We start from the raw sequence: 60948 nt of genomic DNA, 5'->3' as shown, positions 1-60948 counted from the left end.
TGTGGAGAGAGAGACGTGAGCCGGAACCGGGGCTACCGCACGCTGCTTGCCTGCCGGCTGGAGTTCCGGGTGGGCGTGGGTTTGGCAGCCCCGCACTAGGAGCTGCCGGGCGACCTTGCCGGCCCGGGCAGTGAGGGGCTTAGCACCTGGGCCAGCAGCTGCTGTGCTCGACTTCTCGCCGGGCCTTAGCTGCCTCCCCGCGGGGCAGGGCTTGGGACCTGCAGCCCGCCATTCCTTAGCCTCCCCCTTCCGTGGGCTCCTGTGCGGCCCGAGCCTCCCTGACGAACACCGCCCCCTGCTCCACGGCACCCAGTCCCATCGACCACCCAAGGGATGAAGAGTGTGGGCGCACGGAGAGGGACTGGCAGGCAGCTCCACCTGCAGCTCCTGTGCGGGATCCACTGGGTGAAGCCAGCTGGGCTCCTGAGTCTGATGGGGACTTGTAGAACCTTTATGTCTAGCTAAGGGATTGTAAATACACCACTGGACACTCTGTATCTAGATCAAGGTTTGTAAACGCACCAGTCAGCACCCTGTGTCTAGCTCAGGGTTTGTGAATGCAACAATCGACACTCTGTATCTAGCCATTATGGTGGGGACTTGGAGAACCTTTGTGTGGACACTCTGTACCTAGCTAAGCTAATCTAGTGGGGACGTGGGGAGACTTTGTGTCTAGCTCAGGGATTGTAAACGCACCAATCAGCGCCCTGTCAAAACACACCATTCAGGCTCTCTGTAAAATGGACCAATCAGCAGGATGTGGGTGGGGCCAGGTAAGAGAATAAAAGCAGGCTGCCCAAGCCAGCAGTGGCAACCCGCTGGAGTCCCCTTCCACACTGTGGAAGTTTGTTCTTTCGCTCTTTGCAATAAATCTTGTTGCTGCTCACTGTTTGGGTCCACACTGCCTTTATGAGCTGTAACACTCACCGTGAAGGTCTGCAGCTTCACTCCTGAGCCAGCGAGACCACGAACCCCACCAGAAGGAAGAAGCTTTGAACACATCCGAACATCAGAAGGAAAAAACTCCAGACACGCCACCTTTAAGAAGTGTAACACTCACCAGGAGGGTCCGCAGCTTCATTCTTGAAGTCAGTGAGACCCACCAATTCCGGACACACTTATACACTTGGCACTGGGAGGTCTGTATGGAGCAAGTGAAGAAATCAGCAGAGTGAAGACAGAGGGAGAACAACATGATGGGGGAAAGGCAAAGTTACTGCCGTGTTGGTTTCAATTCTGCCACTCATGAGTGAGACCCATGACCTCCTCTCTCTAGGACTCTGTTGTTCTTATCTGTAGAGTGGAGGAATAGAAGGGCCTTTTAAAGTATTAACATTTCCTGACCTATCTGTAAAACAGTTTCATTCAAACTGATTGGAATCTTGACTACTTTGCCAAGAGGACATAATAATCATCAAGCTGAATGCACCAAACAACATTGCCTGAAACTATCTAAGCAAAAACTGAGAAAGTTACACAGGACAGACAAACCTCCTATAAGAGTAAGAACTCTTTAGCACATGCTTAGTGTGTCAAAGACAATGCTGTGTTCACACCATTCCTCTTCCTGGACATGCAGAAAGACTACATTTCCCAGCCTTACTTGCAGTTAGTATGGAACCATGTGACTGCATTTCCACCAATAGGAATGTAAGAAATCCCTTCAGGCCAAGGTTATCAAAGGCAAGTGTGAGCTATGTTCCCTCTCTTCCTATCCGTATGGCTACAAGTGAAAAACCCTGAGATGGCAGAATTAAAAGATGGAAACCTCCAGAATCTCTGAATCACTGTTGGACAAGGGCCCCCAAGGAGAACCCCTGCCCTGCACCAGACTATGCTATGGGTGCCAACCCACTGAGAGTTCAGGGTTTATTCGTCTCAGCAGCAGTCTATTGTTACACTGACTAACATCCTAAGGTTTGAGCAATCTAGCATATTGTTAATTGAAGCTAGATTTCAATTACACTGAGAAACTTATCTATTTAAAAATAAAAACTCTCCTAAAAAAAACAAATAATCCACATTCCTTTTAACAACATGTGGCGAATTTGCAAAAAAAAAAAAAAAAAAAAACAAGTGGCCACATATTAGGCCATAAAGAAGTCTCAACAAAATCCACTATACGATTGACAGTGTCCAGACCACATTTTCCTGACCATAATGCAACAAAATTAGAAGTCCACAGCAAGAAGATAGCTAAACACAAGCATACATTAGGAAAATTAAAAATATCCTTTCATGAGTTAAATGAAAAATCACAATAGAAATTACTAAACATTTACAACTGAATGAAAACACAACTTTATATACATATGTATGCATTTTTTTGTGTGTGAGTCTTCCAACTTTGTTCTTCTTTTACAAGGTTATTTGGGAAATTCTGGGTCTCCTGCAATTCCTCATACAGTTTTATGCTGTTTGTCAATTTCTGTGGCTGGGATGAACTTATCGTAGTTCTCATAGACCAGGGTTTGCATGTCGCTGTCTAGAGCCCGGATCTGCTGCACCATGTCCGTCTCACTGTCCATCAGCTGGGCCAGAGAGCACTCTCTAGGCAGCTTGTCTAGGTAAACTTCCGGGTCGAAGTGCGCCCCGTTCAGATCAGTGGGGTCCAGGGGGAGTCCCACCGCCTCCCCTTCCGAGAGGCCGTTGTAAAGCTTTAGCATCCTGCGCGCCTTCCGCCAACGTTCCGTAAGCCTCCACATCGGGCCCTTCTGGGGAGTCCCCAGGTCCACACCCCGGGCTAGGCCCAGTGACAGCTGCCGCCACCATAGCTCCAACTGCAGCCCACGGGCGTAACTTTTTATATTTTTAAGTTGGATATATGGAGCTACTTGGCTTTTGCTTTCATCACATCGTTGAGGAAAGAGGTGGTTGCTTATGGTACCCCTGTTTTTACTGCAACCTGTAATGGATGAGAACCTCCCTGTTGCAGAGAGCAAAACACTGAACTAAATTGTGCTGTAACACAGCCCTGTGTTGGGGGATTGGGAGTGATCATGCAAACGCTTGCAAATTTGCACAGTGACAGAGACAATCGTTTGGGCAGCTGTTCACTATATGAAAAGGCAATTGACCAAAAGTCAGTTACTGAGCTATCTCAATACTTTCATTTTATTTTAACTTTTGGCAACCGGGTGCAAATAAAGGAGAGAAAGAAAACAAAGTGATAAGTGTAAGATAATGTACACACACGTGTAAAAGAAAATGACAAGACAGGATGACTATTTGTCTCTTGGTTAGCTCCTTGGGCTCTATGTCTCCTTCCTCAGAGAACCTCGTTTTCCTTTGTCCAGATTTGTTAGGTTGGATAATCCAGGCGCCTGCTCTCCCATGATGGAAGCCAAAGATGTCCCTGGAGCTGCCTCCCGCTGCCCCCTTTCCTGCACTGCCCACATGGACACAACTCAGCCGATTAGACTTCCTCTCAGAACTTTAGTCTTGAGCAAAGGGATTAAAGGTGAAGTGACTGAAGGTATGCCCTTCCAAAGTGGTACGTGAGCTAATGGCTAAAGTTTGCCAAGCCCATCCAAGCACATTTTTTCGTAATTTTTATTTATTTATTTTTTTAAGACAGAGTCTTGCTCTGTTGCCCAGGCTGGAGTGCAGTGGCGTGATCTTGGTTCACTGCAACCTCTGTCTCCCGGCTTCAAAGGAGTCTCCTGCCTCAGCCTCCCCAGTAGCTGGGATTACAGGCATACGCCACCATGCCTGGCTAATTTTTTTTTTTTTTTTTTTTTTTTGTATTTTTAGTAGAGACAGGGTTTCACCATGTTGGCCAGGCTGGTCTCGAACTCCTGACCTTGTGATTTGCCTGCCTCAGCCTCCCAAAGGACTGGGATTACACGCGTGAGCCACCGCGCCCAGCTTCCAAAAGTTTTAAGCAGAGCTCAGAGGACTTAACCACAGGCACATCGGAGGAGCATTTTTGAAACGCTTTCCAGCTTCCTCAATAGGAATGGAAGCCAAACTCTGAATTGATGACTCCTTTGAGGAAGTCGAGAGCTGTAAGGAAAGCCAGGAACAGGGGCAAGGGAGGGATGAGTCCCGAATGATCCTGTGCCAATTCTTTCTGGAATCCTTGATGTGATCTCAGCTGCCCTTTCTATACATGACACAGTGATTGTGGCACCCACTGGTCTAGATGTGGTCTACAAGGAACCCCGAAAGGGAAGGGCACAGTGAGCAGGGCCATCGGCCTGAGTGACGAGGATTTGAGAGGGCAGGTTGGATGCAGGGAGAGGACTGGCCAAATGCCATGTGTCTGGACTTAGACTGCCTGGTTCAAATTGGACTTCACCCTTTTTGACTTCATGATCTGGTACAAGCTACATGAAAATCCGTTGCGCCTTTTCTAGTCTGTAAAATCATCATGAAATGTGCACTAATAACGTGGAGACTATGCAGATGAAATGAAACCAGCTGCATAGAGCACGGAGCTCAGAGCCTGGCCTTTAGGAAGCCCTCAGTAAGGGTTCATGATGCCATGGTGTCTGTCGTCATCCTCTTTATCCTCATCATCACCTTCATAATCTCTTTGTTGTTCTTAGGGAATAGTTTAGAGGGACTGATTCCCTGCTATCATGGGTGAGATGTTTATGAAAAGGACAACCAGTGGGGAAGGAAAGAAAAATTTTGAATAAGATTTCTGAGACACCCAGCACTACCAAGAACAGAAACTGCACAGTCTGCTGAGGACAGAGTTTGCATATTGGTCTCCTCACATCTGCCCAGCGCATTCTCCTGTTTGTCCTGAGGAGGAGGAAACAAACAAGGCTCCCGACCGTCCCTCAGCACTCACTTGAATGGGTGGCCTCCCCTCCACACCTGTGGGTATTTCTAGTCGGGTGGGACAAGAGACTGAGAAAAGAAATAAGACACAGAGACAAAGTATGGAGAAACAATAGTGGGACTAGGGGACCGGCGCTCAGCATACCAAGGATCTGAACCGGCACAGGCCTCTGAGTTCCCTCAGTTTTTATCGATTATTATTTTTATTATTTTAGCAAAAAGGAATGTAGTAGGAGGGCAGGGTGATAATAAGGAGAAGGTCAGCAATGAACATGTGAGCAATACAATCTAAGTCATAAGGAAGTTCAAGGGAAGGTACTATGACTGGACATGTCTCTAAGCAAGATTTATTTTTCTCTCCAGCCAAACATCTCAGAGGAGTAAAGAATAACAAGGCAGCATTGCTGCAAACATGTCTCACCTCCCACCATAGGGCGGTTTTTCTCCCATCTCAGAATTGAACAAATGTACGATCGGGTTTTATACCGAGACATTCAGTTCCCAGGGGCAGGCAGGAGACAGCGGCCTTCCTCTCTCTCAACTGCAAGAGAATTTCCTCTTTGACTAATCCACCTCAGCACAGACCCTTTACTGGTGTCGGGCTCGGGGACGGTCAGGTCTTTCTCCTCCCATGAGGCCACTTTTCAGACTATCACATGGGGAGAAACCTTGGACAATATGATGCTTTCAAGGGCAGAGCTCCCTGAGGCTTTCCACAGTGTATTGTGCCCCTGGTTTATTGAGAATAGAGAATGGCGATGACTTTTACCAAGTATACTGCTTGGAAACAACTTGTTAACAAGGCACGTCCTGCACAGCCCTAGATCCCTTAAACCTTGATTTCATACAGCACATGCTTTTGTGAGCTTCAGGTTGGGTCAAAGTGGTTTGTTCAAAGTGACTGGGGCAAAGCTACAGATTAACAACATCTCAGCAAAGAAATTGTTGAAAGTACAGGCTTTTTCAAAATGGAGTCTCTTATGTCTTTCCTTTCTACATAGACACAGTAAGAGTCTGATCGCTCTTTCTTTTGCCTACACTCACTGAACTGCCCTTCCCCTCTGCTGGGCCATGACCATGGAGAACAGGTCCACTGTCCTCCCTGCGTGGTGCACCATGGAGGCTCAGACTCCGTCCTCGAGGCTGGCAAGAAGACAGGGTAAGACATGAGCCTCCTGATACAGGTGATGTCTGTGGAGCCCAGGACTGCAACCTCACACTGCAGGGCTGGAGGCACAGACTATTTACTATTCTGTGGCCTGGGGGCTCAAGGCACAGAGCTCCTCATTAGCCAAAGTCGCCCAAGTTCCCCAACCACTAAGGATTTCCTCATAATAATGCAAGAAGAAGAAGACAAAAGTGAGTGTCCATAGAAGCTTTGGGGCTCTTCCTCTAATCAGGAGAAAGCTGGTGTGTATTCTTCACTTCTTTCTTTTCTTTTTAAACATCCAACTGCTTTAATTTTCATCTTTATTATGGGAAAATATACCACGTATAAATATTAAAAATTATAAATATATATTAGTTCATATAGAATGGCCAGTATAAACATTTACAATTTCCACTCTTTTTCAGTTTACAGTTTCATGACATTAAGTACATTCACATTGTTTAGCAACCATCACCATCATCGTCTCCGGAACAGTTTTATCTTTCAAAATGGAAATTGCACCCATTCACCAAGCTCTCCACTCCTCTCTCTTGCCCACCCCTGGGGGCCACCTTTCTAGTTTGCAACTCTATGAGTTTAACTACTCTAGACACTTGATAGATAAGTGGAATCATACCGTGTTTAATTTTCTTGTTTTGGAGACAGAGTCTTTCTCTGTCACCCGGGCTGGAGTGCAGTGGTGTGATCTCGGCCCACTGCAACCTCCACATCATGGGTTCAAGCGATTCTTCTGTCTCAGTCTCCGGAGTAGCTGGGATTACAGGCGTGTGCCACCATGCCCAGCTAATTTTTGTATTTTTAATAGAGACCATATTAGCCAGGCTGGTCTCGAACTCCTGACCTGAAGTGATCCGCCTGGCTCAGCCTCCCAAAGTGCTGGGGTTACAGGTGCGAGCCACTGAGCCTGGGCGTGTTTATCCTTTTGGGATTCATTTATTTCACTGACGATAATGTTTGCAAGGTTCATCCATGTTGCAGCCTGCGTCAGAAGTGCCTCTCTGTTTTTTTGTTTGTTTGTTTGTCTTTTGTTTGTTCGTTTGACTTTGTTTTGTTTTGTGTTTCCATGGAGTCTCACTCTGTCGCACAGGCTGGAGTGCAGTGGCACAATCTGGGCTCACTGCAACCTCCGCCTCCCGGGTTCCAGCCATTCTTGTGCCTCAGCCTCCCGAGTAGTTGGGACTATAGGCACACGCCACCACGCTCATCTCATTTTTTGCATTTTCAGTAGAGACAGAGTTTCACCAAGATGGCTAGGCTGGTCTTGAATTCCTGACCTCAGGTGATCCGCCCACCTCGGTCTTCCAAGACACTGCGATTACAGGCGTGAGCCACCGCACCGGCCAGAAGTGCCTGCCTTTTTAAGGCTGAATAGTCTTCCATTGTATGAAGGAACTGCAGTGTGCTTTTTCATTCATCTGTCCACGAACCCTTGGGTTGCTTCCACATTTTGGCTGTTGTGAATAATGCTGCTATGAATATGGGTGTACACAAATCTGTCTTCCACTCCTGGCTTCTAATTCTTTTTGGTAGGTACCCACAAATGAAACTGCGGGAACATCTGATCATTCTGTTTCTAAATTTTCCAGTAGACGCCACACTATTTTCCCCATTCCTTCATGGTTTTACATTCCCTCCGATCATATTTGAGCATTCCTACTTCCCTCTAGTCTCATCAATGCTTGTTTGTTTATCATATCCATCCTAATGTGTGGTATGACATTCTTGGTTTGATTTGTGCTTCCCTATGATGAGTGACTTTGAACATCATTTTAGATGCTTATTGGCCATTGCTATATCTTCTTTAGGAACATGTCTACTTGAGTCTTCTGACCATTGTTGATGGGATGCTTTGAGTTTCTTGTTGTTTAGTTCTAGCTGTTCTTTATATATGATGGATATCAGCCTCTTTTCAGATATATGCTTTGCAAATATTTTTCCTAATCCATGAGTTATCTTTTCACTCAGTTCACAGTGTTTTTTGCTGCACAAAAGTGTCTGTCATTTAGATGTAATCCAAGGAATCTAATTTTCTTTTGTTGCCTATGCTTTTGGTGTCATATCCCAGAGAACATTGCCCAATCTGATGTCATGAAAGCGTGGCCAATGTTTTCTTTTAGGCGTATGATACTTTTAGCCCTTGGGGTGAGGTCTTTGATCCAGTTTGTGTTAATTTTTGCACCTGGTGTGACATAGGGTCCACCTTCATTCTTCTGCATGTGGAAATCAAGTTTCTCCAACACCATTTCTTGAAAAGGCTGCTTTTCCACCAATGAGCTTTCTTAGCACTCATGTGAAAAATCATTTGAACATATAGGTGAGAAGTTATTTCTGGGCTCCAAAACAAACAAACAACAACAGACAACAGATAAGGATACAGCATGGTCCGGGCGCAGTCGCTAACGCCTGTAATCCCAGCACTTTGGGAGGCCGAGGCGGGTGGATCACCTGAGGTCAGGAGTTGAAGAACAGCCTGACTGACAGGGAGAAACCCCCGTCTCTACTAGAAATACAACATTAGCTGGGCGTGCTGGCGCATGCCTGTAATCCCAGCTACTCGGGAGGTGGAGGCAGGAGAATCGCTTGAACCCAGGAGGCAGAGGTTACGGTGAGCCAAGATTGCACCATGACACTCCAGCCTGGGCAACAAGAGCGAAACTCCATCTCAAAACAAAAAACAAAAAACAAGCATGATTTCAAGAGCAGAAAGAGAAGAGCTTAAAAACCAGCATAATGAGAAAGTTAGGAAGCTTCTTACCAAAGCATCTGGAAATATGCAAGCAATTCTTGTGAACTAAAATTTTCATACTGTACTATCAAACACTAGAACTCACTTATTCCATCTTTCTGTATTTTGGGACACAATTATCCACTTGTCTTCATTCCCTATCCCACCCCTTTTCTTCCTAGCGTCTGCTGATCACCTTTATACTTTCCACCTTCCTGAGATTCCTATTGTGTGTAGGTGGGTGATGGAGTCTCTTTCTGTTGCCCAGGTTGGAGTACACAGGCAAAATCCGGGCTCACTGCAAGCTCTGCCTCCCGAGTTCAAGTGCTTCTTGGGCCTCAGCCCTCTGAGTAGCTGAGACTACAGGCACGCGTCACCATGCCCGGCTCATTGTTTGTGTTTTCTGTAGAGACGGGGTTTCACCATGTTGGCCAGGCGGGTCTCGAACTCCTGGACTCAAGTGATCCGTGCGACTCGGCCTCCAAGAGTGCTGGGATTACAGGCCTGAGCCACCACACCTGGTCAAGGTGTCCTTTTTTCTTCCTACATAGAAGTGAGGACATGAAATATTTGTCATTCTGTGCCTGGCTTCTTTCATTTAATATATAGACTTGCAATCTCATCCATTTTGTCTGCAGAGGAGAGGAGTTTCTTCCTTTTTAGGCTGAATAATACTTCATTGGGTGTGTATACCACAGTTTCTTCATTGAAACAAATTTCTGAAGAGCAAATATTTTTAAAATGTCTCAGAATGTGAAACCTCAGGGATACTGTGTCCATTTTATTCTTTTCTATTTCCCATCTTAAGTATATGCTAGTGTATAACAAAGCAGCAATCAATGTGTGTATAAATCTACAACTTCAACAAATGTAAAATATAAATGCTGAGTGGTGGCTGGGCGCGGTTGCTCATGCCTGTAATCCCAGCACTTTGGGAGGCGGAAGCAGGCGGATCACCTGAGGTCAGGAGTTCAAGACCAGCCTGACCAAAATGGAGAAACACTGTCCCTATTAACAATACAAAAAAAAAAAAAAAAATTAGCCAGGCATGTTAGCGCATGCCTGTAATCCCAGCTACTTGGAAGGCTGAGACACGAGAATTGCTTGAATATGGGAGGCAGAGGTTGCAGTGAGCCGAGACCATGCCATTGAACTCCAGCCTGGGCAACAAGAGTGAAACTCTGACTCAAAAAATAAGGAAAAGAAAGAAATAGAAAATGCGAAATGGTAAGAAAAAACAGCATAATAAACATTTGTATGGTGTTGATGGACAATGCATTTGAAGATAATATTTGAAGAAATCATATTACAATTAATTTCTGTTCTTACACATTGGAGCTTGATGCCTCTAAAAACTTCATCATTGGAACCACCTCTGGTGCTTTAAAAGAAAAAAAAAAAATCCACATACTCACACAGGTGCAAGGAAATCAGAATCTCAGGTATTGAGACCCAGGGCCTCATCATTTGTAAGCTCACCAGGTGAGTTGACTCAAAACCAAGATTGAGGAACGGCGACATGGATCTCTACACATAACCTGCCTAAATAGATTCTCTAGAAGCAGTTTATAAAGAAATTCCACATGAACTGTGGAAGAGGATATGAATTTGATGTACAGTATGTCCTCACTTAACATCTTTGAAAGTCTCTTGGAAACTTCACCTCGAAGCAAAATGATGTGTAGTGAAACCACTTATTTTTCATCAACAGTATAACTACATAACTTTGAACAACCAATGGTGTTGGAGGACCTCCTGTACATTGTTTCCATAAAGTCAGTTTTCAGGGAATTCCAAAACGAAGTGAGGACTTCGTGTATATAAAAAGATGGTTGTGATTCCACCTGGATGACAGGGTTATTGCTCAGAAACTAAAAGAGGCCGCCTAGGTATAGAGGATTCAGTCATGAGGTTTCTGCTAAACAAAGGATCCCAGAATCCTCACCCATTCCAGTTAAAGGCATAATGAAGAAAGCAATATTCACAAAGGAAATGCGGAAAGGAATAAAAGCCATCAAGCCACAAAAATAATGTGACTAATGGGCAGGATTTGTAGATGTAGAGATTTAATGTGGTTGCACTTTCTCACCCACACAAGAAAAAGGATGGAACAGATCATGAAATTCGACTGTTCTGCTGAGCACCCTCCGCAGGGCACTTTGTATGTCCCTGTTTCTCAGGCTGTAGATGAAAGGGTTCAGCATGGGAGTGACCACAGCGTACATCACTGATGCCACCACACCATTGCTGGGGGGTGGTGACACAGCTGAAGTCAGGTACATGCCAATGCCTGTTCCATAAAATCAGCAAACAACTGCTAGGTGAGAGGCACAGGTGGAGAAGGCTTTATACTTCCCATATGACAATGAAATCCTTAGAATGGAGGGGACGATTTTATAGTAAGACCATAGGATCCCTGAAATGGGAAGAAAACCAAACATAGTACTATCGAAATAGATGAATATGCTATTGATGACGCTGTCAGAACAGGCAAGTTTGAGAAGTTGAGAGGGGTCACAGACAAAATGAGAGATTTCCACGTTCTTGATGATGGTGAATTGTAACACAATTCAACTGTGCAGCTGGGAATCCAACAGGCTAAGGAAAAAGGACACCAAAACGAAGAAGACACAGAGGTGAGGATTCACAATGACTGGGTAGTGCAGAGGGTGACAGATAGCTACAAAGCAGTCATAGGCCATCACAGTCAGGAGCATGCCTTCTATACATGCAAAAAGGACGAAGAAAGACATCTGCGTCAGACAGCCCGCATGAGAGATGACTCTGCTATGCGATTGCATGTCCACAATCATCTTGGGAACCGTGGCCGAGGTGAAACCGATGTCAGCCCAGCACAGGTTGGAGAGGAAGAAGTAAAAGGGGGTGTGGAGGGGAGAGACAGAGCTGACAGCCAGGATGCTGAGCAGGTTCCTCAGCACTGTGACCAGATACATGGACAGGGACAGGGAGAGCAAAGCAAGGACCAGCTGCAGTTCTGGATCCTCTGAGAGTCCCAGGAGGAGGAATTCTCAGACATCTGTGAGATTCCGTGGCTCTGTGTGTCTTGGACACCTTGAGAAGGAAAGAGGGTTGGAAAAATAAAAGATAAAAACCAGCCCTTAATGCTGGATGCAAGCAATTCACAAGGAACATTTTCACACTTGCGGACCATACACCGCCAGCAATGTTTCTCAGTTATGACAATTCCAAAAAATCTCAGAATTATTACATGATTTACTTTTTTGCTATACAAGGCTTTCTGTACATACTACTTTAGAGAAAATCCACTGAAGAATATTAGAAGACCAAAACGTCATATATAACAAATCCATGATCTCAGTAAAATACGGCCTACTCTTTTCAGAAAAAATACAATGCAATGACAATGTCCTTCTCTCTTTAAGAAAAAGATCTCAGTGTAATTGAAAGAAATTAAGAAGCCGTGAAATACACTCTACTTTATTCTGACACCGTGCTACAACTTCCATTGATGTAGAATATGTAAAAGGACGACACAAGAGCTAGGACCCCATTATCTGAAAACGAAATCAAACCTTATAGTTCTCAATTGGAAGACCTTTTCACATGCCTGTTACTTTTCGTATTTATTATCATCCTTCGGTTTTCTGACATCATTTCTTCATAAAAGTACATGCACACTCAAAGATGGGAGCTGTGTTTCCAAATGAATTGAATATATAACTCTTGGCCCAGCACCATGGCTCACACCTGTAATCCCAGAACTTTGGGCGGCCGAGGCTGATGGATCACCTGAGGTTAGGAGTTCCAGACCAGCCTGGCCAACGTGGTGAAACCCTGTCTCCAGTGAAAATAAAAAAAATTAGCCGGGCATGGTGGCGGGTAACCCTAGCTACTCGGGAGGCTGAAGCAGGAGAATCCCTTAGAACCTGGAAGGCAGAGATTGGACACCCTGTGATAGGATTTTTGATATCCTAGGGAGATATTGCTCCTGACAGCAGAGTGGGCGTACACCCTGTGATATTATTTGTAATATCCTAGAAAGATATTGCTCCTAATATCACGGTGGCTCTACACCCTGTGATCTTAATTGTAATATCCTACAGAGATATTACTCCTAATAATACAGTGGGTGTACACCCTGTGATATTATTCATAATATATTACAGAGATACGACTCCTGATATCACAGTGAGTGTACACCATGTTTGTACACTCTGTGATCTTATTTGTAACAACTTAGAAAAATATTACAGCTAATATCAAAGTGGGTGTACACACTGCGATGTTATTTGTTATCTACTAGGTAGATATTACTCCTAATATGACAGTGAGTGTACACCATGTGTGTACAGACAGTGAAATTATTCGTAATACCCTAGGAAGATATTACTCCTCATATCACAGTGGGTGTACACCGTGAGTGATTTTTTTTCTAACATCCAGCGAGGGAGAGGATGATATTGCTTCCAATATCACAGACGGTGTACACCCCCCCGTGATATGTTCCTAATATCCAGGGAAGGAGAGGATGACATTATTCGCAATATCACTGGGGGTGTACCACCTCCCACCGGGATATTGTTCTTAATATCCGGAGGTGGAGAGAATGATGTTACTCCCAATATCACAGGGGGTGTACACCACCCGTTTGTAAACACCCCCTGTGATATTGTTCCAAATGGCCTGTGAAAGAGTAAACATGACTCCCATCATCGCGGGGGGTGTTCAGCCCTCATGATATTGTTTTCTAACATCCAGGGAAGGAGAGTATGCTATTACTCCCAATATCGCAGGGGTTGTACACCCTTTTGTGTTTTTGTGCCCAATATCCAGGAAAATAGAGGATGATGTTTCTTCCAATGTTGAAGTAATTGTACAGCACCCCTGTGATATTCTCCCTAATATCCAGAAAGGAAGAGAATGATATTACTTCCAACAGCGTAGGAAACGTATACCCACGCTGTGGTATCTTTCCCAGTATCCAGTTGGGGAGAGGATCATATTACTTCCAATGTCGCAGGGTGTGTACACCCCCTCTGTGATCTCGTTGCTAACATCCAGGTTTGGGGAGGATGACATTACTCCCAATATCGCAGGGGGAGTACACCCCCCCTGACCTTGTTAGTCATTTACTGGGTGGAGAGGATGATCTTACTCCCAATATCGCAGGGGCTGTTCACACCCCTGTGAAAATTTTCCTCATATCCAGAGGGCGAGAGGATGATATTACTACCAGTACCGCAGGGGGGTTTACGCAGCCCTGTGATACTCTTCCTAATATCCACAGGGAGAGAGGATGATATGACTCCCAATATCGCAGGGGGGGTACACAACCCTGTGATATAGTTCCTAATATCCAGAGCGAAAGAGGATGATATGACTCCCAATTTCGCAGAGGGTGTACACCCCTCCTGTCCTATTGTTCTGAATACCCTGGGAGGGAGAGGATAAGGTGACATTGAATATCGCAGGGGATGTACACCCTCCCCCTCTGATACCCTTCCTAGTATCCAGGGGAAGAGAGGATAATTGTACTCCCAATATCGCAGAGGCAGTACACCCCACCTGTGATATTGTTCCCAATATGCAAAGGGGGAGAGGATGATACTACTCTCAATATCGCAGAGGTGTTCACATCCCCAGTGACATTTTTCCTAATATCTAGGGGAGAGACAATTACATGACAGCAAATGTCGCAGGGTCTGTACATCCCTTCCTGATATTGTTCCTAATATCCAGGGGGGAAGAGGATGATATCGAATATGAAAGGGGGTGTACAACCCCCACCCCTAAGATATTGTTCTTAATATTCTTGAGGGGAGGTGATGATATGACTCCAAATATCGCAAGGGTTGTTCACACCCCCCTGTGATATTCTTTCTAATATCCAGGGGGGGAGAAAGTAACATGACTTCCAATATTGTGGGTGGTGGATACCCCACCTGAAATATGGCACCGAATATCCAAAGAGGGAGAGGATGGCATTCATACCAATATTGAAGTGTGTGTACACGTCCCTTGTGACATGGTTCTTAATATCCAGGAGGCGGGAGGATGATATTAGTCCCAACGTCACAGAAGGTGTACACTACCCCTGTGATATTGTCCCTAACTTCCAGAGGGGAGAGGATGAGATCACTCCCAATATCTCAGAAGTTGTACATCCCCCGTGATATTGTTCGTCATATCCAGGGAGGCACAGTATGACATTCCATTGAATTTCGCGACAGGCATACACGCACACTGTGATATTGTTCCTAATATCCAAGAAGGCAGAGGATGACATTACTCCCAATAAAGCAGTGGGTGTATATTACCCCTGTGTTACTGCCTCTAATATCCGGGACCGGGGGAAGGGGGGAGAGGATAAGATTCCCTCCAATGTAGCAGGTGGTTTGACGCCCCTCGTGGTGTTGTTTTACATATCCAGCGGGGAAGACAATAATATTATTTTTGATAGTCCGATTCATCCGCTCCACCTTTCCGGAACTCTGAGGCCGGGAGGCGGCATGCAGTTTCCGTGTGATCCCCAATACTTTTGCCGTCTTCTGTAGCAAGTCAGCCACAAATGCAGGCCCATTATCTGAGCCGATCCAGAAGAGCAGTCCCAATCTACGAATCAGATCTTGAAGAAGCACACAGGTTACTTCACGAGCTTTCTCAGCTCGTGTTGGATAGGTCTCCACCCACCCAGAGTAGGTACGCCCAAGAACTAGTAAACACTTGTTACCTCCACACTTTGGCATCTCTGTGAAGTCTACCTGGAGATCTTCAAAGGGCGCTGCTCCATAAGCTTGTATGCCGGGTGGAATGGCTGGACCTTGCCTCGCATCATGCTGTTGGCAGCTGGCACATCACTGCCTCACTGTTTTGGCAAGGGCTGAGAAAGGCGAGATGTAGAAATACCAGCCTAACAACTTTTTGCAGTGACTCCTGACCTCGATGGGTGGTTTCTTGCACAGCCAGTACAACTGCAGCTCCTCGCAGCTGTGGCACAGCTACTCTCCCATCTGGTAACTGAATCCATCCTTCCTCCATCACTAGTCCCTCTACCTGGAGAAAGTCCTTTACTTCTTTAGAATAAGCAGGTCCAAGATCAGGTGCTTGAGGGAGCAGAGGAGCTGTGACTGATGCCTGGAAAGGGGCAGATGCTGCTTTTCGAGCCTCTGAGTCAGCTCGGGAATTCCCCAAGCCCACCAAGGTGGAAGCTCGCTGGTGTCCCCTGCAATGCATAACTGCCACCTTGTGGGGTTTCCATACTGCTTCTAATAAATGGAAGATTTCTGGTTGATATTTTCTGCCTTTTCCCCCAGAGTTCAATAGGCCCTTTTCTTTCCAGCATGCTCCATGCACTTGAAGGGTTAAAAAGGCATACCAAGAATCAGTGTAAGTGTTGACAGTCTCACCCTCACTGAGTTCTAAGGCCCGAATGAAAGCAATGAGTTCAGCTTTCTGGGCTGAAGTGGCCTGGGGCAACGATCTGGCTTCAACAACAGTGTCCAGGGTTATCACTGCATACCCTGCACCTCTCTCTCCTTGGGGGTTGAAGAAGCTGCTCCCATGCACGTATAGTTCCTAGTCTACTGATGCCCAAGGCTGGTCCCGGATGTCAGGTCTGCTAGAGTCAACTGAGTCCAACACTTTTACACAATCATGCTCGACAGGGCTCTCTGATAGCAGGAGCAAGGTGGCAGGGTGTAGGGTGTTACAAACTTCAATGGTTATACGGGGATTTTCACAGAGCAAACTTTGGTACTTGGTGAGTCTGGCATTCATTAGCCAATGATGTCCTTTAGTATTCATTAAAGTCACCACAGCATGGGGGGCCTTTATGTTCAGGTTCTGCCCAAGAGTCAGCTTCTTTGCTTCTTGTACTAGCAGGGCAGTTGCTGCCAAGGCCCTCAAACACAGGGGCCATCCTTTACAGACCCCGTCTAGTTGTTTGGAGAGGTATGCCACCGGCCTCAGCCAGGGCCACACAGTTTGGGTTCAAAGTCCGGCTGCCATCTTTTCTCTCTCTCTGACACATAGGATGTAAAAGGCTTTGTCAGATCAGGTAGCCCCAGGTCTGGGGCTGACATAAGTTTCTCCTTTAACTCATGAAAGACTTGCTGTTGTTGGGATCCCCATTCAAAAAGTTCCCGGTCCCCGCCCCATTGGTGACCTCATACAAAGGCTTGGCTAATACTGCAAAGTTTGGGATCCGCAGTCTACAAAACCCCACAGCTCCTAAGAATTCTCTCACCTGCCTTCTGCTCTTAGGCTCTGCTAGATTACAAATGACCTGCTTTCTTTCTGATCCTGGGCTGCGTTGCCCCTGTCGGATAGTAAATCCCAAGGAACGTACCTGCTGTCAGCAGATCTGAGCTTTCTTCTTGGACACCTTACACCCACAGTCCTCCAGGTGTCGGCGTAGGGCAATCCATTCCCTTGGCGCACCAGACTGCCGTGGGGTGTCCCAGCAAAAGCTCATCAACCTAGTGGAGCAACGCGCAGCCTAGGTCTCTGGTGGGAAACTTCTGGAGGTCTCGAGCCCACGCCTCCCTGAAGATGGTGGGGGAGTTCTTGAACTCTTGGGGAAGCTCGGTCCAAGTGTACTGAGTAGTGACACCTGACTCTGGATCTTCCCACTGAAAGGCAAACAGCTTCTGGCTCTCCGGGGCTAATCTGATAGGAAAGAAAGCGTCTCTCAGGTCCAAGCAGGTGAACCAGCTGTCCTCGGCTGGCAGCAACCCCAACAATGTGGACAGGCTAGGTACTGTTGGATGGAAAGTCAGGGTAGCTTGACTAAGCAAGCGCAAATCCTGTCCCAGCCTGTAGTCCTTGGTCCATGGCTTGGGAACAGGCAGGAGGGGAGTGTTCCGTGGAGACTGACAAGCAACTATCATACCCAAAGTTCTTAGGTGCTTAAGAAGGACCTGGATACCTTGAAGAGCTTCTCTGGGGACCGGGTCCTGTTTTTGCCTAAGCGGCTGGGCCCCAGTCTTAACTGGCCAACCCTGGAGGGTTGTCTTCTGCCTGTACTCTTGGCCACCGCTTAGCCAGAGCTGGTCTTCTCTCTTGGCCTGGCTCAGTTCACAAAAGTCTCCATTCCTCCTCTTGGGGGACCGTAAGGGTCATAATGACTCCCGTGGCGGGTAACTTTAGCAGCAAAGAGCTGTGTTCTGTCAAAGAGAGATCAGCTCTCAGCTTGCTAAGCAAGTCCCTTCCCAACAAGGGCAAGGGACAGTCAGGCATGCACAAAAACTGATGACTCACTTGATGTCCTCCTACAGTGCAAGTCCCAGGCAAGCAGAAAGCTTGCTTTGCTGAAACCCCTGTGGCTCTGGTGACATCAATAGTCTTTATGGATAAGGGGGCGACCGGGGCGGTTACTAGCGAATGTTCAGTACCGCTATCTACAAGAAAATCAATGTCTCTACCCTCGACTGTCATTCTGACCAGAGGCTCTTTGGGGACACTTGAGCCCGGTCTCCCTCAGTCCAATAACCCTTCTGCCAGGTTGAGCCGGGCCCCTTCCTCCTTGTCCGGGGCCTCCTGCTCTGAGTCACCTTGTTTTCTTTTGAGCTCAGGGCATTTGTTCTTCCATTATCCTATTTCTTTACAATAAGCATACTAGTTACGCTGCAAACTCTGACAGCCAAGCTGAGTTTCTTTCCCAGGGCCCCCCTTCCCTTGCTTCTTTGGGGGGACAGCTCTGATTGCTGCAGCTAACAAACAGGTTGGCATTTCACCGGGCCTGACCTTCATTCTCTTTGAGCTTTCCCTCGCGGCTTACTGCATCCCTGTTTACAAACACCTGCTTAGCTATTTCTCATCAATGTGATGTATTCATCCCTGCAAGCCCAGCCTGCTTCTGCAGTTTTCTTCTAACGTCTTCCGCGCTTTGACGGACTAAAGCCATGTGAATCATGCGCTGATTTTCAGGGTTATCGGGATCAAGGGGAGTATACATACCATAGGCCTCACACAGTCTCTGGTAGAATTGTGCTGGACTTTCTTCTTTTCCCTGAATGACCTCAGAGACCTTGTTAACGTTTGTGGCCTTCTGAGCTCCCCTCTTGAATCCTTCCAAGAGAGCTTCCCTGTCTCAGTTTAGCCTTTGCATATCCTCTCTTTCATGTGGGTCCAACTGGGGGTGGGTTCCTGGTAACTGGGTCCTTCCATACTCTTGGGGGTTTTGATAATCAGCTGGTGCATGTTCCTCTAGCCACTTAGTTGCTAAGTGGAGCCCTCTCCGCCTTTCGCCTTTCATCTCTCTTAAAGAGTAACATGAGCAACTGGTGGCGATCAGCCCAGGTGGGGTTGTGGGTCTGGATAACAGTTTGGAGCAAATCAATTAGGGCTTGCGGCTTTTCGCTCTAGGACGGGGTATTGTTTTCCCAGTTGAGAAGGTCGGCAGAGGTGAAGGGCTGGTACACAAAAACATGCCTCTCCACCACGTGACCATCCTCCTCTCTCCCAGTATACCGCTGCTCTCTCAGGGGCATTCGGATCCCCGTTTTGGGTCGTAAACAAGCTGCCGAGGGAGGGGTGGAATGGCGCAATGTTACTTACTGCAATTAATAATCTCAATTATTAATTGATACTGATAATTATCAATATTAATAACTGATCATATAATTCTTAAAATCAATACCGATAATAATGATAATTCGTATTAAAGAGTTATACTCACGATAACAATAAATGATGAATATTAATGATTAATGACGCCTGGTCTTAAAGAGTGATATTGACTTTATTCATTAGAAAACTGTCATATTAGCTCCTAATAATTAACAGTAATATTAATAATCTGAACACTATTTTTAGCAATGATTTCTTAATATTAATATTAATATTGGTAATACATATTCATGTTAATAAATGAGGAAGAATTAATATGAATATTATCCCTAATACCTCAGTGGGTGTACACCCACCTGTGATATTGTTCCTAATGTCCAGGGAGGGAGAGAGCATGATATGACGTTCAATATCGCAGTAGGTGTACACCCACCCGGTGATATTGATCCAAATATCATCTCCAGGGGGTGGCGTATGACGTTACTCCCAAGACAGCAGTGGGCGTGCATCCACCCGGTGATATTCCTCCTAATATTCCCGGAAGAAGAGAATGCTATTACTCCCAGTATCTCAGGAAGTGTACACCTCTTCTGTGACATTGTTCCTAATATCCGGAGTGGGAGAGGGTGATATTACTCGCAATATCACAGGCTGTGTACACCCACCGTCTGATATTGTTCCTAGCAGCCAGGAAGTGAGAGGACGATATGACTCCCCATACAGCAGGAGGTGTACACCCATCCTGGGATATTATTCCTAATATCCACGGAGAGGAGAGGCTGATATGACTCCCAATATCGCAGGGGGTGTACATCCAGTCTGTGATATTGTTCTTAATATTCAAAGGTGGAGAGGTTGATATTACTCCCAATATCACAGAAAGTGTACAAACCCGTGTACTATTGTTGCTATTATCTAGAAGAAGAGAAGATGATATCACACCCCCATCGCAGGAGGTGTACACCCACTCTGTGATATTTTTTCCAATGTGCAGGGCAGGGGAGGATAATACTCTTCTTCATAGCACAGGGTGTGTACAGCCCCACTGTGATATGTTCCTTAATATTCCAAGGCGGAGAGGATGATCTTACTCCCAATACCGCAGAAAGTGTAGACAACCCCAGTGATATGGTTCCCATGATCCAGGAGAGAAGAGGATGATGTTACTTTCAATATCGCATGGGGTGGACACGCCCCCAGTGATATTGTTCCTAATTTCAACGTGGGAGAGGATGATACTACACGGAATGCCCCTGGGGTAAAAACACTCCTGTGATATTGTTCTTAATATCAAGGGGAAAGAGGATGCTATTACTCCAAACAGCGCAGAGGATGTGCACCCGTCTGTGACATAGTTGGTAATTTCCAGAGGCGGAGAAGATATTACTGACAATAACATGAGCACGCTGTGTGACCACCATGGATCGTCATATCCGGGGGGGAGAGGGGGGCGATGTGACACCCTGCATCGCAGGGGGCGCCCACCCCCCTGTGACGTGAATCGTCATATCCAGAGGGGGGTGATATGACTCCCCGCATCGTGGGGGCCTCACCCCCTTGCGATGGGGGTCCTAAGAGCCAGGGGGTGATAGGGGTTGGCTCTTACTCCCCGTACCCCAGGGTGGGGCCTCAACCCCTGCGATGGGGCTCCTAAGAGCCAGTGGGGGAGAGGGGCTGGCTCTTACTCCCCGTATCACAGGAGGTGTGTACAACCCCTGCGATATTGGGAGTAATATCATCCTCTCCCCCTGAATATAAGAAACAATATCACAAGAGGATGTACACCCCCTGCGATATTGGAAGTAACATCATTTTCTCCCCCTCCGGATATTCGGAACAATATCACAGTGAGTGTGTACAGCCCCTGCGACATTGCCGCTAGTATGTTCCTCTCCCTCCCAGGATAGAAGGAAGAATGTCACAAGGGGGTGTACATCCCCTGCGATATTGGCTGTAATATCTTCCTCTCCCCCGCTGCCCTTTAGGAGCAATGTCACACAAGGCGTGTACACCCCCGGCTATATTAGAAGTGATATCATCCTCTCCGTCCCTGGATATTAGGAACAATATCCCTAGGGAGTGTACACATCCTGCAATATTCAGACTAATATCATCCTCTCGCCGCCTGGATATTAGGATCAATATCACAAGGGTGGTGTGCACCCCCGGCGAAATTGGAAGAAATATCATCCTCTCCACCTTTGGATGTTAGGGACAGTATCACGGGGGAGGTCTCTGCCCCCCGCGATATTGGGAGTCATATCATCCGCTCCCACCCAGAATATTAGGAACAAGATGACCGAAGGGATGTACACCCACTGCGCTATTTTCAATAATGTCATCCTCTACCCCCCGGCTATTAGGAGTAACATCATAGAGGGGTGTGCACTTTCTGCGATATTGGGAGTAATGTCCTCTCTCCCACGGATATCGGGAACAGTTCTATTAATTATTAATATTAATAAATATAATAACAATTAATAGTAATCATCAATATTAATAATTACAGTAGAGACAGTAAAACTTAGTACGGATGAAAAACATTAACGGTTACTATAAATAATAGCAATATCACTATTAATAATAAAATAATGATATCACTAATTAATGTCACTTCAATCAATCATAAGTGATGTTGGTAATAAAACAATAATTAATATTAAGATTAATAACTAATATTAAAAGTGACATTAATATTAATAATTAATTTTAATCATGCATAATCATATCTTGAAAATAATCTTTAATGATTAATAATGTTATACTGTTAATTAATATTACCATTGATAATTATTAAGACTGATGTTTAATAATTCAGAATATTATTACTGTTAACACCGCAGAGGGTGTACACCTACCTGTGATATTGTTCCTAATATCCAGGGATGGAGAGCATGATATTAATTTTCATATCACAGTAGGTGTACACTCACCCTGTGACACCGATCCTAATACCCAGCGGGTAGAGTATGACATGACTGCCAACATAGCAATCAATGTACAGCCACCCGGTGATATCGCTCCTAATATTCACGGAAGAAGCGTATGATATTACTCCCAATATCGCAGGAAGTGTACAACTCTTCTGTGATATTCTTCCTAGTATCCCGAGGGGGAGAGGGTGATAATAATTCCAGCATCGCAGGCTGTGTTCACCCAGCCTGTGAAATTGTTATTAATATCCTGAAAGGGAGAGGATGATATTACTCCCCATAATAGATAGATATGACTCCCCATAATAGAGCAGGAGGTGCACACCCACCCTGTGATATTCTTCCTAATATTCAGAGGCCGAGAGGTTGATATTACTCCCAATATTGCAGGAAGTATACACCCCCGCGTGAGATGGTCCTTCATAATATTCCAAGGCGGAGGGGGTGATACGACTACGTATATGGCAGAAAATGGACACCCCCCAGGGATATTGTTCCCATGATCCTGGAGGGAAGAGGATGATATTACTTTCAATATCACAGAAGGTGGACACGCCCCCACTGATATTGTTTCTAATTGCAACGTGGGAGAGGAGGATATGACACGCGATATCCGAGGGAGTGGAAACACCCCTGTGATACTCTTCTTAATATTCAGGGAGGAAGAGGATATTACTCCCAACACAGACGGGTGTACACCCTCTGTACACCGAGGGTATACACCCGTCTGTGAAACAGATCATAATCTCCAGAGGGGGAGATGATATTGCTCACAATATGGTAAACAGGCTGTGAGTCCACCGCGGATCCTAAAAACCAGGGGGGGAAGAGGGGCTGGCTCTTACTCCCCGCATCGCGGGGGTTGCCTCGCCCCCCCGCGATGGGGGTCCTAAGAGCCAGGGGGGCAAAAGGGGCTGGCTCTTACTCCCTGCATCGCGGGGGGCGCCTCGCCCCCCTGCCATGTGAATCGTCATATCCAGGGTGCGAGAGGGGGTTGATATGACTCCCCGCGTCGCGGGGGCTCCTGTCCCCCTGAGAAGTGGATCATCTTGTCCAGGGTGGGAGAGGGGGGTGATATTACTCCCCGCGTCGTGGTGGGCGCCCTCCCCCCTGCGATATGTATCGTCTTGTCCAGTGTGGGAGATGGGGGTGATATTACTCCCCGCATGGGGGGATCGCCCGCCACCCTGCGTTGTGGATCCTCGTATCCATTTGGGGAATGGGGGGTGATATTACTCCCCGAGTCGCGGGGACGCCTGCCCCCATGCGATATGGATCGTCATATCCAGGGGAGAGAGGGGGGTGAGATTATTCCCCGCATTGAGGGGGGCCTCCGCCCCCCTGCGATGTGGATCCTAATATCCAGGGTGGGAGAGGGGGGCGATATTACTGCCCGCATCGTGGGGGGGTTATTAATACGTTACTCCTGGGAGATTTTCTCTACTGCCACACTTGGTTGACACCCTGTGACATTATTTTCCGTATTTTGGGAAGATGCCACTGTTAAAATCACAGGAGGGATACACCCTGCGATGTTCGTAATATTTTAGGGGAATGTTAATCCTGATTTCACAAGACTCTGTACCCTGTTGTATTATTCATAATATCCTAGCGGGACAATAATAAGAATGTCACAATGTGTGTACACCTTGGAGTGTTATTCTTAGTCTCCTAAGGGGAAGTTAGTTTATTGTCACACGGTGTATTTTCCCTTTGATATTATTGGTAATATACTTGGGGGATGTCACTCCTTATGTCACAGGTTTTCTACACCCTGTCAAATTCCTTGTATTGTTTTTAGAAGATGTCACTCCTCATATCACAGAGGGTGTACACTCTGTGATAATATCGTCATATTCTAGGGAAATGTTACTTTTAATGTCACAGAGGATGTACACCTTGTCAAATTTTTCGTTATAGTTTTGTGGGATGTTACTGCTAATGTCACACGGGGTGTACACACGGTGATATTACGTGTCATATTCTCTAGAAATATTACTCGTATGTCACAGGTCCTATACACCCTTTAATATTCTTCGTAATATTGTAGGAATAGGTGACTACTAATGTCACAGGGCGAGTCGGACCTGTCATAAAATTCGTAATATCCTTGCGGGAGTTCACTACTAATTTCACAATGTGTGTACACCCTTTGATATTCTTCGTATTATCCTAAGGAGATGTTACTACTCATGTCCCAATGCAGGTACATTCTCTGATATTCTTCATTATATCCTAGGGGGATGTTACTTCTAATGTCACACGGGGTGTACTCCCTGTGTTCTATTTTGTAATGTCCTAGGGCAGTTTTATTTTTAATGACTCAGGGGGTGTACACATTGTGATATGATTTGTGGTATTCTAGAAGGATGTTACTCCTAATGTCACAGGGGTGTAAACCCTGTGAGAGTATTCATAATTTTCCAGGGGTCTATACTCCTAATGTCACAGAAGATAACACCCAGTGACTTTATTCGTAATATTCTAGCGAGATGATACTCCTAATATCACAGGGGGTGTACACCCTGTGGTATTATTCTTACTATTCTCGGGGGATGTTACTCTTAATGTCACACGTGTGTTCCTTCTGTGATATTATTGAAAATATGCTAGCTGGATATTACTACTAATGTCACAATGCGTGTACACCTTGTGATATTATTAGTAATATTCTGGGGGGATGTTACCCCTAACGTTACAGGGGTGTACACCGTGTGATATTGTTCCCAATATTGTAGGGGGATGTTACTCCTAATGTCACGGGGGGTGTACACCCTTCCATATTATTTGTAATCTTATAGAGAGATATTACTTAAAGTATCACAGTGGGTGTACACACATGGGGTACACCCACTGGGATATTATTTCTAATATCTTCGAGAGACATAACTCCTAATATCACAGTGGGCGTACCCCATGTGTTTACACCTGTGATATTATTTGTAATATCCATGGTAAACATTACTGCTAGTATCCCACAGAGGGTACACCCTGTGATATTATTCACCATATCTGAGGGAGGTATAACTTTTAATATCACAGTGGGTGTACACATATCGTAGAAGTATATTATTCCTATTGTCACAGGGGTTTCACATCCTGTGAAATTATTTGTAGTCATCCAGGGGGATGATTATCGTAAAGTCGCAGGGTGTGTACACCCTGTGACATTCTTCTTCATATTCTAGGGGGATGTGACTCCTAATGTTGCAAATGTGTACACGCTGTGATATTATTCACCATCTACTAGCTAGCTATTGTTACTAATGTCACAATGTGTGTACACCTTGTGATGTTATTCGTAATATCCTAAGGGGATGTTCCTCCTGTTGTCACAGGGGCTGTGCTTTCTGTGCTATGATTTGTAGTATCCCAGGGGATGTTACTCCTACCATACAAATTGAGTACACTTTGTTATATTATTCATAATATCCTAGAGTGATGTTACCCCTCATATCACGGGGGTGTTCCTCCTGTGATGTTATTCTTCACATTCTAGGAAGATGTGAACCCCTAATATCACAGAGCGTGTACAATCTGTGAAGTTATTCATAATAGTTTCGGGGGATGTTACTCCTAATGTCACACTTGGTGTATAAACCGTGATATGATTTGTCAAGTTTTTTTGGATATGTTACTCCTAATCTCACAGGGGCTGTACACCCTGTGATATTATTCATAATACCTTAAAGAAATATTACCACTAATATCACAGGCGGTGTACACTGTGTGGTATTATTCCCGATGTTGTAGGGTGATGTTACTCCTAATGTTACAGATGGTGTTCACACTCTGATAATACTCGTCATACCCTAAAGGGATGTTACTACTGATGTCACAATGCAGGTACACAATCTGATATTATTTCTTATATCCTCGGGCAATGTTGCTTCTAATGTCACATGGGGTGTACACTTTTTGGTATTATTCATCATATTTTAGAAAGATGTTACTCCTAATGTCACAGAGGTGTACACCCTGTGAAGTTATTCATAATAATTTTGGAGGCTGGGACTCCTAATGTCACCCGTGGTGTACAAACAGTGATATTATTCGTAATATTTTATGGAAATGTTACTCCAAATGCCGCAGGGGCCTTACACCTTGTAATATTATTCATCATAACCTAATGAAATGTTATCTCTAATGTCACAGGGGGTGTACACCGTATGATATGGTGCCCAATATTGTAGGGGGGTGTCACTCCTAATATTACAGGGGGCGTTCACACTGTGATATTTGTAATATCCTAAATGGATGTTAATGCTAGTGACACGACCCGTGTACATCCTCTGTATTTGTTCGTTATATCCTCGGGGGAGGTTTCTCCTACTGTCACATGGGGTGTACTCTGTGATATTATTCAGAATATCCTAGGTGGATGTTACTCCTCGTGTCACAGGGGCTGTGCATTCATTTTGTGATGTTATTCACAATGTCCTAGAAAGATGTTACTCCTCAGGTCACAGGGGATGTACACCCTGTGATATTATTCATACTATCCTAGGGGATGTTACTCCAAATGTCACAGAAGGTGTACACTCTGTGATATTACTTGCAATGTGCCAGGGAAATGTACTCCTAATGTCACAGGGCATGTGCACCATGTGTGCACAGCCCCTGTGATGTTATTTGTAATATTCTTGAGGGATGTTAATCCTAATATTCCATATGCTGTTAACCATGTGTGAACACCTTTGTGGTATTATTCCTAACATACTAGAAAGATGTAACTCCTAACATCATGTGGGGTATAGGCCATGTGCGTACACCTTCTGTGATATTATTCATAACATCGTAGGGAGATACTACTCCTAATTTTACAAGGTGCATACATTATGTGTGTACACCCCCTCTGATGGTATTCGTAATATTCTAGGGGAATGTTGCTGCTAATGTCACAGGGAGAGTACACCATGTGTATGCAACCCTGGTAATATTATTTCTAATATCTTGGGGGGATGTTGCTCCTAATGTCACCTGGAGTGTACAGCATGTGTGTACACCTTCTGTGATATTCATAAATCACAGAAAAAGATTATGCCTAATGTAACAGGATGTGTACGCCGTGTGCATCAACCGCCTTTGATATTATTCGTAATATACTAGGGGGCTGTGACTTTGAATGTCACAAAGAGTGTACAAAATGTCACAGGGTGTGTATGCCTCATGATATGATTCCTGATATCCAGAAGGATGTTACTCCTAAGGTCACAGGGGGTGCACACACTTCGATAATATTTGTAGTCTTATAGGGAGAGTTTACTGTAAATCTCACAGTGGGTATACACTATGTACACTATGTGCAGACTCACTGTGATATTATTTGTAATATCTCAGATACTACAGAGTTATAGCTCTCTGTGTTATATTAGAGTTATATCTAAGACAGTACAAATAATACCACAGTGGGTGTACCTCATGTGTGTACACCCTGTGATATTATTTGTAATATCCATGGTAAACATTACATCTAATATCACAGAGAGTGTTCTCCCTTTGATATTTCTCATACTCTCATAGGGAGATATTGCTTTTAATGTCACAGTGGGTGTACACCATGCGTGTACATTCTGTGATACACCTTATATCCTAGGGAGATATCTCTCCGAATATCAGTGTGTGTACACCTTGTGATATTCTTCATATCCTAGAAGGATGTTACTCCTAATAAGACAGAGGGTGTACACCCAGTGATGTTCTTCGTAATATCCTAGGGAGATGTTACTCCTAATGTCACACGGGGTGTACACCCATGATATTATTCCTAATATTCTAGGGGGATGTTACTTTTAAAGTCACAGGGGGCGTACACCCTGTCAGGTTGTTCATAATATCCTAAGATGTTACTCTTAATGTCACATGGGGTGTACACCCTGTGATATTACTTGGAATATCTTATGGGGATGCTACTCCTAACGTCACAGGCTGTGTACACCCTGTGATGCTATTCGGAATATCCACAGAGATGTTACTTTTGATGTCACAGACAGGGTCCACCCTTTTTTTTTTATCATCTTAGGGAGATATGACTTCAAATATCACAGTGGGTGTACACCCACTGTGATGTTATTTGGAATACCCTAGGGAGATATGACTTTTAATATCACCGTGGGCGTACATACTATTTGTGTACACCTACTGTGATATTATTCCTAATATCCTAAAAATAAACAGGACTCCTAATATCACAGTTGGTGTACACACCGTGATAATATTCATAATATTCCAACAGGATGTTACTCCTCAGGTCACAGGTGGTTAATACCCTGGGACAGTATTCCTCATATTCCAGGGCAGTGATACTCCTAAAGTCACAGGGTGTGTACCCCCGTGATATTATTCCTCCTATTCAAGGGGGACGTTACTCCTAATGTCACAGGGATGTACACCCTGTGATATTATTCATAGTATACCAGAGGGATATTAGTACGAATGTCACAATGCGTGTACACCTTGGCATATTATTCGTAATATCCTAATGTCACAGGGGGTGTGTTCCCTGTGACATTATTCCTAATATCCTAGATGGCTATTTCTCCTAACATCACAGGGTGTGTACACCTTGTCATATCATTCATAATATCCTAAAACTACGTTATTCCTCATGTCACAGAGGGTGTTCACCCTGTGATATTATTCGTAATTGTTTTGTGGGATGTTACTCCTAATGTCATACGGGGTGTACACAGAGTCACACAGTGCTATGACGTGTAATATTATATAGAAATGTTACTCGTAAATCACAGGGGCTGTACCTCCTGTGATATTATTCGTCATATTCTAGGGGAATGTTACTATTGTCACAGGGGGTGTACACCGTGATATTACTCGTCATATCCTAGCAGGATGTTACTACCAATGTCACAATGCGTGTACACCCTGTGATACGATTTATAATATCCTAGAGATGTTACTAAGGTCACAATGCATGTACACCCTCTGATATTATTCATCATATCCTCGGGGGATGTCACTTTTGTCACACGGGGTATACTCCCTGTGATATTATTCATAATATCCTAAGCGCTTGTTACTTTTAATGTCACCAGGGGTGTATATCATGCATATTCAACACCTGTGATACTATTCCTAATATCCTAGGGGCATGTTCCTCCTAATGTCACATGGGATGTACACCATGTGTGTACACCTGCTGTGATATAATTCATAATATCCTAGGGGAATGTTACTCCTGATGGCACAGACGGTGTACACCATGTGTGTACACCGCCTGTCATTACTCGTAATATCCTGGGGGGATGTTTCTTTCAATGTCACAAAGGGTGTACAAAAATATCACAGAAGGTGTTCACCTTGTGACGTTATCTGTAATACCCTGGAAGGACGTTACTCCTAATAGGTCACAGGGGTGTACACCTTTTGATATTATTTGTAATCTCATAGATATGACTTGAAATATCACAGTGGATGTACACACATAGTGTATACCCTGTGATATGATTCATAATATCCTAGGGAGATACAACTCCTGATATTACAGTGTGTGTACCCCGGGTGTGTACACCCTTGATGTTAGTCGTAATATCCAGGCTAAAGATTACTTCTAAGATCACACAGTGGGCATACCCTGTGATAATTTTCATCATATTATAGGGAGATATTGCTTCTAATATCACAGTGGGTGTACCCCTTTTGTGTATACTGTGTGATGGTATTTTTTATATCCTAGGGAGGTATTACTCCTAATATCACAGTAGGTGTTCACCCTGTGTTATCATTCTTATTTGACCTTGCTGCCTTTTTGAACCCACACTACAAAGGAATGGAACAGATAAGATATTGAGATTAGACTGTGCTGCTGTGCGGCCGCCGCAGGACACCTTTCATATCCCTGTTTCTCAGGCTGTAGATGAAGGGGGTCAGCATGGGGGTGACCAGTGTGTACATCACTGAGGCCACTGCACCCTTTCTGGGGGAAGATGACACATCCGAACTGAGGTACCCTCCAACGCCTGTTCCATAAACTCAGCAAACAACTGACAGGCGAGATCCACAGGTGGAGACGGCTTTATACTTCCCACCTGATGAAGAAACCCTCAGAATGGAGGAAACAATTTTAGAGAAAAAGGGTCCCCAAGATGGGAAGAAAACCAAATATGGCAGCAGGGAAATACATGATTATGTTAATGGTGAAGGTGTCACAACATGCAAGATGGGGGAGTTGAGAAGGGTCACAGAAGAAATTAAGAATTTCCACATCCTTGAAGCAGGTCACTTGTAAGGCAATCAAGTTGTGCAGCTGGGAGTCTAAAAGACTGAGGAAAAAAAAAAAAGACAACAAAACTAGAAAGCCACAGAAACACGGGTTCATGATGGTGAATGATATAGAAGGTGACAGATGGCTACAAACCAGACATAGGCCATCACACTCAGGAGCATGTCTCTCTTCCATGCCTCCAAAAATGGCAAAGAGAGACATCTGAGTCAGGCAGCCTGCATAGGAGATGACTGCTGTGAGACTGGATGTCCACAATCATCTTGGGGACCGTGGTGGAGGTGAAACCGATGTCAGGCAAGGACAGGTTGGAGAGGAAGAAGTACATGGGGGTGTGGAGGTGGGAGTCAGGGCTGATGGCCAGGATGATGAGCAGGTTCCCCAGCACCGTGACCAGGCACATGGACAGGAACAGCCCAGCAAGGACCGGCTGCAGTTCTGGATCCCCTGAGACTTCTAGGAGGAGGAATATAGAGACATCTGTTAGATTCTGTGGGTCTGCATAGTTTGGACACCTTTGCCTAGAAAAGAGGGTTGAAAAATGGGAAACAAGTAAACCAACACCTGGCATTGTGTCTGCATTTTGAATAGAAGCAATTCACAAGTAATGTTTTCAGATTTCAGAGCAATCCACACTCAGCAATATTTTGCAGTTCCGAGAGACTCAATTGTCTTCTAATGCTTTCATCATTGATTTCTGTGTTATTCACTTCTTGCTGTACACACCTGCCTTAGAGACACTAGATTCAAGAATGTTCCAAGAACCAGATCATCATACGTAACAAATTCGTAACTGCTAGAAAATACAGCCTATCTTTTCCGAAGAAAACTATGTAATAAAACCATTCTCTTCACTTGAAGAAAAAGGTTATCCTAATTAAAGGAAATTAAGAACTCAAATATTTTATTCTACTAGATTGATGAATTCCCTTGATTTAGAACATTTATAAACACTGTAGAACAGCTGAGACCATGTCATCTGGAAATGAAATTAAAGTTGATAGTTCATAAGCAGAAAATAGTTCCACATGCCAGTTAGGTCCTAGTGATTTCATCATTATGTTTTCTGACTTTTCTCCTTCAAGAGAGTAATTGCTTACTCAAATCGGTGGGTCTGGTTTTAAAATTCATGGAAGCTATAACTCCTGTCCTTAGCTTAGGTGGACTTAGAGTTTTCATCAGAAAGTTTGGCCAGATGCGGTGGCTCATGCCTGTAATCCCAGCACTTTGGCAGGCCGAGGAGGACGGATCACGGGGTCAGGAGATCAAGACCATCCTGGCCAACATGGCGAAACCCCGCCTCTACTGAAAATACAAAAACTTCGCCCGGTATGGCGGTGCGCGCCTGTAGTCCCAGCTACTTGGGAAGCTGAGGCGGGAGAATGGCTTGAACCTGGGAGACAGAGACTACAGTGAGCCGAGATCACACCACTGCACTCCAGCCTGGGCAACAAGAGCAAAACTCCGTCTCAAAAAACAAAAAACAAGAGGAATCAAGTAAGTCGAAGTCACACTTATGACAGCCAATTTTTGTGAACCAAGGAAGTGTGAATTCAAGAATTCACATAGATGTTGACTTTGGCTATCTCCTATGTGCCAAGCAAGATATAGGCTCTAGGGAATTATTAATTCAGCTTATTAAATCTCCCAGTTCTTTTCAATACAGAGAATATTTACATGAGAAAACTTAAGTTAAAAATATGTTACAAAAACTACCATTAAGTGATGTTGTCTCATTTATGAAACCACCTAATTGCTTTAGGCATCTTTCAAAAATTTCAACTTATCCTGAAGTTTCAATTTACATACAGAATATCACCCACATTTTTGTTATTTTTCAGTTTCCTCTCAATGAATGGAATCATCAAATTTTTATCCTTTTTTTTTTTTTTTGAGATGGAATCTCGCTCTGTTGCCCAGGGTAGAGTGCAGTGGAGCAATCACAGTTCACTGCAGCCTCGACCTCTGAGGCTCAAGCGATCCTCCCACCTCAGCCTCCCAGGTAGCTGGGACTACAGGCATGCACCATGATACATGGCTAACTTTTATAAAATTTTTTGTAGAGATGGGGCCTTCCTATATTGCCCAGATTGGTCCTGAACTCCTGGGCTCAAGCAATCCTCCCGCCTTAGCCTCCCAGAATGCTGAAATTACAGGTGTGATTCACAGTGCCCTGCCTCACTGAAACTTTTAAATCATAAAATTATCTGCATTCTGTACGTTCCTTGAGCACATAGACACACTTTTTCATCAATGGGGACACATTCCTACTATAAGGCTGAGAAAAGAGAAGGGAGTTCAATACTTACTGAATAAATGTAGGCATAAACCTCACTACCTGTTTCAAAGGCCTCATTATTTTCTTCTCTAAGACAAATACAGTCACTTTGCAGTCATTTACAGATTTCTCTTTAAACAACCCTGAGCCTAGAGATAGGGGTAAGTGTTTGGACTCTGAGTTGAGAAAGAATGCCATGCTTACCTTGTACATGCTGTAGCACTGCTGCAGCACCGAGCTATAAACCTTGTCCTGCACACACGAAAACACAGCACACATCTCAGTTCAAGGGAAAAACAATGTCTACTGGATAGATGGCAAAGGTACACTGACTCTTGGCCAAACAGGATAATGTTTACAAACTTGGTGCCACCATAGTCGTGTGCTGAAAAAAAGTGTTTGCGTTCTTTTTTTTTTGAGATGGAGTCTCGCTCTGTTGTCCAGGTTGGAGTGCAATCATGCAATCTTGGCTCGCTGCAACCTTTGCGTCCCCGGTTCAAGCGATTTTCCTGCCTCAGCCTCCCAAGTAGCTGGGATGACATGTGAGCGCCACCATCCCTGGCCAGTTTTTGTAGTTTTAGTAGAGACAGGGTTCCGCCACATTGGCCAGGCTGGTCTTGAACCCCTGACCTCAAGTGATCTGCCTGCCTCGACCTCCCAAAGTACTAGGATTACAGGTGTGAGCCACCGTTCCCAGTCAGAAGTGTTTAAACTCTAATTTGTGAATCAGTAAGCCTTACTTTAGGAGGGCTTTCAATATAGATGAGGAATAGAAGGTATTAGTGAGATAGGGTGCATATACATTTTAAAAAGATTATGCTCATGTAAATGATAAACATAAACCTTTGCTATATACCCCGAGAAACTTCCGCAAAAGCCACCTAGTTTAAATCTGACCAAGGAAGGCATTCAACATACTCAGCAATACATTTAAATAAATAAATAAATAAATAAACAATGACACGTTACCAACAACTCCTCCTCTTGATATTCAATAACTGGTTTTCCATCTTTACTGTTTTTCAATTATAGGATTCCGAACAACCTACAAAGTTTGATAAACTGAAATTATACAATGAATTCATTAGACCATGTTTATTTTGCCTTAGTTTAAAAACTTTGAACATGCTACAGCACCAGAAACACAGCTTCTTAAAGCAGCCCCAAGAATGAATAAAGCAAATAGGAAGAACTTGATTTTAAAATTGCAACCAATTTTATTTTAATTTTACTTGGATGCAATAGCCAGAGAACTTTGCTAAATTCTGAATAGTAAAGATCACCCATAACTTCACCATACAATTTCAGAAAGATACACTGTGTATGTAAATACCATGACCATCCAGAAATTTTCTTCTGGTTCATTAAAGAACTGTCTGTTCTTCTGCGTATGTAAAGATTTTGCAGGTTTTGATGGGCTAAAGGTCCTACAAAGGTTAAAAAAATATGTTTGGGACAATTCTCCAGCAGCAGTTTTAAGAATTCACTGAACTCTAAAGGCACACTTAGAGGTATTACCTTGTAAACTGTACAATAGCTTCACACAATCCGACATTTCTAATCTTCTCATTCTTTTCTATTTTTTTTTTGGAGACGGAGTCTCGCTCTGTCGCCCAGGCTGGAGTGCAGTGGTGCGATCTCCGCTCACTGCAACCTCCGCCTCCCGGGGTCACGCCATTCTCCTGCCTCAGCCTCCCGAGTAGCTGGGACTACAGGCGCCCGCCACCACGCCCGGCTAATTTTTTTGTATTTTTAGTATTGACGGGGTTTCATTGTGTTAGCCAGGATGGTCTCGATGTCCTGACCTCGTGATCCGCCCGCCTCAGCCTCCCAAAGTGCTGGGATTACAGGCTTGAGCCACCGCGCCCGGCCTCTTCTTCTTTTCTACCTCATTTGGATGATAAAATAAAATCTTATTTTCCTCCTGAAACATGAGGAAACAGAAGCACATCATGAATAGAAACATTTCATCTTAGCTATTGAAAACGCTAAGTTCAGAGTCGACCTCTTGTGTCGCACATGCTAATGACAAAACCAAAGAAAAACCGGTTTTAGAAAAACAGGAATTGTAATCCTAGCACTTTGAGAGGCCGAGGTGAGAGGATCACCTGAGCTCAGGAGTTCAAGACCAGCCTGGGCAACACCGTGAGACCTCGTCTCTATTTAAAATAATAAGAATAACAGGAATTATCTCATCATTGTGCAAACACTGCCCAACAGTCAGAAGGCAATTTCAATAGTCAATAAGTCACATCTGAAGTAGCACCAGGTAATTTTTATGAAAACTCAAGTCTCCAGATTTCTTTCCTAGAGCTAATCTGTAATACATCAATGCTTGTAAGAAATAAAGGTTTGCACATCTGCAGACACATAGCTCCCTGAAAATTAAATCCAGCCAGTTCCCAGGCATTTGAACTGACGAGGTTTTTTTTTTTTTTCTTTTTCTGGAGATGGGGTCTCTGTCACCCAGGCTGTAGTGCAGTGGCCCAATTACAGCTCACCTGCAGCCTCAATCACAAGCGATCCTCTGGCCTCAGCCTCCTGAGTAGCTGGAAATACAGGTGCGTGCCACCACACCTGGCTCATTTTTCGATTTTTTTTTTTTTTTTTTTTTTTTTTTTTGGTAGAGTTGGGGGTCTTGCTTTGTTGCCCAGGCTGGTCTGGAACTCCTGGCCCCAAGTAATCCTCCCATCTCGGCCTCCTAAAGTGCTGGGATTACAGGCGTGAGTCACAGCGCCCAGCCTGGACAGTCTTTAAAAGAACTCTGACTTGCTGGTAACAAAACACAGCTCCGGACATCCTTCGAGAAAGTCGCCGTCCCCACCTCAGAAAACACACACACACACACACACACACACACACACGTGTCCCGGAACTTACACACACACACACACACACACGTGTCCCGGAACTAACTTACACACACACACACACACACACACAGGTCCCGGAACTAATTTTCCTCATTTGGGTGAAAACTTTTACAGGGTCCTCCAGGCTTGCATTATTTGAAGGCTAGCGTCTGCCACTTTGCTTCCACGCTTCTAGTTGGGGACTACCCACTTAACAAAGCCAAGTTCAATTTTAATTTCCCAGAACTGACGCAAAGCAAAGCGCAAAGAGACTGAACCCGGGGTGTGGAGTGAAACAGACCTGACGGGGCTTTATTCCATAGACAGACATCGACCCAGGACCTGAAGCGGTCCCTGCCTGCTGTCAGGTCCCCGCCGCAGCCCCCCGCCCGGGCTCAGCACCTGGCACAACGCAGGCTAGGTCAGTGCCGCTCGAGGTGGGCAGAACCACAGGGCCGCCGCCCCTGTGGGCACCGACGCCGACCGCTCACGCGCCGCCCCCTCCGCATACCTCTCCTTCCCGCGGCCAGAAGCGCGGGTTGTCGATGAAGAAACTCAGCAGCGCCGGCGGGAACTGCTTCTCCTGGGCCGCCGAGGGCCCGCTCCCGGCCCCGGCCGCCGCTGCAGCCATCCCGGCCGGGTCCCCACCTCGGGAGCCTCCCACAGCCAGCCCAGAGAAAGCAGCCACCTGCTAGAACACCGCACTTCCGCCTCCCTCGCCACCACCCCGGAAGCGCTCGCCGCCGACCAGGAAGAAGAACCCGCCTCGCAGCTTCCTCTTCTGGCACCCCAGGGTGGCCTTGTTGTCTGTTTCCCGGCCGAGTTTGTGTTTTGCTGGCTCGCGGAGTTTCCTCCTGGCTACAGGCGAGGGTTGCGCGTTTCAGGAAAAACTGAGTGGGGCACTGTTTGTTTGTTTGTTTTTTGATAGGATCTCAGTTTATCATCCAGGCTGGAGTGTAGCGGAGGGATCTCAGCTCACTGCAGCCTCAACCTCTGGGACTCAAGCCATCCCCCTGCCTCAGCCTCCCAAGTAGCTAGGATTACAGGGCGCGCCATCAAGGCCAGTTTTATTTTTTGTAGAGGTGGGGTCTGTGTTGCCCAGGCTGCTCTCGAACTCCTGGCTTCACATGGTCTCCCATTTCGACCTCCCAAAGTGCTCCGATTATAGGCGTGAGACACCACCGCCCAACCTGTTGTTGTTTTGGTGGTATTGTTTTTAATTTAATTTAGAGACAGGATCTCGCTTTGTCACCCAGGTTGGAGTGCAGTGGTGCCATCATAGCTCACTGCAGCCTCAACTCCCAGGCTCAAGCGATCTTCCCACCTCAGCCCGAGGAGTAGCTGAGACCACATGCATGCACCACCATGCCCAGATAATTAAAAATATAGAGAGAGAGAGAGAGAGAGAGAGAGAGAGAGAGAGAGAGAGAGAGAGAGAGAGTTAGATAGAGAGTAGAGACAGGGTCTCACTTTGTTGCCCCAGCTGGTCTCGAACTCTTGGCATCAAGGGATCCTCCTGCCTCTGTTACTGGATGTAAGGTCTTGACTGTGGATTGCCCAGGTTCTTGGCGTGTTGAACAAAGAATTGAACAAAATGCACAAAGTAGCAAAAGAACAAAGCAACGAAAAGAAACAAAAGAAAAAACCGGAGTAAGGAAGAGACAGATTTATTGAAGCGAAAGTACAATTCACACAGCAGGAGCGGGCTAGAGCAAACGGCTCAATAGCACCCGTCAGGATTTTTATTAAGCTGGAAGAATTAGGTAACGCCCCTAGGTTCCCGTTAGATGCCTCCGATTGGTTACACCCTCTGAAGGATTGGCCTGTGACCAATCAGAGGCTGAAGTGGAGACTTGCGCACCACCACCCACCCACGCCCGCCGTCAATCAGAAGCTGTCACCCTCCCCCCGCCCCCCCCCCCCGCCTGATTGACGGAATGAACACGTGGCCTCTATGCTGCCTAATCTTGCCTAGAACTGTCTGCACCTGCTGTTCTTTTGTTTCTGCCTTAACCCTTGGTTACCCTCATGCCCTATTCTGCCTCACCTGGCCTCCCAAAGTGCTGGGATTATGGATGTGAGCCACCCACACCTGGCCCATTGTTTTGTTTTTAGTTTATTTAAAAAGTATTTTATTCTAAGACAGCACTTTGCTCTGTTGTCCAGGCTGGAGTGCAGCGGCCAGATCATAGCTCACTGAAGCCTGGAACTCCTGGGCTCAAGTGATCCTCCCACCTCAGCCTCCCGAATAGCTGGGACCACAGGTGCATGCCACCATGGCTGGCTAATTTTTAAATTTTTCGTAGAGCTGGGGTCTCACTATGTTAACCCAGGCTGGTCTCGAACTCCTGGGCTCAAGTGATCCACTGGCCTTGGGCTCTCCAAGTGCTGGGATTATAGGCATAAGCCCCTGTGCCATGGCAGTTTTTTTGTAGAAGGAAATGTAAAGACACAAAGGAAGCCTCATTTAGAAAGAAACAAGGCTGGGCACGGTGGCTCATGCCTGTAATCCCAGCACTTTGGGAGGCCAAGGTGGGTGAATCACTTGAGGCCCGGAGTTCCAGACCAGCCCCGTCTCTACTAAAATACAAAAAACTAGCCAGGCGTGGTGGCACATGCCTGTGGTTCCAGCTACTTGGGAGGCTTGAGGCAGGAGAATTACTTGAACCCAGTAGGTGGAGGTTGCAGTGAGCCAAGATTGCACTACTACACTCCAGCCTGGGCAACACAGCAAGACCCTGTCTCAGAAAAAAAAAAAAAAAGAAAGAAAGAAAGAAAGAAAAGAAACACATTTCTGTTTGGCCCATTAGCATAATCTACAGAGTCCTTGTTTGAGAGACATCAAGTGACCACTGGATCACCCACACCTACAAAGTTTGCCCCTTTCCCCCATTCCTTCAGCGCAGGTCTGGAGGCAGATGGGGCACTGTGTGTGCCATGGGAGCAATATCACAGGTGGCAGACTCCCCAGAGTGGCTGTTCCTGGACCTTGTCGCCTGGGATTCCCTTGCCTTTGAGGTGTGTGGGTTGTGGCATAGTTGGGAGGGCTCGTTATGGTTATTTGGATTCAAGCCTTGGCAGCATATGGTTTGACCAAACTCAAGAAGACTTTGGTTTAGATTGCGTCATCTGTCACATATTAAGTTTGGAAGCAGAACCACTTCCCTTATCCAGCCTGGCAGAATAGAACACATTTAGGGAAGTGATGAGTTGGAATTTGGACTGGAGACAGATCTGGGTACATATCCACTTTTGCCATTCACCGACTGCACCAATCTCCTCGCACCAAAGAAGAGATAGAGACTCTCTCGTCTGTATCTCTTATTTGGAAAATGGCTAATAGTAAATTCCTGCCAAGTGAGAATTTCACTTGAAGAGTTAAATGGGACTATGAATGTGCATCAAGTGCCAGCACCTAATCATTATTTCATAAACGATTGCTACTGTTCCTTGCTATTGACTTTCCCAATTAGCTTGCTCTAGTGCATGAAATCATTCCATGAGAAATACATGTTTTGGCTGGGTGTGGTGGCTCATGCCTGTAATCCCAGCACTTTGGGAGGCCGAGGCTGGCAGATCACTTGAGGTCAGGAGTTTGAGGCCCAACATGGTGAAACACTGTCTCTACTAAAAAATAAAAATAAAAATAAATAGCCGTGCATGGTGGCAGGCGCCTGTAGTCCCAGCTACTCCAGAGGCTGAGGCAGGATAATTGCTTGAACCCGGGAGGCAGAGGTTGCAGTGAGCTGAGATTGCGCCACTGCACTCCAGCAGGGGGACAGAGTGAGACTCTGCCTCAAAAAATAAATAAATAAATAAAAATAAAGCACAAGGTGCTATACAAGGGAGTGAGATTAATATTTTAGAGTATGAGTCACAATTTTTCCCAGGATACCTCTGTGTCCTTGTACATGTTTGCCTCTCCCTTCCTCCCACATACAATTTGTTGCAGGAGGCATCGAAAGAGGGAGATGACAAAAAACAAAATGAAACATCCAGAGATCAAAGAAAAGAACATGCTTTTATGGTTTCAAAGTTAAGGATGCAAGAACGCTTAGACCTCAATGCATCTGCCTCTCCAAACACAGTCCTTGGGTGTGCACGGGTATGAGGCAGGAGTGGTAGTGATGACAGATACCCGCATAAGTTTGGAGGTCTCAGAGGAGAGGGTGTGTGTGTCTTTCTCCCTGGGGAAGCTGGGGGAGGTGGTGAGCTTTGCAGAGTTCCCCTCTGGGTCCAGCATGGCTCAGTAACAGTAGAGTAACCACGGAACAGGGGTATCTGGACGAGATATCCTTGTTGTTCAGGAAGAAGCTGAATGATTTACTTGTGCATAGAAGGAATTCAGAGAAAGCCAGTGCTGAGAAGCCTCAAGGTCAGGACCAGGAGGAGGTAGCAGTGGCCCCTCAAGACCACGAGAGTAGAGAGGATTGAGGATGACTCTGTGTTCACTGTTCTGACTGAGAATACTCCAGTCCCATGTGGGGCCTCGACTCTCTCCCCCAGCCTATGGTAAGAAGGGAGAAGAGGTTGCTTAATTACCTGACGTAATTAAGATTCTGACTCCCAGCACAATGGGAATTCAAATCAAGTTCAGTTACAGAAATAGAAGTTAGATGTTTTGCACAAAGAATTTGCGAACTCAAAATTCCAAGGGAATGAGCTGTGGGAAAGACACATTTTGGTGTTGGAAAGGGAGCTCAGTTCCAAGTAGAAAGTCACAGTTCCTGCCAGGCACAGTGGCTCACGTCTGTAATCTCAGCACTTTAGGAGGCCAAGGCGGGCAGATCACTTGAGGTCAGGAGATTGAGATCAGCCTGGCCAACATGGTGAAACCCCGTCTCTACTAAAAATACAAAACTTAGCTGAGTGGGGTGGCACGCACCTGTATCCAAGCTACTCAGGAGGCTGAGGTGGGAGGATCACCTGAGCCTGGGGAGGTCGAGGCTGCAGTGAGCCGTGATCGCTCCCCTGTATGCCAGCCTGGGCAACAGAGCAAGACCATGTCTCAAAAACATAATAATTTAAGGTGAATAGATTTACATTCATTGTAGAGCCCCTAGGAAAACAATGTCAAAATCTATCCCCGCCCCCCGCCAAAAAAAATTGACTTTTTGAAACCTGTGAAAACATATGCAAATGAAGTCTTTCCAGTGAATAAATTAACAGGCCAGGTGGAAACCATCCTGGTGATTCCAATTTCATCTGTCTTCTTAAGTGTTTGCAAAGTAACCGCATACCTTAACATGAGCAGAAGAGATAGAAGATAGGTTTTTGCTTGCAGTTGGATTCTGGAGTGCTCATTACATAAACTTAAACTGCAGTCATGACAGAGAATTAACTACGTACCTTGTAAACCTGTACAAATAGACAAGTATTTCCTATCTTCACTGTTTTGCTATGCTTTGCTTATGAGCTAGAAAGAACTACTTTGTAAATACTGCTACTAAGTCTTTACTAAGTACTACTACTTAGTAATAGCTACTTACAAAATCCTAAAGCATTTACTGAGTATCAGTACTTAGCAAATGACTACCTACAGAATACTAAAACATTTACTGAATAGCCGTACTTAGCAAATGACTGCTTACAAAATATGAAAGTATTTACTGTGTAGCAGTACTTAGCAAATGACTACTTACAAAATACTAACATATTTACTGAGTTGCAGTACTTAGCAAATAACTATTACAAAATACTAATTAATTAGATTTTGTGCAATTATATAGTAGTGCTAAATATTAAAATACTTAGTATTTACAAATTACTAAAGTATTTACTAATTAGTGGTACTTATAGTATTTACAAAATCTTATAAATACTTCATCATGTACAGATGCTGAAGCAAAATACTAGATAATGTTTGAAGTATTTTAATAATTCTTATTAGTCAACAACTAAACATTCACAAAGCTGGTTTTTAAATTTTTTTTTATGCTAATCTCTGTATTGTTCCAATTTTAGTATACGTGCTGCCAAAGCAAACACACAAAGCTGGTTTTAAGATCATGTTCTGGCTGGGCGCGGTGACTCACGCCTGTAATCTCCGCACTTTGGGAGGCCGAGGTGGGTGGATCACCTGAGGTCAGGGGTTCAAGACCAGTCTGGCCAACATGGTGAAACCCCATCTCTACTAGAAATACAAAAATTACCCGGGTGCAGTGGCAGGCGCCTGTAGTCCCAGCTATTTGGAAGGCTGAGGCAGGAGAATTGCCAACCCGGGAGGCGGAGGTTGCAGTGAGCCGAGATCGTGCCACCGCGCTCCAGCCTGGTGACAGAGTGAGACTCCATCTCAATAAATAAATAAATAAATAAATCATGTTCTACCAAAATATGAACTACTCTCCCAAACTATAAGCCAAAATTACAATTAAGTAAAAATAGTCGAAATGAAAGCCCACACTTCCAGTCCTGTTTTATAAGCAATTAGGGAAAACAACAGGATGCCTACTTTTTCAACTCTGTGACCTATGTTGCAATCTAGACCTTCATTTCTTTCTTTCTTTTTTTTTTTTTTTTAGCTAGGTTGTTGGTCTATCATCCAGACTGGAGTGCAGTGGTGTGATCACAGCTCACTGTAGCCTCCAACTCAGTGGGTCAAGGCATCCTCCTGAATAGCTGGGACAATAGCCGCACCACCACACCCAGCTAACTTTTAAATTTCGAGATGGGATCTTGCTATGTTGCCCCAGCTAGTCTCAAACTCCTGGGCTCAAATGATCCTTGAATCTTGGCCTTCCGAAGTGTTGGGATTACAGGTGTGAGACACCACACCTGGCCGTAGACTTTCATTTCAAAGTCAATATATGGCTGGGCGTGGTGGCTCATACCTGTAATTCCAGTACTTTGGGAGGCCAAGGTGGGCAGATCATCTGAGGTCGGGAGTTCGAGACCAGCCTGACCAACATGGTGAAACCCTGTCTCTACTAAAAATACAAAATTAGCCAGGTGTGGTGGTGCGTGCCTGTAATCCCAGCTACTCAGGAGGCTGAGGCAGGAGAATCGCTTGAACTGGGAGGCGGCGGTTGCGGTGAGCCGAGATTGCACCATTGCACTCTGGCCTGGGCAACAAGAGCGAAACTCTGTCTCAACAACAACAAAGTCAATATACATCATTTTGGTGCTGAGAACAAGCTCTCTTGAGGTATACCTGTGGTCATCTACAAATTAGGTAAAAATTGAGAAGGCAAGCGCAAAGATAAAGGTGGTTATATGTTTGTCAATCCCTTTTCTGGATTGTTCTAATTTTCTCTAGAGTTTTGATTTCATTTTGGGTATGTTATATTTAACATTCTCCTTCAGTACATGAAAATACGTACAAATGAGTCAAACAATGAATAGAAATTTTGGGAACAGAATAGCATGCCAAGCTTTCATTAATTTGAGTGTGGGACACACTCTAGGCATGAAAGATTTTTTTGAAATCAGAATTTATTACTACTTTGGGCCAGGTGCGGTGGCTCATGCCTGTAATCCCAGCACTTTGGGAGGCTGAGGCGGGTGGATCACCTGAGGTTGGGAGTTTGAGACCAGCCTGGCCAACATGGTGAAACCCCATCTCAAGTAACAATACAAAAATTAGCTGGGCCTGGTGGCAGGCACTTATAATCCCAGCTACTTGGGAAACTGAGGCGGGAAGATCACTTGAACCCGGGAGGTAGAGGTTGCAGTAGGCCAAGATCACGCCACTGCACTCCAGCCTGGGGGCAAAGAGCGAGACTCTGTCTCAAAAAAAAAAAAAAAAAAAAAAAGAATTTATTACTACTTTGGTTTAGTGATAGTTATTGGGCAAACTCTGAATCTCTTTTCATTTTATTTATTTTATTAATTTATTTTTGAGACAGGGTCTCGCTGTATCACCTAGATTGGAGTGTAGTGGCATGATCATGGCTCACTGTGGCCTCAACTTCCAGGCTCAAGGGATCCTCCCACCTCAGCCTCCCGAGTAGCTGGGACCACAGGTGCATGCTACCACACCCAGCTAATTTTTAAGTTTTTTTGTAGAGACACGGTCTCCCTATGTTGTCCAGACTGGTCTTTTTTAAAATTTTAATTTTAATTTTTTTCCTTCATTTTCTCTAGTTACCATGCTGCACTTTATTTTATTTCTTTTTATTTATTTATTTATTATTTTTTTGAGATGGAATCTCTCTCTGTCACCCAGGCTGGAGTGCAGTGGTGTGATCTCGGCTCGCTGCAACCACCACCTCCTGGGTTCAAGCGATTCTCCTGCCTCAGCCTCCCAAGTAGCTGGAATTACAGGCATCTGCCACCACGCCTGGCTAATTTTTGTACTTTCAGTAGAGATGGGGTTTCACCATGTTGGCCAGGGTAGTCTCGAACTCCTGACCTCAGGTGATCCACCTGCCTCGGCCTCCCAAAGTGCTGGGATTGCAGGTATGAGCCCCTGAACCCCGCCCAGCTGCACGCTTATAAAGGCTCCAGTCTTCTCTCCCTGTTCTGTAATCCTCCCAGCTGGCGATAACTAGGATTAAAATTTTAATGCATCTCCTTTCATTCTTTTTATTGTGAGATACATGTTGAATAGGAAATTTGTATGAAATTCATGTAATGACTAAACTCAGGTAACTTAAAGAAATTATTTTAAAATTATACTTCCCATCAAAGACTTGGAAATGCTAATTTTTTTTTTTTTTTTTACAAAATGCAAACTTAGAAAAATAACAACTAAATCAAAAAGTGCTAATTAATGACTATGCTCAAATGTGCAAAGAGGCCAGCCATGGTGGTTCATGCCTGTGATCCCTGCACTTTGGGAGGCTCAGATGGGAGGATCACTTGAGGCTAGGAGTTCCAGACCACCCCTGGCAACATAGCAAGACCCTGTCTCAACAAAAAATACAAAAATTAGCTGGGTGCAGTTGGTGAGCACCTGTAGTCCCAGCTACTTGAGAGGTTAAGGCAGGAGAATCACTTGAGCTCAGGAGTTGGAGGCTGCTGTGAGCTGTGATTGCATCACCACACTCCAGCCTGGGCAACATAGCAAGACCCCATCTCTAAAAAAATTTTTTTCTAATCCCCAGAGAGTTTTACTTGTATGAGCAGTTGAAATAAATCCCCCCTCAACCCCACCAGAGCATACCCAGAATCCAAATAACATAATTAAACTTTGGTATGAGTAAAGATGAGATTATTAGGTTTCATGTAAGTGTACCACCTGGAAATTCTTGGGTGTTCAATAGAGATAGTGCTTCATTATTGCTGCTTATTGTCTGTTGACAGAGACTCTGAAATGAAGTCCCTAAGATCGGGTTGGAAGAATGAAAAAGTAGTGTACTGTTATTTGAAATGGAAAAAAATAATTGTCCATTTGAATTGTAGTTTTGAAACAGTAAAATGAATAAAATTTATGAATAACCAACTAAAATTCTACCTATAGAAAATCCAGCCAGGTGCAGTGGTTCATGCCTGTAATCCCAGCACTTTGGGAGGCCAAGGCGGGTGGATCACTTGAGGCCAGGAGTTTGAGATCAGCCAGGCCAAGATGGCAAAACCCCGTGTCTACAAAAAATACAAAAATTAGCTGGGCATGGTGGTGCACACCTGTAATCTCAGCTCTCAGGAAGCTGAGGCAAGAGATTGCTTGAACCTGGGAGGTGGAGGTTGCATGAGCTGAGATTGCGCCACTGCACTGCAGTCTGGGCAACAGAGCGAGACTCTGACTCGAAAAAAGAAAAAAGAATTTTCTGGCTATTTATCCCTTTGTATACATCTAAGCATTTTCCCTAAGACAGTCAGACCTAATAGTCTTGACCTAATCCAATGCTAATAGTCTTGTCTTTACTCACACCAGTTTTTAACTGTGGTGTTTGGATTTGGGGAATGCTCTTGGGGCGTTTAATTCCACCTATGAATACGAGTAAACCTCTTTGGGCACGAATTTGTTTTTGTAGAGATGGGGTCTTGCTATGTAAGACTTAATGACACAGTGTCCCCTGGTGGCTCCATATAACCCCGTTAGTCATTTTTCCTATTCAGGTGCCCTCCTGATTGACAGAAAAGAAATAAGAGAAATTAGGCTGGACATACGGCTCATGCCTGTAATCCCAGCACTTTCAGAGGCCGAGGAGGGAGGACTGGTTGAGACAAGGAGTTCAAAACCACCCTGGCCAACATAGTGAGACCCCCCCCCCCATCTCTATTAAAAAAAAAAAAAAAGAGAGAGAGAGAAATCCATGCTCTTAACCTAGATTAGGATGAGGTTGTCTTGGCAGCTCCAGTGGGTAATGGAGTTCTTGGTCCGTGAAAAACTCACAACTGTAATTTAAAAAGCGTTATCATCCACGTTGTTTCTTTGAGGTGTCTATGGTGGTCAGAAGCCCCATGGAACGACAGAATCACCCATTTAGAACTGTTGATGAGATAAAGAATCCTTAGCTGGGGACGGTCAGTGGAGTGAAAAGAAAATAGCAGAGCAGAATACCAGTGTACGGTGTGGCGGTGAAGGCAAACTGTGGATTGTTTTAAGAATCAAGGCTCAGCCAGGTGTGGTGGCTCACACCTGTCTGTAATCCCAGCACTTTGGGAGGCCTAGGTGGGCGGATCACCAGAGGTCAGGAGTTCGACACCAGCGTGGCCAACATGGTGAAACCCCGTCTCTACTAAAAATACAAAACTTAGCTGAGTGTGGTGGTGCATGCCTGTAATCCCAGCTACTCAGGAGGCTGAGGCAGCAGAATCGCTTGAACCTGGGAGGCAGAGGTTGCAACGAGCTGCTGCACTCCAGCCTGGGCGACAGAGTGAGACTCTGTCTCAAAAAAACAAACAAAAACAAAAAAAGTCACTATGCTGAGAGTGATACTGTTAAAAACAAAAAAAAAAAAAACTTTGTGCCTGTCACCCTAAGTCATCTTGAGGCCCCCTGCTAGTATGTGCCCCATACTTTGAGGAACTGCATTTAACATGACCCTCTGGAAAACAGAGGCTGAAAAGCCACTAAGCTGGTTAGTGTGCCAGAAGCAATCTGGAAGAGCCCCAAGGCCTCTTGTGAGCTGGAGGGTTTAGTAAAAAGTGTGAGCTTTTACACAAGCTCTCCAGAAAATGCTTCAATTGTTCCCAGGAGTCCTCAACTCGCAGGGTTAGCCGAGAGAAGAGCTTTAATGTGCCACCTGGAAACCAGCCTGGTGAGAATTTCCTGGCTTAAGACTGCCCAGCCCTAATGACAGCCCTGTAACAGAACCCCAGAGGCTCACCTCAAACCAAAGGCAAGGCTAGGTGTATTGGGCTTAGGTGAATCGCCTTAGAGCCAGGAAACCAGTGGCTGAGAAAGAGAAGGGAGAGGTGTCAGAGGATTGGGTGAGAGCAGGTGAGCTTCTCTGAGAGCTCGTTTCTCTCTCTCTCTCTCTTTTTTTTTTTTTTTTTTTTTTTTTTTTTTTTGATAGCTTGTTTCTCAAAGAAGAAGAAGATGGCCGGGTATGGTGGCGCATGCCTAATTGTGGCTTGGAATCCTTTGGGAGGCCTAGGCGGGCCGATCACCTGAGATCAGGAGTTCGAGACCAGCCTGGCCAACAAGATGAAATCCTGTCTTTAGAAATACAAAATTAGCTGCACGTGGTGGTGGGCACCTGTAATCCCAGCTACTCAGGAGGCTGAGACAGGATAATTGCTTGAACCCGGGAGGCAGGGGTTGCAGTGAGCCAAGATCATGCCACCTCACTCCAGCCTGGGTGACAGAGTGAGACTGTCTCAAAGTGAAAAGAAGAAAAAGGACTTGAAAATGGATCTGTGGTGGCTCACACCTGCAATCCCAGCACTTTGGGAGGCTGAAGTGGGAGGATGGCTTGAGACGAGCAGTTCCAAACCAGCCTGGGCAATAGAGCGATACCCTCCCCCACCATCTCTAATAAATAAACAATAAAAAGTAAGGCCGGGCGCAGTGGCTCATGCCTGTTATCCCAACACTTTGGGAGGCTGAGTGGGAGGATCGCTTGCGCCCAGGAGTTCGAGATCAGCCTAAATAACATAGTGAGACCTCACCTCTACCAAAAGCACAAACGTTAGCCGGGTGTGGTGGTGCATGCCTGTAGTCCCAGCTATTCAGGAAGCTGAAGTGGGAGGATGGTTTGAGTCCAGGAGGCAGAGGTTGCAGTGAGCTGAGATCGTGCCACTGCACTCCAGCCTGGGCGACAGAGCTGGACCTTGTCTCAAAATAAATAAATAATAAAGAGGAAATGGGTCCGTTTGTACTAACCTGGAATCGCAAGTCTCTCCTGAGCTTTACAGACCACTACAGACACGTATTCTGTTTTGTCTTGTACCTTTTGCTTTTAATTAAAAGCAAAGTGGCTTTCTAACACATGGCAGAAAACACACTGGTAAGAGTGACTGGCTGGGCACAGTGGCTCACGCCTGTAATCCCAGCACTTTGGGAGGCAAAGGTGAGTGGATCACTTGAGGTCAGGAGTTTGAGACCAGCCTGGCCAACATGGTGAAACCCCATCTCTACTAAAAATACAAAAATGAGCCAGGCGTGGTGGTGTGCGCCTGTAATCCCAGCTACTTGGGAGGCTGAGGTGGGACAATAGCTTGAACTCAGAAGGCAGAGGTTGCAGTGAGCCAAGATTGAGCCACTGCACTCCAGCCTGGGTGACAGAGTGAGAGTCTGTCTCAAAAAAAAAAAAAAAAAAAAAAAAGAGTGATTTTATGCTGGCTAAAATCCCTTCCTATTAATTTCAGTGTCAGAAGATTTGCTGAGAAAAATCCTAGCTTGACAATGGCATTTATTTGTGACTCTAAAGAAACAACCAAAAACACCCTCCAAAACCTGATATCCTTGTTTGCTCGACCATAACACCAGTGTGGCCCGCTCCAAGCTTGATGGGACCAGAAATCCTACAAAAAGCCTTTGGTCCCAGCTTGCTTGAGTGTCGTGCTGAGGAAAAAACACGCCCACACATCAGCAGATGATGAGAAGCCTGTCTTTATTGGGTGATTTTTAGAGGCATTGCCTGTTGGGGGAAGGGGGGCTTACAGAAGTTGTCAGGGCATATACCCACCACCAAGAAAGTCATGAGTGACTCTCTCTGTGACCTCACTAAAACAATCAGCAAACTGCAGAAGGTTTTCAGGGAAAATTAACAAATTAGGTAGGGATGGGATGTGGGGTTCCCCATTCCCAGGGCTTTGGAATCCTTCCAGGTGATTATCCCTTTCTCTCTTTTCTCCAGAGACTGGGGCTTTTAAGAATGCACCATTTCCTGGAATTCTAGAACAGAAGAGGTGAGAACAGGGTCAGTGGAGGTGGCTTGGTTCTTTACAGACATGCCGTGGCCAGTGAGAATTCCAAAGAGGGAAGGAAGCAAAGAAAATTGTCAGATGATGGGCATGGCCCCCTTGGAGGGCACAAAAGAAAGAAAAACTGGCCGGGCACAGTGGCTCATGCCTGTAATCCCAGCACTTTGGGAGGCCGAAGCGGGTGGATCATGACATCATGAGATCGAAACCATCCTGGCCAAAATGGTGAAACCCTGTCTCTACTAAAAATACAAAACTTAGCTGGGCATGGTGGCACGTGCCTGTAGTCCCAGCTATTTGGGAGGCTGAGGCAGGAGAATCACTTGAACCTGGGAGGCGGAGGTTGCAGTGAGCCGAAATCACGCCACTGCACTCTAGCCTGGCCGAGAGAGCCAGACTCCATCTCAAAAAAAAAAAAAAAAAAAAAAGAAAGAAAGAAAGAAAAAAACCCTGGGTATCAATGACTATATCTCGAGGAAGTCCACAGGGTTCCGTTTCTCTGAATAATCTTATTTAACAAACATCTTCAGCTTTGCAATAGAGGTCTTTGAATTAGAACTTGTCAAGCCCATCATTTCTCCCTGATAATGCATGAAATCAGTGTAATTACCTGTGACCATCTGTGAACATTTAACTTTTTGTCTGCAGACAGGAAGGGGAGATTTTCTTTCTCTATTCTGTAGCTGGGTATTGCATTTTTAGGATATATTTGGTAGGGTGGGACTTTGAACTGACTTTCCTCCATTGAACCAAACTCCAAAAGTTTCTGTTACTAAAAGAAGGATAATAGTAATAATAACAAGGTATGGATGTAACAGATTGATATAAAAAACTGGGGACTTGCTTTATATTTATTGGTAAGCTTTGTTTATTTGGAAATCCTTCATGGTTATGTTTATCTTTTTTTTTCTTTTGAGATAGAGTTTCACTCTTGTTGCCCAGGCTGGAGTGCAATGGTGCCATCTTGGCTCACTGCAACCTCTGCCTTCCAGGTTCAAGCTGCCTGCCTCAGCTTCCCGAGTAGTTGGGATTACAGGTGCCCACCACCATGCCCAGCTAATTTTTTATATTTTCAGTAGAGATGGGGTTCACCATGTTGGTCAGTCTAGTCTTGAACTCCTGACTTCACGGGATCTGCCCACCTTGGCCTCCAAAAGTGCTGGGATTATAGGCCTGAGCCACCACGCCCAGCCCGTGGTTATGTTTAAATAAGGCAATCCCCCCTTACCTAATCTGTTTTTATGAGCTATCTATCTGCATTAACTCCCATGTAGTAAGCGATAGTGGTATAATTTTGAACAGGTTTTATTTTTTTTAATAAGCATCTAACGTAGCAGTTTTAAATTTCAAATTAGCACCACCAGAAGGACCACCATACATTCTGCTGAGTTGGCAGGCATAAAGTAATTAAAAAGCATGCTAGCAACATGACAAAATCAAGTGAAAATAGTCCTACAGCTGTGCTAGTGTATTCTAAAGCTCAAACCTAGGATTCTGCCTACGGAAGACTCAATAAATGAGGTTGGCTTATTTGTTCTCTGTTTAATATTATCCCCTTGGCGGGCTAATGTCCAATGAAATATATTTGTCTAAACCCTTGAAGATGAAGAGGCCTTCCTATGCATGCCAATGGACCCTGGTCTGAGGATGTAAATCTTTCCCTTATTCTGAGGGGTTCAAACCCCACTGGTAGAAATACCTCGCGCCATATGCAGGTGCATTATGGTTGGCAGGTACAAATAATTGGCCAGGTGGCTAGCTAGTCCCCTAGTCAGGTGAAGGATATTTTGCAGCTCATAGACAAAGACCAGTGTGACCAGCTTCTATAGTACCTACCGAGCATTATGCCAGGGTTTTTATACACATCATTTGCATCCTTACTTTAGTCTCATTTTACAGATGAGAAGACTGAGGCTTGGTAAGGTTAAGAAAGGGAGATTTTAAGCCACATTGGTTTGATCTCACAGCCCAACCCCTCACGGATGCTTCCTGAGCTAGAGTGTTTTATGCTACGTACACGTGTGGACATACCCTCTGCTCCAATTTTCCCATCTCCATCATTATCCGCCGCAGCCATCAAGGACTTGGTTTCTGACTCGGTCAGTTCTCTGGCACCACTCTCAAACTTCTGGAGGAAAAACCTACAGGATAATAAAGATCCATGGGGATTTTCAAAAAGATCATGCATCTCTGTGTTTAGACTTTTGTTTTTCCTTTAAGCATATCATCTGCTTCCAGCACCTGCAATAATTAGCCAAGGTCTTAGCAAGCAAAGGTTTCCTTAAGCTGTAGAAACCAATGGTGGGCACTTCATTTTTAAGGTTTTGTTTGTTTGTTTTTGAGATAGGGTCTTGCTCTGTCACCCAGGCTGGAATGCAGTGATACCATCATGGCTCACTGCAGCCTCAACTTCCTGGGCTCAATCAATCCTTCTGCCTCAACCTCCCGAGTAGCTGGGACTAAAGGTGCACCCCACCATGCCCCACTAACATTTGTATTTTTTTTTGTAGAGACAAGGTTTTGTCATGTTGCCCAGACTGGTCTTGAAATCCTGGGCTCACTCAAGCAATCCACCCACCTCAGCCTCCCAAAGGGCTGGGATTGTAGGTGTGAGCCACAGTGCCTGGCCCATTTTTAAGTTTTTAGTGGTTTTAATTTTTATTTTTTTTATTTATTTATTTATTTATTTATTTATTTATTTATTTATTTGAGACAGAGTCTCTCTCTGTCACCCAGGCTGGAGTGCAGCTGCACGATCTGGGCTCACTGCAAACTCTGCCTCCTGATTTCAAGCGATTCTTGTGCGCTTCAGTCTTCTGAGTAGCTGGAATTACAGGCGTGAGCCACCGCGCTTAGCCAAGTTTTTAGTTTTTTAAAGTCCATTTGCCAAAGGAAATCCCTTACATGAAAGAATCTTTGCGGCTGGGCACGGTGGCTCACACCTGTAATCCCAGCACTTTGGGAGGCCAAGGCAGGAGGATCACTTGAAGTCAGGAGTTTGAGACCAGCCTGGCAACATGGTGAAACCCCATCTCTACTCTAAATATGAAAATTAGCTGGATGTGGTGGCAAGCACCTGTAATCCCAGCCACTTGGGAGACTGAGGCATGAGAATTACTTGAATTTGGAAGGCGGAGGCTGCAGGGAGCTGAGATCACCCCACTGCACTCCAGCCTGGGTGACAGAGTGAGGCCCTGTCTCAAAAAAAAAAAAAAGAATCTTTGCACCTGCAGTCTTCACTGCCCATGTTGAGGGCTTTGCATGGGTAGACGTGCAGTCAACTGACTCATGTCCTTTGCTTTAATGATGCTTGGCCGAATGACCAACACCAAGGCTGGCCATTGAAGAAATACTGAGCAACCTGGCCCCCACTGCACCCCGGGCCCACCCAGCAGTGCCGGGTACCAGACAGCCTCAGGACAAAGCTTACTTAAGCTCTTCTTCATCCAGATACCCGCTCTGGTCGTTGTCTATGAACCGGAAAACATCCTTCACCTGACTGGCTGACATCTTGGAGAGGCCTGACGTCTGGAAGAATTTTTGGGGTTCAAAAGTGTCTGGGTCTGAAGAACAGAAAATGGGTTATTATGACACTCATTGGATCACATTCTATGTTGGGGCCAAGGTACTGAAAACACAGATGATTAAAAACACTTCAACAATATCCCTGAGCTACGGGGATGCTCAACTGGTCTAAGATTTTGGGACAGGCAAGACTTGATGGCTCTGTGATGGCATCCCATGTCCCCTCCGCCCCGGTCTTCCCTCCTCCACTTGGTTTTGTCCATTTTCCTTTTCCCTCCTCCTCTCCTCTGTGCCTCCCCCTCCCCCTGGCCCACTTTACAGGCTGTGTGGCCGAGCCCCCAACATCCCTGGTCTAATTGGTAGGGGGAAATGCAATCACTGGATTTCAACAGGCTAAATGGCCTTTGGCGATTTCTTTCTTTTCTTTTTTTTTTTTTTTGAGACAGAGTCTCACTCTGTCGCCAGGCTGGAGTGCAGTGGCGTGATCTCGGCTCACTGCAACCTCTGCCTCCCGGGTTCAACTGATTCTCCTGCCTCAGCCTCCCGAGTAGCTGGGATTACAGGCGTGCACCCCCATGCCCAGCTCATTTTTGTATTTTTAATAGAGACTGGGTTTTGCCAGGCTGGCCAGGTTGGTCTTGAACTCCTGACCTCAAGTGATGCACCGGCCCCGGCCTCCCAAAGTGCTGGGATTACAGGTGTGAGCACCACACCTGGCCCTTCAGTGATTTCTTGCTTTCATGTTTAGTAGGTTTCTTTTGTCTTACAGAAGTGTAATCGTGTGCTCAGATCCCAGATCTCTATAATTGTAGTTATCTAATAAATAGTAGTTTTCTTCTCTGATTCCATGAATTTTCCAGCCAAGCTCTTATTTATTTATTTATTTATTTATTTATTTATTTATTTAGAGACAGAGTCTCACTCTGTCGTCCAGGCTGGAGTGCAGTGTAGCGATCATAGCTCACCATAGCCTCAACCTCCTGGGCTTGAGTGATCCTCCTACCTTAGTTTCCAGAATAGCTGGGACCACAGGCACATGCCACCATGCCCCGCTAGTTTTTATTTTTATTATTATGTTGTAGAGATGGAGTCTTGCTATGTTGCCCAGGCTGGTCTCAAACTCCTGGGCTCAAACAGTCCTCTCACCTTGGCCTCCAAAAAGTGTTGGGATTACAGATGTGAGCCACCATGCCTGGTCTACATTTTTTTTTTTTTTTTTGTAGACAGAGTCTACAAAAAAGGCCAGGTTCAAGCAATTCTCGGCCTCAGCCTCCCGAGTAGCTGGGATTACAGGTGCCCACCACCACGCCCGGCTAATTTTTTTGTATTTTTAGTAGAGATGGGGTTTCACCATCTTGGCCAGGCTGGTCTCAAACTCCTGACCTCGTGATCCACCCACCTCAGCCTCCCAAAGTGCTAGGATTACAGGCATGAGCCACTGCATCTGGCTGCCTGGCCTACATTTTGATTTTGTGTTGCCTCGCTGGAGGGGCAAAGCTGTGAGGAAATCCCACCCCCGCCCCACGTCCCCTCTACCTTGGCATTCCTGGAGCGCTGCTGCAATGTCATCAGCACTGAGCACGTCCGTGATGCTCATTTTCTACCTACTCACACAGAATAAACGAGAGGTGATAAGCCACAAACAGGAACGTGCACATCCAGGGGAAACACATCTTCCCAGGCCCACTGAAACTGTATGTGTGTCTAGATATTTTTCTTTTTTTTTTTTGAGATGGAGTCTCACTCTGTCACCCAGGCTGGAGTGCAGTGGCACAATCTTGGCTCACTGCAACCTCCACCTCCTGGGCTCAAGTGATTCTCCTGCCTCAGGCTTCCGAGTAGCTGGGATTACAGGTGCACACTACCAGGCCTGGCTAATTTTTGTGTTTTTAGTAGAGACGGGGTTTTGCCATGTTTGCCAGGCTGGTCTCGAGCTCCTGACCTCAGGTGATCTGCCTGCCTTGGCCTCACAAACTGCTGGGATTACAGGCATAAGCCACCAAGCCAGGCCTGTCTAGAATTTTTAAAATGTGATAAGCATGGTTTTGTATTATGTGACGGGACAGAATATCCAAATTAAAACCAGATACCAAAAAGACCCCAGCCCTTTTTGTCTCAGAGCCTTCTTTTGAATATATGCCAAAAATGAAAAAAAAAAAAACATGACCCAAAGAAGGATTCAATTGTTTTCTTATAAAAATTATACTGACATAATCAGTCATTTGCATAGGCAGCCGTAAACCATGTTACAAATGCACTGGCATTTTCCTACAGCAGCCCGAGAGATGCACTGTTGCAAATTCCACGTGGGAAAGGATACAGTTTGGGCTGCTTGCAGACATTCTGTGGAAGAAGACATGCTACCTGTCCTGAAAGGTGGGAAGCAGATGGATGAAGAGCCCATCTCCCAGAGATTAAAATCCTTCCAGGTGTCAGAGCCATGGGAAAACAGGAGTCTAAGCACCTGAGCCTAATATGAATGCATGCAGTGAAGAAGAGTCTGGGGTCTGATGGGTCCACCAGTTACTCACCGTTTTAGGTTTCCCCCCAGGAAGAATCAGGAAAAAGAGTTGAAGGAGCAAAACAACAGATGTGCTTTTGCTACCTTACTGACCTACCTTATATAGGCTAGAAAAAGTGATAGTTACAACCTCTTAGATTTCCTTTTCAAGGATCAAGTGGATGCAGCTCAAATGTCTTGTCTTACTCATGAAACCTCTTTTTTTTTTTTCTATTTATGTCTCAAGGGAATGTGGGTGGGAATAGCCAATTGTAAAAACAACAACAACAACAACAACCTCAACAAACCTTAACTAAGGTTTCAATTCTGCAAACGAACCGTGTTGGCAAAGTGTGGAGAAGGTTCTAGAGCCTGGTAAGCTGGAGATGGTGGCCTGAACTAAGACAAACACATACAGGGTGCTCTGTAAGCTGAAAAGCTCCCCAGATGTTAGCAGGTACCGTTGGAGGCAGGCCTGTTTTCAGCTTTGGGAACTATGGATGTGTAAGGCTGACCTCAATCTGGAGTTGACAGACTCAAAGCCATTGTCACCAAGTGCACACACAGGACTCGCCCGGCACAGGAGACAGGGCTAAGTGACGTGATTTTCCTACAAAACTCTTGACTTTGACGTTTCCCAGCTATACCATAAATTGCACACACTCAAAAGGCAAAAAGGAGGAAATCAAACCAGCATCCCCAACCCCCAAAACTAACAAGTTCAGAAACAAATACTCTGAGGCTGAGGCCAGGACTAGACACCTCAAGATTTTGTTTCTGTTGTGACAGGGTCTTGCTCTGTTGCCCCGGCTGGAGTGCAGTGGCACGATCTCAGCTCATTGCAGCTTTGACCTCCAGGCTCAAGCGATCCTCCCACCTCAGTCTCCCGAGTAGCTGGTACTACAGGCACACACCACCATGCCTGGCTAATTTTTTTAATATACATATTTTTTGGAGAGACATGGTTTCGCCATGTTGCCTAGGCTGGTCTTGAACTCCTAGGCTCGAGTAATTCTCCCACCTCAGCCTCCCAAAGTGCTGGGATAACATGTGTGAACCACCACTCCCGGCCTTTTTTTTTTTTTTAATTTTCAGCAAACATTTATTGAGGCTTTATATGGCCAGCACTGTGCTAGACTCTTCTTTTTAATTATTGGGTAAAAACCACATTCCATAAAATATATAATCTTAACCATTTTTAAGTGTATGTATAGTACAATATTGTTAACTCTTGGTGCATTATTGAATGAGAGATCTCTGTAATTTATTCAGCTGGAAAAACAAAAACTCTGTATCCATTGAGCTGCCACAACTCCCCTGTTCCCCCACCTCCCAGCTCCTGGTAAGCATCATTGTACTTTCTGCTTCTAAGAGTTTGACTACTGGCCGGGCACAGTGGCTCATGCCTGTAATCCCAGCACTTTGGGAGGCCGACGCGCGCAAATCACAAGGTCAGGAGTTCGAGACCAGCCTGACCAACATGGTGAAACCCCATCTCTACTAAAAATGCAAAAATTAGCTGGGCATGGTAGCCTGTAATGCCAGCTACTCGGGAGGCTGTGGCAGGAGAATCACTTGAATCTGGGAGGCAGAGGTTGCAGTGAGCTGAGATTGCGCCACTACACTATAGCCTGGGTGACAGAACGAGACTCCACCTCAAAAAAAAAAAAGAGTTTGACTGCTTTATCTAGGGACATCATATAAGTGGAATCATATAGTATTTGTATTTTTCAGACTGGCTTATTTCGCTGAGTATAATGTCCTCAAGGTTCATCCGTGTTGTGGCATGTGTCAGGATCTCCTTTTTTCTTTTTCTTTTTTTTTTTTTTTTTGAGACGGAGTTGTGCTCTGTCACCCAGGCTGGAGTGCAGAGGCATGATCTCGGCTCACTACAACCTCCACCTCCCGGGTTCAAGCAATTCTCCTGCCTTAGCCTCCCGAGTAGCTAGGATTACAGGCACATGCTACCACACCCGGCTAATTTTTGTATTTTTAGTAGAGATGGGGGTTTCACCATGTTGGCCAGGCTGGTCTCAAACTCCTGACCTCAAGTGATCTACCTGCCTTGGCCTCCCAAAGTGCTGGGATTACAGGTGCGAGCCGCCGCACCTGGCCTAGGATCTCCTTTTTAAAAGCTGGAGTCATGTTATTTGTTTGTTTGTTTTTCATTTTTATTTTTATTTGTTTTTGAGACAGAGTTTTGCTCTTTGAGCTGGAGTGCGGTAGTGTGATCTCGGCTCACTGCAGCCTTGACCTCCTGGGCTCAGGCAGTCCTCCCAGCTCAGCCTCCCAGGAGGCTGAGACTACAGGCGCACACCACCACACCTGGCTAATTTTTTGTATTTTTTTTGGTAGAAACGGGGGCCTCACGATGTTGCCCAGGCTGGTCTCAAACTCCTGGACTCAAGCAATCCACCCTGCTCGGCTTCCCAAAGTGCTGACATTACAGGCGTAAGCCACTGTGCCCAGCCTGAAGTTTTTAAAAAGTGCAAAAATAGATCCCATGTGGCAATGAGAAACATACAGTGGCTTAGAAGTAGACAGTTTAGGCTGGGTGCGGTGGCTCACGCCTGTAATCCCAGCACTTTGGGAGGCTGAGACAGGCAGATCACCTGAGGTCGGAAGTTCGAGACCAACCTGACCAACATGGAGAAACCCCGTCTCTACTAAAAATATAAAATTAGCTGGGCATGGTGGCACATGCCTGTAACCTTGGCTACTCGAGAGGCTGAGGCAGGAGAATCACTTGAACTGGGGAGGTGGAGGTTGTGGCGAGCCGAGATCATGCCAGTGCACTCCAGCCTGGGCAACAAGAGCAAAACTCTACCTCAAAAAAAAATAATAATAATAAGTAGACAATTCAGGATACCTAGAGCAAGACCTCAGACTCTCTCCTGGGTAAAACAGTGGGCATCTTCACTTTGCCCCAAATATATTCTCCTACCAGGATGGTATACCCCCTAGTGTCGTCAGTGAACAGTTTCTCTCAGGGATACCTGCAGTTTCTCTTAAATGACCAAACCTCCAGCCAGCACCCTATCTCTTGTCCACATTTTATTCCCCAGTGCCTAGCCCAGGACTGACCTAGATTTAGGCGCTCAGCGGTTATTTGATGAATGAATAAATAAAAATAGCAAAAAGAAGTTGAAAATACGATTCCCAACCAGCATCACCTCGCCCAGCCCCTTAAAGAAGTTTCTAAAGATTGGAAGTGGTGGCTCATGCCTGTAATCTTAGCACTTTGGGAAGCCAAGGTGGGAGGATTGCCTGAGCCCAGGAGTTCAAGACTAGCCTGGACAACATGACAAGGTCCTGTCTCTACAAAAAAATAATAATCATAAATCAGCCCCGGCCAGGTGCGATGGCTTACGCCTGTAATCCCAGCACTTTGGGAGGCCGAGGCAGGTGGATTACCTGAGGTCAGGAGTTCGAGACCAGCCTGGCCAACATGGTGAAACCCTGTCTGTACTAAAAATACAAAATTAGCCCGGCGTGGTGGTGCATGCCTGTAATCCCAGCTACTCCGGAGGCTGAGGCAGGAGGATCACTTAGAACCCGGGAGGCAGAGGTTGCAGTGAGCTGAGATCATGCCACTGCTCTCCAGCCTGGGTGACAGAGCGAGACTCTGTCTTGGAAAAAAAAATAAATCAGCTAGGCATGGTGGCGCATGCCTGTGGTGCCAGCTACTCAGGAGGCTGAGGTGGGAAGATTGATTGAGGCTGGGAAGTACCGGCTGCTGCAAGTTACAGTTGCACCACTGCACTCCAGCCTGGGTGACACAGTGAGGCCTTGTCTCAAAAAAAAAAAAAGTTTCTGAAAATAAGTCTTAGGAGTTTTGAATTAGGTTTCTGACATTAAGTTGCCATAGAAACTAGCTGAGCCCTTTCTTTTTCTTTGGGAGTGTTTACAATTGTCCATAGAGATAAAACATTTTTTAAAAATCTGCTCATTTAAATCAAAGTAGCATATGGGTTAAACCAAGATACTTTTTATGTTCGTGCTATATTTCTGATAGAAAATAAAGATACCAGAGACCAGGCCAGGAGTGGTGGCTCATGCCTATAATCCCAACACTTTGGGAGGCCGAGATGGGAAGATTGCTTGGGCCCAGGAATTCGAGACCAGCCAAGGTGATGTAGTAAGACTCCCATCTCTATAGAAAAATATTGTATTTATCTAAATTTTAAAAAGATAACATATTCAGTGAACATGTTTTCTGAATCAAGGAGGCACTTAAGATGACAACTTGAATTGCATTATGTGCAATCTGAGCATCAAATATTGATTCAGGCCGGGCGCCGTGGCTCACACCTGTAATCCCAGCACTTTGGGAGGCTGAGGTGGGCAGATCACCTTAGGTCAGGAGTTTGAGACCAGTCTGGCCAATGTGGCGAAACGCTGTCTCTACTAAAAATACAAAAAAATTATCCGGGCATGGTAGTGGGTGTCTGTAATCCCAGCTACTTGGGAAGCTGGGGCAGGAGAATTGCTTGAACCCGGGAGGTGGAGGTTGCAGTGAGCCGAGATTGTGCCACTACATTCCAGCCTGGGTGACAGAGCAAGACTCTGTCTCAAAAAAAAATATATAGATAGATAGATAGATAGATAGATAGATAGATAGATAGATAGATAGACAGATAGATAGATAGATTCACACAAAGAGACAATATTGTATAATTCCACTAATACGAGGTACGTAGAATATTCAGACTGACAGAGACAGACAGAATGGTGGTTAGCAGGGCTGGGGGGAGGGGTAATGGGATTGAGTGTTTAATGGGGACAGAGTTTCAGATTGGGAAGATGAGAAAGTTCTGGAGATGGATGGTGGTGACAGTTGCACAATGTGAATATATTTAATGCCACTGAACTTCAAAAGTTTAAGATGGGTCGGGTGAGGCGGTGCATGTCTGCAATCCCAGCACTTTGGAAGGCCGAGGCGGGACAATTGCTTGAAGCCAGGAGTTTGAGACCAGCCTGGGTTACAAAGCACTACCCCGTCTCTACAAAAAATAAAAAAAATTAGCCAGACATGGTTGCGTGCATCTATGGTCCCAGCTACTCGGGAGGCTGAGGTGGGAGGATCACTTAGGCTCAGGAGTTTGAGGCTGCAGTGAGTTGTGATCACACCACTGCACTCCAGCCTGGTTAACAGAGTGAGACCCTGTCTCTCCAAAGAAAAAAAAAAGAAAATTATTAAGATGGCAAATTTCATATTATGTATTTTATGTTGCATATCATATTATGCATCTGACATGTTGCATATGCATAATGATATGTTGTTTATCATATTTGCATATTTATGTAATGTAATGCTTATGTATATCATGTATATGTATATATTAACAATTTTTAAACGTTGATTCAGTAGTCTTCATTATTTTGGCCACCAATTCCTAATTGCTCCCAGGAAAGAATAGGAGGAAGATGTGGAAGTAGATCGTTTTTTTTTTTTTGAGACAGAGTCTCGCTCTGTCACCCAGGCTGGAATGTAGTGGCACGATCTCGGCTCACTGCAACCTCCATCTCCCAAGTTCAAGAGATTCTTCTGCCTCAGCCTCCCGAGTAGCTGGGATTACAAATGCCTGCCACCATGCCCGGCTAATTTTTTAATTATTTTTAGTAGAGACGGGGTTTCGTCGTGTTGGTCAGGCTGGCCTCCAACTCCTGACCTCAAGTAATCCGCCCACCTCAGCCTCCCAAAGTGCTGTGATTACAGGCGTGAGCCACCGCGCCCAGCCTGGCTGCCCTTGTGGGGACAAAACTCTTGACTGCGTGGGAGACCCTCCTTCCATCATGTATGATGGGCTAGTTGAGAGCGCCGTGGACCCACTTCCATGTTCTCTCAACAGATGTCTTCCTAAATATCTCTTAACTTCATCTTCTCTTCATGGACCACCGTCACTACCCCAGCCCAAGCCACCAGCATCTCTTTTGGGAATGGAAACAACTGTGGTGGCCTCTTAACCCTTCTCCACTCGGGGTCACCTCCAACCTAGCCAGGTGGGTTTTGAAAAAACCCAAGCATGGCTGGACTGGGTGGCTCATGCCTGTAATCCCAACATTTTGGGAGGCCAAGGCAGGAGCATTGCTTGAGCCCAGAAGTTTGAGACCAGCCTGGGTCACATA

General features: G+C 45.3%; 1 protein-coding gene and 1 pseudogene across 2 annotated transcripts; both read right to left on the bottom strand.

Annotated features, from left to right (window-relative positions):
* Nucleotides 1-4565: 4565 nt before the first annotated feature.
* LOC134758934 (olfactory receptor 7E24-like) lies at nt 4566-36182 on the bottom strand (annotated as a pseudogene).
* Nucleotides 36183-48467: 12285 nt separating this feature from the next.
* OCM2 (oncomodulin 2) lies at nt 48468-53967 on the bottom strand. 2 transcript variants are annotated; one of them, XM_031013327.3, is made up of 4 exons: nt 53856-53967; nt 52225-52357; nt 50826-50935; nt 48468-48765 (listed from the first exon to the last, which is right to left on the bottom strand). In XM_031013327.3, exons 1-4 carry the CDS (start codon nt 53914-53916, stop codon nt 48740-48742), a joined length of 330 nt encoding a protein of 109 aa, XP_030869187.1. In that variant the 5' UTR covers nt 53917-53967; the 3' UTR covers nt 48468-48739. The 2 variants fall into 2 exon arrangements, with proteins under 2 accessions (XP_030869187.1, XP_055249163.1); XM_055393188.2 differs by lacking the exon at nt 53856-53967 and adding an exon at nt 53466-53542.
* Nucleotides 53968-60948: the final 6981 nt, after the last annotated feature.

This window comes from Gorilla gorilla, chromosome 6 (genome assembly GCF_029281585.2).
Source record: "Gorilla gorilla gorilla isolate KB3781 chromosome 6, NHGRI_mGorGor1-v2.1_pri, whole genome shotgun sequence".
NCBI classification, from domain to species: domain Eukaryota; kingdom Metazoa; phylum Chordata; class Mammalia; order Primates; family Hominidae; genus Gorilla; species Gorilla gorilla.
The sequence above is the reverse complement of the archived record's forward strand: the minus strand, read 5'-3'. Positions and strand labels throughout refer to the sequence as shown.

Coding starts and splice junctions, on each gene's coding strand:
- OCM2 (XM_031013327.3), bottom strand. CDS start 53,916: ATGAGCATCACGGACGTGCTCAGTGCTGATGACATTGCAGCAGCGCTC. Junction 50,936..52,224: donor CTGGATGAAGAAGAGCTTAA/GTAAGCTTTGTC, acceptor ATTATCCTGTAG/GTTTTTCCTCCAGAAGTTTG. Junction 48,766..50,825: donor TGGGAAAATTGGAGCAGAGG/GTATGTCCACAC, acceptor CTTCTGTTCTAG/AATTCCAGGAAATGGTGCAT.